The sequence below is a fragment of the Arvicola amphibius genome, chromosome 5, assembly GCF_903992535.2.
Source record: "Arvicola amphibius chromosome 5, mArvAmp1.2, whole genome shotgun sequence".
Classification (NCBI taxonomy): Eukaryota; Metazoa; Chordata; class Mammalia; order Rodentia; family Cricetidae; genus Arvicola; species Arvicola amphibius.
The window spans coordinates 135,082,946-135,138,183 of record NC_052051.1 but is presented as its reverse complement, the minus strand read 5'-3'; the positions used below and the strand labels follow the sequence as shown (position 1 = coordinate 135,138,183).

The window sequence follows — 55,238 nt, the reverse complement described above, 5'->3', positions numbered from 1 at the left end:
GTCTACAGATCCCTACAAACCACCCTGGGAGGCACAGGGGGCTAGTTCAGGCCAGGCATTGCAGCACGCGAGTGCGTGCATGCATATGTGAGAAAGAGAGAGACAGAGACAGAGACACACACAGAGAGAGACAGAGAGACAGAGACAGAGAGACAGAATTTGAATCAGGACCTGACCCCCAGCCAGCACCCTTCCTTCCTCCACTATGTAGAGAACAGCACAAAGGACCACACACACACACACACACACACACACACACACACACACCCCACACCCTGGGTCACAGATGCTGAGCTCTACTTTTAGAAGCTGGCAGCAGGTGCTGGGACTACAGGGCATCTGATGCCCGACTGAACTGTGGTGCTGAGTCTGGAGCACCCAGGTGCCTGGGTTCAATTAGTACTTGCCACCTAACCTGGGCTCCAAGCTCCCTCTGGGGGGAAACGTGTACTCTGTAGCTCCCTGCCAGAGCTCAAAGCTGGTAGCAAGATAGGGGCAGTGCGTGCATAAAAATGCAATCAAGATCGGGAGGGACCCTTTCCATCTCTGCTAAGCAGGACTGGCCTCCTGACCACATGGATGGGCTGCCACATGGGCTCAGCATCTCCAGGGACTGTGTAGTCCCCGGAGCCACAGTTCGTAGCTGCTGAAAATGGTAGCTCAGAGAACTGACCCTGGCAACGTTGGTCCCCACACTTTACCCTTCTTGCCCAAAACTCTACATAGGTAATCAAGCTTCAGGGTCTTCATCCCCAGACCATACTTCCCCTGCCACCTTCCTGAAGACACTTAGGAGGCAATGCCCTCTATTGTGATTATGAGTTTCTGTGACTCTGGAGCATCCGTGGGTACTTCAGAGCTGGGCCTGCTAGGACCTCTGCTGAGTCCCCTGCCTGGGTTGGAAACCCTGCCTTCTTGGGAGGGAGCTCTGAATTGGAGTGCTCCTGCCAACCCCTCCCTCCTGGCTTGGCAGCCCTGAAGACAAAGCTGGCCAAAAATATTTGGTGTGGGTGGCGGAAAGTTAACTTTTCCGCCTCTCTCTTCTTTCCTGGAAACCGTGGCCACTGTCAAATTACAGCAAAACAGAAGCAGGGAAGATGTGGAGCAGGCGACGGCCCCCCACAGGGAGTCAGAGAGCTCTGCCCCCCGCCCTTCACCCACTCCCGCTGCCTCCTGCCATCTGGTCTGTGACAGGGGAGGGTGTGGGTTGGCTCTGAATACTGCACATCATGGATCTGTGATGCCGGAGTCCCGTGGTCCTTCTAGCGCTGGCTGCCTGAGTTGCACTGTGCCCTTGGGGAAGGAAAACGCCCTCCAGAGGGCGGGAGCATCTGGTCAGGCTCATGCAGAATCCAAGGTCCCCTTCCTGAGAGCTAAGACCTTTGACTTCAGTGGCAGGAGTCTGGCACCTGTGGTAAGCAAGCAAGGTCTGGGGAGGAGTGAAGATCTGAGGCCACCTTCATCAGGTTTGAGGTCCAGCCTCATGGTCAAGGTGTCAGAGCAAGGTGTGATTCCTACCTGGGTCACTTCATTTAGTGGATTCTCACTTTCCCTCCCTCTAGGATGAGCTATGAAGCATCTGTCTGGTGCTTGCTAATTGAACACCCAGGAGGGAGTGGATGCCCAGTCCTGGGGGCTCCCTTCTTCCTGGGCCCTGCTGACAGGTGCTTGGTTCTCTCTATGATCAGAAACTCATGTTTGCTTTCCCCTGCTTGGCTCTGACCTACCAGAGGTCTGGTAATGCACTTATCCCCCAGTCTGCTACCAGTCTCTCCCGGCACAGCCCCAGTCAGAGGCCAGCAGCTCAATCCAGACTACCACAGACGAGATGACTGGCCTCTGACCTAGACTAGAAGCCTAAGGGCCATGGGTGGTAAGGCTCGGCTCCATTGTCATCAAGCCAGTAGCCTTCCATAATCCTCACCAGCCAGGCGTAGTCAGTCCACGAGTATATGCACGCACTAGTCCTCTAGCTATCTCCTAATAATGAGTTCACATGGCTAAGCAGTGGTAGGCGGTTTTTTGTCTTTCGACAGCATCCATTCACTACAAAGGTGCCCTGCAAGCGTAATGGCAATGTGCCCCGCCTCAAGGGCTGTCCGCTCAACTGAAAATGGCTTCTTCATATCAGACTTGTGTCTCCTCAAATGATTCCCAAACTGTTATCTCTACCATGGGACTCTCTCCTGCTCTCCGGGACCCCACCTGGACCCGTTCCACTGCACATCTTCCCTGGAAATCTAAGCATCAGATTGCCTCCCTGTTCCACACAACACCTGCACCTTCCAGTTTTGTTCCATCCCCCACGAACATAGTCATGTGTCCTCAGAGCCAGGGACCCTGCGTGGCACCTCACTATTCTTCCCCCTTCTCTACGCCCACTGTTCATCTGCCAAGCTCTTCCGCCCGAGTACCCTCCATTCATACCCTCCTCCTCCACCCTTAGAGAAAGCTTCCGCCCCTCTCCTGATTATCATCATTTGTAAACACATCTAATAATTCTACTATTATCACTGTTTTTTCATTATCATTCACAGTGCTACCTGACATAGCAGTTCTCAACCTGTACCTCTTTGGTGGTCGAAGGACCATTTCACAGGGGTTGTCTAACATCATCAGAAAGCACAGATATTTATTTATCTTATGATTCATAACAGTAGCAAAGTTCCAGTATGAAGCAGCAATGAGGTAATTTTACGGTTGGGGGTCACCACAACATGAAGAACTATATTAAAGGGTCCCCAGCCTTGGAGGATTGAGAATCATTGCTCTTCACAGATATCAAACTTCATGAGCTAGGAACACCACACCTTCATCTATACTACGTGTCTCTAACGATTACCTGAAGTAGAACAGGGCCTGTTAAATGTTTTGTGGGTTGAAAAGAGCAACCCACATAAGTTAAGTGATGCTCAGAAAGTGGGGCTCGGTGCTCTGCATCCATTTTTTCATAGAGCCCTTGGCACGATTTTAAATAGAGTTGATCCCTCATCCAAAGTGCTTGGGACCCAGAAGTGTTTCAAATTTTAGATCGTTAGGTTTTTGGAAAATTTGCATATGCATAATGAGATAGCTTTGGGGATGAGAAGCCAAGTCTAAAATTAAGTTTACTTTCTGTTTTATTACATATCATACACTCAGCCTGAAGGCCATTTTACACGAGGCTTTTTTTTCTGTTAACTGTACCTTATGTTTACTGTGACTTAGTCCCCAAGTCTAGGGATGGGATTGGGACTGGTGGCTACATGATGGTGCTCAGAAAGTTTTGGGTTTGGGGTTTTCAATTCTGGGGTGCTCAAGATAGATTACAATGTCCATCTTACAAATGGAGGATGGGAGACTCAGAGGCAACACACATGTGGTAGAGTTGGATTCTTGTTCAAAGTCTGGGCCACAATAAGCAAGCCATTGGTGGCTCTCTCTTTTTTTTTTTTTTGGTTTTTTGAAGACAGGTGTTTCTCCTTTCTCTTTAGCTTTGGAGCCTGTCCCAGAACTAACTCTTGTGGACCAGTGGCCTCAAAACTCACAGAGATCCGCCTGCCTCTGCCTCCTGAGTGCTGGGATTAAAGGCATGTGCTACCACCGCCAGCAAATTTTCTTTGTGTGTGTGTGTTGACTCTTATAACAGCTGTGTACCCTACTTGTGTACCCCCACCCACTGTCCCTGTGATTCTTGTGGTGTGTGTGTGTACCTTTGGTTGGGACGTGAAAAAATTCTTTTTACATGGTGCTCACAAGTGCTTTAAAATAACAAGATATTTATTTAACGTGCACAGGGAAGAGAATGACTTGGCACGGTATGCTTGTGGTTTTCCTGCAATTATTGCTCAAGATAATTCTAAAGTAATAGAAATTATGTTATTTAAAGTGGATTGAAGGGAAACATTAAGTAAATAAGTGTCAGGTAGCCTAAGGATAGGGCGTGAATGGGATGCATGCTACAAGGTCCAACCTCCGGGAACACTTTCCTGTGGAGGAGTGGGAATTGTACCTCAGATCCCACCCAGCTCTCGAGGTACCTAGGAGTGGACAGGTCTCAGGGATTCCATTCAGAACACTCAGTGAGCTCGCTGATGTGTGGTATCATCTCTTCCTGTACAGATAGATCGCTCTGAAGGACCCTACATAGCAGAGCTCAGGAGGGTAAGAAGTGTTGGAGGACTCCATCTTCCCCCAGCACAGAAAGGACTTGTCTCATCCCTCATCTGGACCTCACTCCAGCCCTGTGCAGCAGCAGCAGAGGTGACTCTGCAGAGAACCCAAGGAGGCCTCGAGAGGAGTGAGACGCGGTACTCACACGGGCCACCCACCCTGCTCCAGGGGGCTGCTGCTTTGCACTACCAAGGAGAGGACCATAATGCTGGGCCCTCACTTCCCACCTCCAACCCTTGGACCCAGTGAGGGGAGGCCTGCCCCTTGCACCTTCCAGATCCCGGATGGGAGCTACAGGTGCCTGGCCCTGGAAGCTGAGGAGAGCAGCAGTGAAGATGGCCAGCAGGGAGAGGTGAGGCTTGCAGACCTGGAAGAAGACGTGGCCAGCAGACACAGAGCCAGCCATGGCACACCACAGCTATCCAGAGCCTCAGACATAATCCAGCCATCCAGCTGTTCCAGGGAGGCACGAGGTGGGTTCCAGCACAGTGACAGGACCAGCCATGACTGGGATGTGGTACAGGCCCGGAAAGTGATGACAGTCGGTGGCAGCACCAGCCCTGGGTCCAGGGTGGCCCAGAAACCAGGTAAGCTTATATCCCTTCTCCCTAGGGTCATAGAAAACCCCACAAGCTCTTAATCAGGGACTTTTAAAGCATGTTTTCCTAGGCTGTTTGACAATGATCACAAGTCTTCCAGCGTGTCCAGATCTCCAGATGTGGGAGTGGGCACCTGGGCAATATGGGTGTTTCCAGCTCTTTGTCAAGGAGGAAGCACCAATAGAAAGTCCATCTCTCACTTGGATGACAAAAATCTCACTCGCCCCTCTCACCTGTGCTTTAACCATTGTAGCAAGTGACCGTGAAGTCCCAAGCAACTGGCCCGGGCAGAGACCCTTCATTAAGCCTACAGCGCTCAGTGTCAGCTCTAGACAAACACCCTGCCAGAGAGGCCATTGCCTCCCAGGTGCTGGCAGGGCAGAGACTGAAGCCTGCCATGTAAGATGACCTCAGTGGGGAAACTGAGACTCAAGAGTAGGAGAGTGTTCCTGGGGTCCCTCAGCATATTGCTGGCGAGCCAGGCCAAGGGTCCTTACTCAGGCCTCAGTATCTCCATCTGTCAGAGATGACTGACAAAGGCAGACGCCTTGTCACCTGGGATTGCAAGAAGCTCCAGTGACAGCTTGTGGTGGGAGGAGGTATTTTTCTCCCCGGGTGGGGGTGGGGGGGGGGTCAGTGAGAGCTGACGGTCTGCGGAGCAGACAGGATAGGCAAGGGGAATCTACTTCGCATCGCCTCCATGCTGGCCCAGTGCCAATGGAACGCTTTGTGTGTATGTTGTATTGTAGGGGGTTCACACTGAGGGTTGGGGTTGGCCGTGAGCTGAGCCACCATCTGCCCAGGCAGGAGAGCTGCTGCCAGCAGGTCCCTAGGGTTGCAGAGTGTGTGGGGGACAGTCCTGGGAGGGCTTGTGCGTCAAGAGAGTGAAGGAGCACTTCATTTCTCTGCAGGCGTTGCTGACGCCAGAGCTGGCACCTCACCAGCCTTCTCACCCACTCTGCTCTCGGCAATAATTCTCTCCAGGCTCTGATCATCCCATTTGGTCACAGTCTCTGCCCAGACATGGGTTACACAGAGAGCTGGGCAGGAGCAGGAGGGGCCAGCAGAGCCTCTAAACAGGGAGGAGGGCCTCAGAGTCAGCCTGAGTATGAATGAACCTGAGGATCATTGTGACTTGTTCCCTCCCCTTACCTGGGCCACAGCTGGGTCAGGAGGCAGGGGTGATGGTGACGGGTATCACCAGCCCAGTGCTCAGTAGTCAAGCCCTAGCAAGTCCCTTTGGTGAGCTCATTATTTTTTCCCATCTGTGAAAATAGAATAAAAACGGGAGCTGTTGAAAGGGTGCCATGATTTTAGCTGTAGCTATGTTTTGGAAAATTTACAGTGCTCTGGGTAGGTGTGTAAAGTGAAATGGAAGCAATCATTACTGGCTGAACAGTGTAACTGCCATTGGGTGAGCTCTGTGCAGAGGCTGCTGTGCTCACAGCTTCTGCAGTCTTGCAGCAGAGCCCATTACGTACATGAAAGATGGCGGCTCAGCTGTGTAAGTTGACTTGCCAGGATGTGACGGGCATGTTCAGCCATGGTTGTATGCCTAAGAGCCTTGGGCTATTAGCTATGATTCTGTTCTGAAATCGTGTTTGTTTTCTGCAGGTGCCCTGGAATGGTACGGGTGGGATGGAGAGGAGAAAAGATCACTTTTAATTAGAACCTTGTTGGCATCTCGCCAGGCTATATGGGTAATTTGATGGGATCTCACTCTCTATCTTACTGTGGCTTTCCAAGGAAGGGCAGGTGAGACAATGGAGACTCAGAGATTCAAGTCATCTGTCCAAGGTGCACCAGCCATTGTCAGCCCTGAGACTTGGTGCATCGGAAACAGCCCCAATTCATTTGTCTCTTTATGGTTCATCCAGTTGTTCTGAGCGTTCTAGCGACAAAGGAGGCAGGAGTGGCCTCAGGAGGAGAGAAAGGAGGGAGAGGTAAAACTTCTCAAAGGAAGCTGGGTCTTGCTAAGAAGTGGAAATCTGGGTGGTCTTGGATCAAGTCTCAGTGGTCTTCCTACTCCAGGGGATGGGGAGTGGCAAGTCCACTTCCCTCTGCTGGAGAGTCTGAGGGAAGAAGTCTGGGAGGAAGTTGCCAGGTTATTAGCAGCTTAGGGCTTCCTCTCCAAGCTTCCTCTCATTACAGAGAGGTTCATAAGCATCTTCAGACAATCACACCCATCCTTCTGCTATTAAACCTGACTTTCTGGAGGGCTGCCTGGCAAGACTGAAGTCCAAGCCATTCATCTTCTGCCTGGGGCCACCTTGCAGACCTTTATTTGGGATCAGCGGATGCTGGTTACCAGCTGAGCTGGGCAGAGCAAGGCCTTTGACAAGCAAGAAGGGGCTGCAGCCTCACGTCCAGGCTCTGTGTCACCAGTGACTGAGCGAAGTCTGATACGGGGGAGGGAAGGGACCAGGCCCCCGCCAAGCACTAGACGTGGCCATCCTCTTCCACACGGTCTCAGTCGGACCCATACCTGACAGGGGATCAAGCCTCTGCTGTTGTCGATGGCTATAGCAGAAGAGAAACCGAAAACGACAAGTGTACAAAGTCACCCAGTAAATTGGTAGTTAAAATTCAAAGACTGCCACCCCAGGCTTCTCTTTTCAGATGCTAGGCTCCGTGTTGAATGTTTTATATAGATTACTTCACTACGTCCCCTGAATTCAGAATAATTACAGAATTCAGATTTGTCACTGCTGTCTCTTCTTCTTCCTCCTCCTCTTCCTCTTCTTTTCTTTTTTATTTTGGAGCAGTCTTGCTAAGTAACCTCACTGTCCTGAAATTTGCCAAGGAACCTGTGCTGACCTTGAATTGCTGCCTCTCCCCTGCTGGGGTGACAAAGTGTGTCTTCCACACCCAGTTCTGTTCTTTTCTTATCTTTGTTTTGCAGATGAGGAAACTAGGCACACAGAATTTAAGAGAACTGCCAAATTGCAGTCCGACGGCCTGTAGGTGGAGAAGCTGAGATTTGAACCCTGTGAGGTCTTGGACCCAGGCTTCTAAATCCTCTTTCTGCTGCTTTGTTTCCATGGAGACAAGGAAGCAGGCTGTGTTCTTCCACCCACCTGGGGCTGGAAAATGGTTGTTCAGGCTCTGAGAGTGGGTGGGCGACCCAGCCAAGTCGTATTCCTCTTCTTCAGATGTAACAGGGAGACGTGGGAGCTACTGCTGACCCAGCTTCTCCTTTGCAAGTGGCCGTTTGCTGGGGAGGGCGACCTAGAGGATTCTGGGCCTTTACCACTCTAATAGATACTACCTGGAGCCTCAGATAGGGAGGAGAATGGGGGTATGGGTCTAGATGGCAAAGTGAGTCTGCCCTGGCCACACCCATCTTGATCAAGCAGAGAAAATGAACCACATCTATTTTATTAGGCAGAGAGCTGACAGAGTCTGGTCAAGGTCAAGGAGCCATGGTCAAGGCCCATGTCCCTTAGGCTTCTGGGAAAGAGCAGATGACATAGGAGGCTGGGAAGGGAACCCCACACCCTGGTGACTTTAATAAGAAGATGACATTGAAGAGCACTGCATACAGGGTCACTTATACCTTCCTGTGCTGTCGATCAAACTTATATACCATGTACATCCGTAAACACATGTGTACACCACAGTGTAGACATACCACAATTCTCGACAAACATTCGCCTATATATGACCTTTTAAGTTTATACATGTGTGAATGCCATCAAACCCTGCATATATATGTGCAATGGGCAGTCACTGGCATGCTCCCCCCTAACAACCCCCTCTTCCCTCATATCACACGGTGCATGTGGGCAAGTGTCTCAGGTTTATTTGTATGACTCTCATCCCGCTGCAGGTCATGCAGACAACGTCTGCGTTGTCACACAAGGACACAGTTTCCTGTAGACAAGGGTTATAACCATATCCTTTTCTCTCACTCGCGGCCTGCCCTCCAGGCACGACCACTCTTGCCCATCCACCGTCAAACACCCACATGCAGGCAGAACCGCTTTCTCTTCTCCTTTCTTTTTTCCCATCTCTTTCTCTTTCGCAGCCACCCACACAGTAATCCTAGCCTCTCTCTCTTCCTCTCACCCACACACTCTGTTTCCTGATTTCCACCAGGCTGGGGGTGTCGTCTCCCTCCCCACTGCGTGCACTAGAAGAAAGCAATCTCTTGCTGGTGCCCTCTCGCCAAGATAGCATCTTGTCCCCCACCTAACATAAACAGGCAAAAGTGACCACAGATCTGGGAATTCCCTGAAGCCCAAAAAGCCAGACAGAGGGATGGGGGCCCAGAATGGATTTGCTCTCCTCAGTCACCTGACCTCCTTGCACTCAAATCTTACACCCATGGTCTTAAACCTGAACATCTTTGGGTCTGTGTTTTTAGAGGACCTTGGTTGAGGTAGGTGTACATCAGCAGTTTCTAAGTTCCTTTATCAGAAACCTAAACACAGTTCTTGGGGACAAGTGAAACTGGAGCCACTCGGCTGAAAAGAGTGTTCAACCAGTGTGGTCTTCCTTCAGATTTGCTGGGGATTACAGAGGTGCTGTTTAACCAAGCCCACCAACGGCTCCCACGGGATCTGCACTGGCATGTGAGTCTCTGGACTTTCAATACAGCCTGTGTGTGTGCTGTTCCCAGTGAAGCACAGCGTCACTTGCCATGGCCCCTGCTGAGCTCAGCCTAAACGGTGTTCTGCAAAAGTTAGGGAATCAAAGCACATCGACCTTCTCTGCCCTTATGGCTGGATAGCTAATTAAGTCAGGGGAGAACAACGGGCTGGGGACAACCGCCTCAGGAACAACCCTACTGAGGAAGAGAGTTACTCTTAGTTGCAGGTTTGAGACAAGTCGGGTGGAGGTGTCATGGTTATCACTTGAGGGGACAGAATCTCAAAGACAGATTTTAAAGAGGGTAGTAGGGGGAGGGGAAAGAGAAAGGGGCAAAGAGATGGCGGCGCATGGAAAAAACCGAGTGAGAAAAAATTTAAGGGCAGAACTGCAGACCTAGAGATGCCAGTAGATGAGGAACCGAGGGGCAGGGGAGGAAGCGGAAAGTGAGAGAGTAGTGAGGTAGAGAGGAGAGAGCCCGGAGCGCCATGGAGATGGACGGCCTCGGCACGGGGGGGGGGTGGGGGGGGTGGGGTGGTGGATGGGGATGTTGCACCCCCGGGGGCTGGGCGGGGCGCGGGCGGGGCGGCGCTAGGGCCCGGGGGAGCGCACAGCAGGATAGCGGCTCCCGCCCTGCGCCCGCGGCTCCCGCTCCGGTCCCCTTCAGCCTCCAGCGGCCAGGACCTCGCTTCTGGCGCTGAGCGGGGGCCGCCGCTGGGCGGGGTGCAGGGATCTCGGGGCGGGGCTCACGCATGGACGTAGCCAGGTGAGCCGAGGCGGCGGCGCCCGGGAGCTCAGGGACCGTGTACCACTGCTGGAGGTGAGTGGGGGGGGCTTGGGGTTGGCGAGGCGCCCAGTGAGCCTCGCCCTTGCCACCTGCGCAGCTACTCGTACCTCCCCGGAGGAGGTGGCACATCTGGTCTCCAGTCCCTGCACTCAGGGGGAGCTTTGCCAAGTTGTTTCTATAGAGCCTCAGTTTCCCCATTTGTGCAGTGCAGGCTGGAGAGATCTCAGGGCTCTCCAGCAGCTCAGAAACCAGAGGACGCCCTGTCCCGGGGCGCTATCTTCCCCGGCTGTGTGAGTTTCAGCTGTGTGTCCCTTTCCGCGAGCCTGTCGATGTGGGGGACATGCAGCCCCCAGGCTCAGCCCTATTAGGCACCAGCTCTAGCTCTGAGACCCTGGCCGCTCCGGGAATTTCGGTTGCAAAACCCAGGAGCCTGTGGGTGAACCGACGTGGGCGCCTGCGGGGGCAGCAGGACCAACTGTGCCGGCGGACACCTCCATTTCCCGCGGGCGGAGTGGCGGGGTAGAGGGAGCTGCTGTAGTGCTGGTGCGCAGGGTAGCCACCCCGCTACACAGCTGGGACCGCCAGGGCCCAATCCCACCTGGGGAAATCAAGACCTTTATAAAGTGCCCCTAGGGACTCCTGAGCCTTCCTCACCGCACTGATTTACTACTCCCCCTTTCGCTTAATTATCGGAAAGGGTCGGCTCTTTTCTGATACTGCACTATGGAAAGAGGGGAGGGGGAAGCTCCCGCCTAGGGCCTTGGAAAGACCTCTGAGGAATCTAGGGGAAAAGTCTCCACGTTCTCCCTCAACCCCAAGTTCTGGTCCTAAATCTAGGTGACGATAAGGACCCCTGTGTTCCATCCCCATCTGGGTTTTTAAGAAGCTGAGTAACAGCTGAGTGAGAAGCCGCAGGTGGGCTGTCCCCACTCCCACCGGTCCTGAGAGGCAGGTGGCCCTGCAGTAAACTGCCTTATGTAGGACCTTGGCATACCCCTCCCTTCTCCAGATCTCAAGAGGTAGGTAGGTGGGCCCTGAGGGGGCAACTGCGTTACAAATCCAAGTACCACAGTGGCCCTAGGCACAGTCAGGATGGTCCCACCCTTGCTGCTTTGGCCAGAGGGGGATGAAATCTGATGCTAGTCATGAGAAAAGGCTACAGTGGGTGCCTTGCCTGCATCCAGCCTGCCCTTGGTTACTGACCCAGACCTGGCCTCTAGCCATGGGGGTGGGGGGGACTGATGACTGTCCCCCCCCCTCCCCCCCGCGGGAGGCCAAAATCCCTGTCTGAAGTTGACTTGGCTTTTGGATAGTTGTTCGCATCATTCAAGTTTGATGCTGGAAGAACTAACAGCAAATATTTGCTACTGGGCCACCCAAGGCTTGCGGGCTCCAATTTTTAGCCTGTCCTCTCTCTGCAAGCCACACCCTATCTCTTGCAGCCCTTTAAACTAAGTTAGGACTGAGTCAGTATTTGCACAGGGAAAAAAAAAAAATAAGGCCTTTAACTCTTTCCTCCCTGCCAGCCGTTGACCCTCTACACTCTCTGGCAGGTAAGGTGGACGGGTTTTCTTTGGTTGTGCCTGGTTTCTGGCTAGGAGCTTTGCCCCGCCACACCTCATCACAATGAAGTTAGCCTATGGGCTCCTTTTAATGGATGCCTTAGCTCATCTCCATCTTCTGAGTAGGGGGAGACTGAGGCCGGGGAAGGGAAGAGTTTGTCAGATACTTCTGCAGAAAGGCAGCAGAGGTGGGGCAATAATGACACTTTAATAATAAATGGGAGGTCAACAGCGCCTTCGGGCATCTGGTGGGAGAGAAGAACACGGGACTTCTTTCTCGGCCCCCTCTCTACAGTCTTCAGGGCTGATTCCCATGAGGCCTCTGGGTGGGAAGTTCACCCTACTCTGCACGTGCCCTACTACTAAGGCTGCCTTCCACACAGCTAAACACACCTCGCTTCAGGGGCCTGGCCTGGGAGGCACCTTTTCCTTCAGGGCAGCTCCTAGGCTTCCAGACATGAGCTCCATCGGAGTAGGTGAGTTTGATGCCAGGAAGGGGAGGGACTGAGGGGAAGCAGTCAGGGCTGCCCAGATCAGGATACCATGGGCTTGAAGAAGTAGAGTGGGCACTGTTGTCAAAGACTTTCCAGCTCTGCCCCATTGTGATTGAGAAGCAGGGTTAAAACAGGCCAGGGGAGGCCAGCAAGCGGGGAGAGGATAGGAGCCAGGCCGAGTGCCCCAGCTATAGTGCCAGGCTGACCTCTGCTACCGCTGTCTTGCCAAAGTAACCTTAGTTAAATCCTTTGCCTTCCTGGGACCCTCAGTAGCCCTGGCTAGCAATTAGGGGGGGAAGGGCATATAGGACTAGGCTAGAGTAGAAAACAGATTCTGCCCTCAGGGAGCTTGCTATACGTTTTTGTATTTGCACATACACACGTATTTGCACATACACATGTACGTATGTGCACACACATGCATGGCTGGGCTTTTTTGGTTTTTGTTTTGAGACAGAGTCTCACTAAATGCTGGTTTGGAACTTACTATATAGCTCAGCTGGTCTGTGCTGTCTTACCCGGCTAGAAGCTAGAAGCTAGAAGCGTTGTTTAAATTTTAAAATTAAACTTATTTACTTGTATGTGGGGGGGCACATCATGATGGTGTTGCATGTGGGTGGGCACATGGTTATGTGTTGGTACCACGTGGGGTCCCAGGGACTATACTCAGGTCATCAGGCTTGGTGACAAGCAACCTTTATCTGATGTGCCATCTCAACACAGCCGCTTTCATTTTAATTGAGAGATAAGACAAGAAAAAAGGAATGGTAAATCAACAAAGTAATTTCACAAGGTGACGGGGGCAGGGGGGATTATAAAGCGTGGAAAGAAGCCACCATTGAGATGGGGAGCAAGCCAGAGGGCTCCTTTCGGAGGTTGCTGTGGCATGGAGGTCTGAATGGTATTTGAAGGTGGTCAGGGCTTTTTTGGGCGGAAGCATGTCCAGAAACGGGACCCAGAGTTTTTAAGGCACCTGGTCTGGGTCTGGGAGGGTACCTGGCAGAGGAGGTGGTGAGTGTTCCCCCTCAGGCTGGGTGTGGTTGGTGGTGCTGGCTGCAGGTTGTACCTGCCCCCACCCCACTCCTGGCCTCCTGGGCTTAAAATGCAGGCCATAGGAGTTGGCTTGAGAGTCTGGGCCAGAGGGAGGGCTGATCTGCTTCTGTGGCGGGCGGCTCTTGAGTTAGGCCAGTGTGTGTATAGAGCCCTTTGGAACTCTCCCCGGACCTGGGGCTCAGTTGTTACTCCGTGTGACTGGAGGAGGAGTCTACATGACACAGCCCCCAGGCCTTGTAATTCCAGAGGCTTACCCAAAGCCCTTTTTCTGGAATGAACTCTTCACCGACTGGCTGCTGCTGACATTCCATCCCCCGGGTTCATCTTTTCCATTCAGTAAGGCAGCTCACTGTAGGTCTGTGCTGACCCCTGCCCTGCCCCTGCCCTGCCCTGCCCTGTCCTCCACCTCCCTGGATGCCCACTGTCTATCTGTGTCACCCTGCTTCCCAAATGGCTGGCACCTGAATTTAGTGGTCAAACTTTGGGGTTTCATTCCTGCCAGCCTGAGAGTTTGTAAGCACATACGTAACCCTCTGGACTCCTGTTCCCTCATCTATAAACAGAGACAATACTAGGCCTTGTCGTGTTATGAAAATGGAATGAGCCGATGATGAATGCTGAAAAAAATGAGCTACTACTTATTAATAGTACTTCCATGTTTTGATCTCCATTCAAATAGCAAGCCCTTGAGCAGGTGGCTTGTCGCCCAAGGCTCCTCGTATCCCCGTGTAAATTTCTTCTTGGTGTTGGGCAGGGTGTTTTAGAGGTAGCAGGATGAGCCAGCACAATGATAGGACCTGTACAGAGCGTCATGGGTAGCTCACAGGCTAATGGTCTTGAGCAGCCCTTTGCTTTCTTCAGGCTTCAGCTGTCAGGAATGAGCTGGAAGGATGGGAGGGAACTTACTTTGTAGAACCCAAAACTTGTAGTAAGAAAGAAACAGTTAGATGAAACCAAGGTTAGGACATGGTGGGCTGACTTGAGACCCTTGTGTCTAGTCTAGAATAAGATCTCTTGGAACAAACATGCTTCATAAAATAAAAAAAAAAAGCAAGTTTAATGGAATTTTTTTTGTTACTGTGTTTCAAGAGCTCTATGAGACCAGCCTCACTTTTTATGAATGGAACCTGAGGCACAGAGTGGCCAGTTCAGTGAGCGCCAAAGACCGAACCCCCAGAGACCTCCAGCTTTACTACTGCATGACCTAGTCCAGAGAGGCCAAGACACCTCTCCAGATCACACAGTGGTGTCTTCCGATTTTCATTATCTCAGACCCTTTAGGCCCTGGCAAGAGGAGTCTCCTGGATTTGGGACCCAAGCCTCTGACTTTGGGCCTATGAGCCAGTTTCCTTCTCCTTTCTTTCCTGCCCTTCTTCCTCGTGGGTAGGTAAACGTGCACTGTGGGGTACAATGGGGAGGGGTTAAACCCTGCCAGCGTGAGTGCAGTTAACGCTGAAGAGCTTGCAAGGATGTCAGTGACTGAGCTGTAACAACCCGTGCAGTCTGGCCTGCCCCCAGCTCTGTACAGATAGGGAAACTGAGGCTACTACCCAGACAGTTGGAAACGCTTCATCCTTGGCCTCTTCTATTGTCTTTTGGACTACTTAGGGCTTTGGGGCATCATGGAGAGCTAGGACACAGGGCCCTTTGAGAGGGTGGGGTGGGGAGGGTACTGATGAAGAAATAGACTGTCATGTGCACGAGGGGCCAGATGTGCCACCACCCAGCCTCTGGATGGTTGGCTTCCAGGGATCCAGCTGCTGGCTCTTCTCAGGCCTCCTGCTGGAGCCCTATCCACCTCCCCTGGCTCTGGGCCTGAATCCACATGTGCCCAGCCACAAGCTATTCTCCTCTCTTTTCTCCCTCAAGCACTCCTCCTAGCAATCCAGGCAGATGGTGCTCTCGTTGAGCCTGGGTGGGCCCAAGGCTCAGCTGTTGACTTCTAGCTGTGCCAAGGAAGTCTGGTGTCACCATGTACTGGTTGTGTGGCCTCATATGAGACCCTGTTCTTCTCTGGGCCTTAAGCAATGATAGAAGAATTGGACGAGTGAAAGTTCTTTGTTTGCAGCTTTGAAGTCTTACCCCGGTTCCTTGTCTCATGAAAACCTGGAGGGGTGACATGGCCTGTAAAAGCCACCACACCTCAGAAAGCGCAGGGCCATAGGGCCAAGGTTTCACCCCCAGTCATCTTGACAATACTGTTTTGTTTGGTTGTTTTAGCAGCTTCTCTAGTTGAATGGGATTGCACAGTGCCAGGGAGGTGAAGGCTTTGCTGTAAGGGTGTGAAGAGTTCACTCCTCTCTCCTTTTCTTTTTTTTAAATATTTATTTATTATGTATACAATATTCTGTCTGTGTGTATGCCTGAAGGCCAGAAGAGGGCACCAGACCTCATTGCAGATGGTTGTGAGCCACCATGTGGTTGCTGGGAATTGAACTCAGGACCTTTGGAAGAGCTGAGCCATCTCTCCAGCCCCCTCCTCTCTTCTTTTCTCCTGGTCAACCGATGTTTGTCTGACCCCAGTGGTAGTCTAGGCATGGGAGGTCACAGCCAACGTCTCTGCCCTGTTAGGGTGGAGCAGACCAATATTAAAACAAACAGTGATGGAATCTGATGAGTTTGGAGAATATTCTGAGGACACTATGGTGAGAATGTCACTCCCAGGGGGAGAGCATCTCAGCACCTGCAAGCACCCCCAAAGAAGGAAAAACGTGGTCAGAAAGTCACAGCTGATAGATAGGGCAGGAAGAGCTGAAGGCAGTGAAAATAGCAGGGCCAAGGCTCTGAGGTGAGAAAAGGCATGGCACTTCTGGCACTTCCAGCACTTCCGAGGAGCCATTTAAGGCAGGCCAGTGAGGCTGGAGGGCTAGGAGGATGAGGCATCCCAAACAAAGGTACATCATGGAGCAGTGGAGATAGTCATCCAGCACTGGAGCCCCAAAAGGATTTGGGAGGGGGACGCTGGGAAGGAGAAGTCTCCTGAAGCTGTGGCAAAGACCGCCTGCTGTCAGTGCCCCCCCCCTCCCCCCCCCCCGCACTCAGCTACTTCATAGATTGCTCACGGAGCATCTGGACCCACCCCATCCCACCCCCTCTCTGCCTGAATCGCTGTGCTTGTATCTGAATGGACTGCTCTGAGCAGGATGTGGTGGTCCAGCAGCCCTAGATCAGAGCAGGTCCTTGGGCAGGCAGCTCAGAGTCTCCTGAAGCTGAAGTCCCGAGGTGGTAGTTCAGTTGTTTGTGCTCTACTGAAGCCCTTTTCTTGGGACTCAGTTTACCAATTGGTGCCCTAGAGATTGCTTTTTTTTTTTCCTGCTCTCAAAGCGGGGCACGTGGCTTCAGTGTCAGCATTGCTGGAAATGCAGGTTCTTGTCCTGGCCCCTTGCAGCCCCTCCCCCTCCGGGTTGCAGCATGCGGTCTAACAGGTGCCCTGCATCACTCCCCTCATGCTTCGGAGCATGAGGACTTCTCTAGACCCGCCATCTTCAAACTGGGAAAGAGTTAAAGTCCGTAGATGCTTCCCCCCTTCAAGATTCTACATATAATCTTCCCAGGCCTCTCTTTTACTCCTTAAGAACTTGGTCTCTGGCCTTTAAGCACCCTTAATTCTCTGGGGTTCCCTGTCTTGAGAGTCTGGAAATGCTAGCAGGGAGGACAGTTAGCAGGCCACAGCCCTGTGACATTTTTCCTGTCTGTTCCCATTTGGTGTCCTGCCATCTTCTCTTTGGGATCCCTGAAAGGGTAGCTGGTACTATTCTTAGCAGGTCAGGGTGGAGAGGAGAGAACATACTGGTACATTATTCATGCCTCTTGGTCAACAGGATTACACTCAGGGCTCCCAGGACATGGTCTTTCCAGCATGGCCCTTGTCACTGTTACGACAAGTACTTTGCATGTGTGTGACCAACCCTTGCAACCACCCAATAAGGTAGGAATTTGGAGAGTGTTACAAGAGGCTCAGCAGATGGGAGGCTTGCTGTGGTCATCAGAGCTCATGATCGGGTCAGTTAGGACAAAATTTTTGTTCTAAATCGAACGCTACCAAGTAGTGCAAGGGCTTTGGGCTGTGCATGGCCCAGCGAGAGAGACGCTACCATTCTGGAATATTAACTGGTTGAGGTTGTCTCATTGCTGGGGAACCTTGAGTTGCTGAGGTAGTCACGTGTGTCAGAACTTTCATGAACCTGGAATAAAGGCCAGTGACCCTGTGGCTAAAACCAAATTATAAGGGATTAGTGGATCAGGCCTGAGGTGGCAGAGCCTCTGACTGGAAGCCACAGGCTTCATGCTGTGAAACCCTAGGAGGCAGAATGGCCTTCTCTGGGTCCCCTCCCCACCTCTAACTTTTTAAAACTTTTTTTTTTTTTTTTGAGACAGGGTCTTGCTATGTATCCCTGGCTGGCTTCACGTTTATGGCAGTCCTAACCTCTGCTTTCTAAATTCTGTGGGTACAAGCAGGTGCCACTACAGCCTCTGCTTCAGTTCCTAGTCTGTAGAATGACATGACAGTCCCTGTTTCGCCTGTGTTTCTTTTTTTTTTTCTTTTTTCTTTTTTTTCTTTTTTCTTTTTTTTTTTTTTTTTTTTTTTTTTTTTTTTTTTTTTTTTGGTTTTTCGAGACAGGGTTTCTCTGCAGCTTTTTTAGAGCCTGTCCTGGACCTAGCTCTTGTAGACCAGGCTGGCCTCGAACTCACAGAGATCCGCCTGCCTCTGCCTCCCGAGTGCTGGGATTAAAGGTGTGCGCCACCACCGCCTGGCTTCGCCTGTGTTTCTGATCAACGAAAAGTGTTATGGAAACTACCAAAGTGCTGTGAGTACCTAAAGGATGGTGTATAGCCGCTATCCTGTTTATTAAGTGTTCTATTTTGCATACAAAATACATAGGTTTCATCATGGCATTATCATGCCCAGCCCTATGTACAAGTACATGTCAATAAACAGGGCTCATACCCATCTCACATAATAATTCCTTTTACATGGTTAATGTTATTAAATGTGTTTCTGGTTAACATTAAGGAGTCATGTTATAGGCCAGACCACAGTCTAGACACTATCTCTGTGTTTGCTAGCTACAAACGTAACTTATGGGTTGATGTGCTCTTACGACCCAGCGAGTCTCTCACCTGGCTGTGCACCAGAGTCCCTCAGGTGGACCCATAGGTCTAGACTGGAGCCCAGGAATTGGCATGTGGGCCACCTGCACATTCTGACCTGGGCCCGAGAGAGAACGGAGCTTGCTGAGGCCTCAGGCTGGGGCTGGTCTTCTTTCCCTGCTCCTCAGCTGCCCTGCTCACTGCACAGGAAAGATGCTGGGGCCTCTGGGGAGACAAATGAGGACACTGACGGTGGCTGCCGACATGCTCAGTGCCACACAGGTACTCCACAGGGCTTAGTTGTTGTAGGGGCGGAAGGAGAGACATTCTTTGGAACAGTGTTATCTCCTGGGACACTCAAGCATCATGTGGTAAGATATTAATCCGTCCCCGAAGAGAGGGGCTCTGACTGAGGTGCAGAGTCATGGATTTCAAAGCATACCATTGCAAGAGCACGGTGTACTTCCATGTGTATGCCTGCAGGTGCTCATGTGTCTGTCCTGCCCACTCTGTTTAGTGCGTGCATGCCTCTGTTGTGTGTCATGCAGCCCTGAAGCGGGCAGAGCCTCTGTGTGGGAGCCCGTGTGCAAAGGCAGAGGTGTTGCCACCCGTTGGAGTTTGTCCAGCATTAAGGAAAGAGAAAGAGATGCCAGAGAGAAGAAAGGAGATACGTTTCCCTGATTGTGTGGGGGGTAGCACAGGCTGTCCCTCTGCCAAGCCACTCATTCTTCCCACACACCATGTCTCACCCCCACCTCACGGCCTCACTCAGAAGCGATGACCTTGGTTGCCATAGTTAACTTTGTAAGTCGCTCTCCATGGGCTCAGACTTACGTGGATATTTATTATCTTGCCCCCTTATTAAAATTCACAATTTTTTTGTGCTATTTCTCTTTATGGCCATGAACAGTGTCCGACCCTCAATTTGTGCAATAAATATTGGTTGAATTCAGGAGCGTGTACTACTTATTTTCTTTAAATTGTCTAGTTATCCTCTCCCTAAGATACACCGGAGGCCACTGGCTTGGTGTTTGTTTTCTGAGACACGTTTGAAATTTACATAGCTACTAAGAAATTAAGGACCAGAGCCTCCCCCCCCCAAAAAAAAAACCTTGGTTGGGAGACACCTTCTGTGGCAAGCATTGGTCCTAGTGCACCCCCACCCTTTGAGATGAGTGAACTAGGTCCAAAGAGGTTTAGGAATTAGCTCAAGTCCCCCCAAATACAACAGGACAGACATGGGAATCAAATGTCCTGACCCACCTTTGGGAAGGCAGGGCTGGCTGTTGGGTCCAGGGGCATTTAGGCCTGGAAATCAATGAGTGGCATTGAGTGGATATGTAGGACCAGCATCTTCTAGTTCCCCAGAGTCCTGGTGCCCTCTTGGGTGCATGGCCACCAGCCAGAACTTACATAGTCTGCTCCTTCCCTGCTGGAATCTTGAACCTGTGGCATGCCCCTGCTGGGCCTAGCAGGTGAACTGTTCTTTTCTGCTATAGCGTTTTGACTAGAGGTTGCCTTTGGGGGTCCCCCGGGCAGTGGGAATGAGATGGGGTTGGGCTTGGTTATAGACAGCAAAGGCTGGCTGGGAAGAGTGGCAGAGGGGGTGAGAGACCATGAGGCCCAGCCTTGCAAGGCTCTGCAGAGGTGGCAAAGGCTGGAGTTAAGCCCTGCAGAAGTGATCAGTGCTGTAAACCATATCACAACCTCTGCATCTCCTTGCTGAGCGGTGACTATGAAGGAGACTGTCATTGCGATTTATTCATTTATTTACTGAGACAAGGTCTCACTATATAGCCCTGGTTGGCATCTAGCTCCCAGAGATCCACCTGCCTCGGCCTCCCGAGTGCTGGGAGTGGAGGCATGCGCCACCACTCTCAGCTGCTTATCCTTGGTTTATTAAGGAGGAAGTCGGGTGGAGACTCAAACTCAGCGATTTACTCAGGGTGGGTAATGAGCGACCTGTTGCCAGTCGGACGGACGTGGAGGGGCGGGCTAGCTGGGGGAGGTGCCAGCTGACAGGATGGGAGTGTAGGCAGGTGCTAGAGATCCACGGTTGATTCTCTAGCCTAATGCTGCAGGGAATCCTCAAACCCTTCAGAGCCTCAGTTTCTTTGTCTTTAGAATGGAGGTGAACAGCTCATGAGGATAAAGCAAAATAGTGAAAGAATGGTTCTACATAAAGGAGGAAGAAGACCAGTACGGGGATGTGGTGGGTGGGCGGCTACCTGAGGAACAAGGGCACTTAGCCCCTGACAGGTTTGCTGAGGTGACTACTGGTAGCTGCCACACCACAGGGACCCCAGTATGTCCAGCAGCTGTGAGCAATCCTGAGCCCAAGTTTGCTCTCGTACCCATTGCGAGAGGCAGCAGCAGGCCGCATCCCAGGAAAGGCATGAGGCAGCGCTGGGTTCCCATGCTGTCTACCACAGTGAGCAGCCCGAGTGCCAGTGTGCTTGTGCCGTCATTATCATTCCTCCTGTGTTTTTTTTCTCCAGGGTTATTTATTTTTCTGAGGGGAAGGAATGTGGGGAATTTACCACAGGGCTGGCCTTCATTTTTTTTTTTTTTCTGGCTGCACAGCAGCCTCTTCTATATGAAGGAAGCGGCAGAGAGACAGATGGCAGAGTGGAGGAGGCAGAGGGTCCTGGCTGACTGTGGGACTGTGCTGAGTGCATTATATAACCACCCAGAGGCTCAAGGCCGATCCTACAGTGCATGTAGCCCAGGGCAGAACCTCGAAGTTCCTGGCTCCCGTGAAATGATACCTGGCTCACTGCATGCACACTGGACTCCAGGCAAGCCTGCTGTCATTTTGCTTCATCAAAGTCCTCTTCTTTCCATTTTGCTTTGGGGCGTGGGGGTGGATGGGGCCAGACTGCCTTTAGTCTTCTAGTCTCTGAAAACTGTCCCTGTTGCTTGGAGCATCCCCTCGCCTCTACTTATCAAAACTGAAGGCAAATGCTGTCCTCTCCAAGGAAGCCTTTAGATTGCTCTGTCCCAGTTGCTGGCTCTCCCAGGCTCTGTGTTCTCCTGGCACTCCATGGAATCTTCTTCTTGGGTTTGACACAGAGACTTGGGGTTTCATCTCCCATTCCACCCACAGGCTTGCTGTTCTTTTTTCAGGCTCCCCTCACCCACTAAGAACCACTCTCCAGTCTAGAATCCAGATGAATCTGGAATTTGACTCCAGGGCTGAGTGACGGAGCAGGCGTGAAGACACAGGAACCTTGGCTGTGGGGATGCTGATCCTTCGGTCCACACTGACCGAGTCCCGCTACCAATAGTTCTGCCTGGGCTGAGGCATTTAGAGAAGCCAGAGGGAAAAGGCCTCAGCTTTGTGTAGTGCCCAGAGCGCAGCAGGCCCTGACGAGCGCATGAGGGAAGTTGTCTTTCCCATCCTGGCTCGCTGCCTTTGTGTCTCTGGACCTTTGTGTCTCCAGGGTTATGCATCTGGTCTGTCTTGTGCTCCTGACTGTTCCAAGAGACCTCATAGCCTGCAGGCCAGCCTTGCTTCTCTTGGAGGCTCTTGTCACCCTAGTCCTGAACTTGCCTGTCTCTGCTTACCATTTTGGGTTTTGTATTTCTTTTTCCCCTGTTAGATAGGGTCTCAACTGTGTCACCCTGGCTAGCTTGGGAGAGCTAAGTTCTTTAGCATCCATAGGGGTAGGATTAAAGGTGGGTGCCATCATGCCTGCCCGGTTTTGTTTCTGTTTTAAAATGTATAAATGTGGATTTTATACGTGTAGGTGTTTTGCCTGCATGTATGCTTGTGTACCATGTTTGTTCAGTGCCCAGGGAGACTTGGACAGAGTGTTGGAGCTTCTGAAATTAGAGTCATTGATGATTGTGAGCCACGATATGGGTGCTGGGAACCGAGTCTGGTCAGTAAGCTGTTGACCTCTGAGACACCTCTCCAGCCCCTGATTTCTATTTGTTAATGTTGTTGTTTCCTAATAATTGGTTGATTTTTTTTTTTGGCACAAGGGCTTACTTTGTAGCCTTGATCGACCTGAAATTCATAGAGATCTGCCTGCCTCTGCCTCCCTAGTGCTGGGATCACAGGCGTGTGCCACCAGGCTGGCGGGGGTTTTGTTGTTGTTTGTTTTGTTTTGTTTTAGACAGAGTCTTATGTAGCCCAGCAGGCCTCAGACTTGCTGTATGGCCAAACACTGAACTTCTTATCCTCCTGCCTCCACCTCTGACGCTGAGATTAAGGCTTGTGACACTACTCTACCCTGTTTCACATAGGGCTAAGAAATGACTACGTAGCCTTTGTGCAAGCCAGACAAGTGCTCACACTGATCTGTGTCCTCAGCCTTCTGGCTACCATTTCTAAGATTCTGAAACCCACCCATTATACATTAGTGATTTAGCCGATAGAATAGGCAAGAAGGATGCTATGGCAGCCAGGTCCTGCCGGGACCTCCCAGCTAGCCTGGGTCAGCCAGCAGTGTTTTTCACCTGCAGGGTTAGCTGCCAGCTGAGCTGAATCTGTCTTCCCTCTTCTATCTGTGCCTGTCTGATGCCCCTTTGACAGCGGGGTTGTGGGGGACGACGGAGCAGACCAGCAGTTCTGGTAGAGCCCACATCCGATGCCTGCTGCATCCTGTGAGCCCTGTGCCCCCAGCTGTGAGACCACTGGGCCTGGTTGAGCAGAGAATGCTGCTGAGCTTGGAAGTTAGGGAGGACTGAGCAGGGCTTCCTGGATGAAGCAGCAGCTGATTCTGGGGTGTGTGTGTGAGTACTCTCTGCAGGTGGAACTCGGCTGGGGGAAGTGGTCCAGGCTTGGGAATCAGTTTCGCTGCTCAGCATGTAGCCTGCTCTATCCCTTGCCAACCGCAAGACCTGGAATGGGTCAGCTAGTCTTCAGTGCCTCTTTCTCCTCATTTTGAAACTGGCCACTAGAAGCCATCCTCTGTGAACTGCTGCGAGGACTGGAAGGAAGGCTTGAGCCATTGTTTGCAGCATCTGGAGCTCAGCAGGCAAAAAGTGGCAGTTGTCATCCTCACCGAGAATGTGGGCAGAGCGGGGTGCAGGAGTGGAGCGTGTGTGCCCTGTCCTCAGGCTCCTTCAGTCTGTGGGGGACAGAAGACCCAGACCCTGGATGCCATGAAACATGCACTGGGAGGGACACCCTGAGTGATCCGCTGCTCCAGCTAGCCATGTAACTTGTTCCAAGTCACAGCACCTCTGCAAGGCCTGTCTTCTCTGAGGTAGAGGTGAGGTCACTGCTAGCCTCGGGGCTGCTGTGTTGAGATTGAAGCAAGGCCCTATCATAGTTCCGGGCAGACAGCTTGCTCTCCCTGAAGTGATGACTAGTTTAAAACACCGACAGGCAGGGGAGGCTTTTGGAAGGGGCCGATCACATTCAAATTGGGTGAGAGGCTGGGGACTTGGGACACATAGCAAAGGCAGAAATTAGAAGGCTTCAAGTGGAGAGGCTTGTGACCCTGTTTCCAGGCAGGAACTCAGGGCAGGAGTGGGTACTGGGAACCACTGTGCCCTCAGCCATTGCCAAGGACACAGAAAAAAAGAGAGTGCTTGTTCTCTCAGGCAAGCTTTGCTATCAAGGACCCCTGAATGCCGGGATGAGGAAGACCCTTCTGGCTCCGCCATGGCTTGAGGTTCTAAGCAGGAGAGAAGCATGGGGCTGGGAGGGAGGACAAGCGAATCTGGTGAAGCTGGCTGCGTGGGGTAGGTTGATTGGCGGGGGAGAAACTGGGGGTGGAGAGGCCATTTAAAAGGCGGTTGCAGAATCGTTTTCCTGATAAAGAGCTGGGCTGAGTCATCTTCTGTGGAGGAGAGAAGTCATATCTAGCTCCTCCGGGTACTGTCAAGGTGGAATTTTTCTTCTCTGTATCAGCTAGAAGCTTGGCTGCCTGTCCCAGAGGCTTTGGGAGCGGAGGCCAACGACAGAGCATCCTGGGGAAGCTGGGCTGCAGGGAGGACCCAGTCAGAGTGAGTAAGCTGAGCACTCAGAGGGGCCTTTGGGGTTGGGATGTGACTCAGGGCATGTGGCATCCCCTGCCGGGCCTGTTTTTCCTCCCAATGCCAGGCGGCAGATGGGGACTTCTGCCAGCCTGTTAGTAGCAAGGCTAGAGATGGCCCTAGGGATCCCCACTCCTATCCCCTTAGCTGGCAGCCCTTCTCTCCCAAGTGTGGGTCATTCCAGAGGGAGACATGTCAGTCTGGTCTGTATTCACTGTCAGAAGGCATTCACCATGCTTCTGCCATGGATGCATCCTTCAGGGTCTGTGTCACTTCCCTCTGTGTGGGGAGGATGTGAGGCTGGGCTGGCAAAGGGGCTAGGTTATTACTCAGACCTCCTCATCTTCCTGCCCCAGTCAAGCCAGAGGTTGTATTGTGGCTGGGACACTGGGTCCTTCCTGACCCCACCAGGGGGGCAGTTTATCCAGCCTGTTTACCCGTCCTGTTGCCAAGGCTCCCAGGCTGCTACAATGGGCTGCCTCACGCCAACCTCTGTTCCCACCTCTGGCTCCCATCCTACCCACTGGCCTTGCCTGGACACTCCCATTGACGGCAGTCGTGTGGAGAAACATTTCCTTGAATTCTCAATGTCCTGACCTTCTGCTCTGGCCTTTCTTCCCCTGCCTCAAATCCCTTCCTTTGGTTCAGACAGGCAAAGTGATAGGCAGATTTAGGGGGCTGCCTACAGGAGGTGATAAAGACCAGGGGATGGGGAGAGGCTTGTTCCTGCTAGAGCAGAAGCCGAGCTAGGAGTTTACTGACTCTTAGCCTTATGACTTTCCCACTCCAGCACATTTCATAGCCTGTCATTCACTTCTATCTTAGTGAGAGTAAGTTCATCGGCTTCTCCTGAAAGGAAGCAGGGATTGGAAGCAGCTGAGGGCCATTGATGGGCTGGGGAGACAGAGATCTGCAGACCCTCCTCCAGGAACCTTGAGGTTTCCCACTGAAGCTCTGAGCTAGACAGCCAGTCAGACTTCCTGATTCTGAATCTCAGCCCTTCCACTTAAAGTTGTTTGACACTGCTGGGTGGGCACCTCTGAGCCTGGCTATCACCTACAAATGGGAGTCGCAACAGTGTTACCTTTTGGGATCGCTGCTTTATAGATGAACATAGCGATGAGCGTGGAGCGCTGACGTGGGCCATGTGAGGCCTGTGCCATGGCATCCCCACCTCCCTGAGGCAATGTCTTTGAGCCTTTCTCTGGCTCTACCCCATCTCACCTGACTCCAGGTAGCTCCTCTCTTCCTTTACCTTCCAGCCTTCTTCTACTGAAGACCTAGCTACATTCAGGGCTGCTGTCCAGAGATCTATATAGGCCTTCAGAGACCTACGCTAGAAGAAAGGGTATCATGGCCTGTGCCACAGCTACAGTAGGGGCTGCTTGTCTCTGTGGCTGGGGTTTACCTCTGATCTCTCTAAAACCAAGAAGCAAAGTCTTACACAAGTTTGCCATTGCCAGAGGTGACATTGCTCTGGGTGACTTTAGTTGGCATGTTGTTTATAACAAGGGATTCCAGGGTCCCTTTGGTTGGTCAAATCCTGCCCTACCCCATCCCATGTTTGTGCAGGGTGACAAAAACTTTCCAGCTCGTTGGCCCCAAACCTCCCATCAAATTCCTTTTTTGTGTCACTGTGGCTGGCCTTAGGGGCAGAGCTCCGTTAGGAGGGGGACTCATTCCCCTCTGGCCTCTTCTGTCATTCCTCTCAGAGCTTAGGGGCAGCTCCAAACTCACGGGAGGGGAGGGCCATTCAGGGCAGGGCAGGCTCTAATGAGCCTGGCTGGAAGTCAGCAGCCTCCTGAGTCACCCACTGTTTGTGATCCTTTCTTTTCCTGAGCCCCCCCAAGCTAGCTTCTCTCCAAAGACCTTTCACACTGATGTCGGAAGATGGGGCTGGGGAGGGTTGTGGGGGACACAGGCCTGGTCCTGAAGCAGCAAAGGAAAGAGGGAGTGGCAATGTTCAGGGACAAGGAGTGGCCTGAATGTTCAAACACCGGATCACTGTTTATCTACCTTCCACCGTGGGATTCTGCAGCTAGGACCTGGTGCTCTGCAATGACAGGGGCCCATAAAGGTAGCTCTGTAATGTTGGACAGCTTACCTCACTAGTCTGGTCTTTGGGTTCTCTCATCAACACAAAGCACACAATAGCAGTTTGTGCCTCATAGGGTTGCTGTGGGAATCCAACCGTACATGTAATGTGCATGTAGTGTGTAGTGTGTGCCTAATCAGTGTTCACTGCAACTGCTGTAAGTATGTCATAAGCAACATTGGTGGGCTCTTTATCCTGGGTCATATGGGATGTGTTCGCACCTGTGAATCTCTGCAGGGTATATCAGGCCGCGAAGTAAAGCTGTTCACTGGTGTGGTGGTGGTGATGGTGGCTGTGGTGGTGGTGGGAATGGTGGTGGTAGTTGTGGTTGTGTGGTGTGGTGGTGGTGGTGGTGGTGGTGGTGGTGCTGGTGGTAGTGGTGGTGGTGCTGGTGGTAGTGGTGGTGGTGGTGCTGCTGCTGCTGGTGGTGGTGATGGTGGTGGTGGTGGTGGTGATAGTGGTGGTGATGATGGTAGTGGTGATGGTGGTGATGGTGGTGGTGGTGCTGGTGGTAGTGGTGGTGGTGCTGGTGGTGGTGATGGTGGTGGTGGTGCTGGTGATAGTGGTGGTGGTGGTGGTAGTGGTGGAGGTGATGGTGGTGGTGGTGGTGGTAGTGATGGTGGTGGTGGTGGTGATGGTGGTGGTGGTGCTGGTGATAGTGGTGGTGGTGGTGGTGGTGGTGGTGCTGGTGGTGGTGGTGGTGGTGGTGCACAGAAACACACCCAAACGTGGAAGCCATTGAAGGCATTTATGGTTGAGAGGCCTGTACCAGTGGGAGGCACACCACGGAGTCATGAGCCCATGTCAGCTGAGTGTATAAACAAGTTTTGCACATACAAGGGTATGGCTTTAGGGATACAAGGGTTGTGTGGAGAACTGTGCTGCGACAGCTGCCTCTGAGTTGCTGAGACTGTGGTGCTTCTCCGTGACTCCAGAGTCTCCTGATGTGTGTCCTTCAGGACCCTGATCTAGGCCACAAATGTGCTTTGCTGGAAAAAGATCAGATACTGTCTGTCCTCACGAGCCAAGTGGGGTCACAGTGGCCAGTTCTTCCTGGGGTAGTATGAGCCGTCTTTGCCCTGGATGATGACAGACCCCTTGTTCTTGTGATCTCAGGGTGGTCCCCAAATGTTTCTCAGCTAAGGAGCCCCTGACTCCAGGAGGAGGTAAGACCTTGCCAAGATCATAGGGATAGCCCAGCCAAAGGACTTGGCTTTGGGCCAGGGGACCTGTTTCCAAACAGAGCAGAGGAAGCAGACACTGTATGGTCCACACCTCTCTTAAGACGTCCCCGTGTGTGGAAATCTCATCTCTGGCTGTCCCAGAGGAATGGTCTGGCTAAACACTTCATGTTTTACAGAGTGGGTAACTGGGGCAGAGGAGGAATACCACAGCTGGGGCAGGCTCTGTGCTGTCATTGTGGCATGATGGGGGAGCTACAGGTGTGGAGAATGGACAGGAGGATGGAACCAGAAAGCCATGAAGCATGGATTGGACCTGGCCTCCTCGGACCTCTCTGCTACCTCCAGCATAGCGGGGAGGGGGTCTTCGCCCTGGGATACTCTCTGGATCTCAGCTTCCCTATCTATAAAATGGGATAGTGGTGATTACCTGTCTCCTCTATCTAGCCCCTTCCATCTCTCAAGAGTCCATGAACTCCGAGCCAGGATGGCAAGATGCCTAGAAAGACTGTCCCTGGAGACCCATCAGCCTGTCAGGGCCAGGGCTAATTAGGGTGAGTTAGGAGGGAGGGCAGGTCAGATTCCTCAAGAGCTAATTAGCTTCCCACAGTCGGTAAGGAGTTTTCTCAGCCACCGGGTAAGCTATGACCCTGGTCCTAGGCTGATCCGTCCAGCTGCCTGTGACTCAGCTGTCCGGGCAGCTTGGTTTATTCATTGTTCCACAGCATCGAGTGCCGAGTGCATGCCAGCTGGGAACTGTGGACAGAAAGAGAAACGGTGACCTCGCTTAATAGGGGTCCGACCTGTGACCTCTGTCTTTGCCATTTCCCACAGGTTTCTCTGTGTAGCCCTGGCTATCTTGGAACTCACTACGTAGACCGGGCTGGCCTCAAACTCAGAGATCTACCTGCCTCTGCCTCCCAAGTGCTGGGATTAAAGGCGTGCGTCACCATGCCTTGCGTGTTAAGCTGTTTTTAAAAAAGAGGTCTTAGGGGCAGGTGAGATGCCTCAACAGGTAGAGGCATTTTGCTGTGCAAGCCTGGAGTTTGAGCTCCAGAACCCACATAAAAGTCGAATAGACCCGACCCCACATACAATCTTCTGCCCTCCACACGTGTAATGTGGTACAGGATTCAACACAATGATAAAATACCTTAAAAAAAATCTTTGTAGCATCTTCCTATAAAACATCAAGCAAATGGCCATATTCTGAATCTGAGAGTGTTAAAAGGCTCCCCCAGAAAGGCACAGGAAAAGTCTTCTGGGGTTGCTTTGCACATTTGGGACTCTTTAGACCAAACGCTGTTCTCAGGGTTGGAGTCAGAGAGGAAAACGTATCAAGCGAGACCCTCAGAGCTGTGTTTGAGGGGAGAAGATGAATCAGGAGATGTGCAAACACTTGAATTTCAAAGAGCGGTGAGTGCCAGGGAGGAAAAGCAGAGATAAGACCCGAGACAGCAAGGCCCCTCCAGGGAGAGCGCGCTGTCAGGGAAAAGGATGTTCCCTGCATGTAAGGCGCCTTACTTGGCCTTGTCTTTCTTCCACTTCCCCTTCTCTAGTGTAGAAGGGAGGCCGAGATGATGAGAAACATTCTCAAGGGGTGAGAGTGGCTGGTGGTCATGGGAGATGTAGTTAGTGGGGTGACTCAGTTTGGAGAAGCACTGTCTTGGCAACCTTCCTGGGCGGTCCAGTGGAATGGGCAGGCCATCCTGAACATCTGATCAGCTTCATCCTTGACTCCTCTCGACAGCTGATTCTGGGAAACATAGCAAAGGTCGTATTTCAAAGAAATGGTCGGCTGTAGGAGGGCATGGTGACTGTCTGTACGCCCATTTGCTAACTAGGCCTGTGTACTCTTTGCAGCCTTAGGCCGGAGCACTAGCTTCACTGAAAAGGATCTGAAGGAGGCCAAAGCGTGGAGCCAGCAGATCGCAGCCCAGCTGACCACCCCTCCCAGCTCCAACTCCCGAGGGGTCCAGCTCTTCAACAGGCGCCGGCAGAGGGTGAACGAGTTCACCTTGGAGAGCCGTGGCCAGAAGCCACCAAAGCATAGTCAAGAGGCCCTCCCAGCAGGGCATGCTTCGAGCTCCACAGGCCATGCCCCAGGGCTCAGTCTGAGACCTCCATCTCCACTCAAGCCAGGCTCTCCAAAGCATCCCAGACCCCGAAGCCCCAGCAGAGGGGTCCCTGGCCACATCATGGAAGGCTACTCAGAGGAAGCCAGCCTCCTGCAGCATCTGGAGAAGGTTGCCAGCGAGGAAGAAGAAGTACCACTGGTGGTTTATTTAAAGGAGAATGCAGCCCTGCTAACGGCTAACGGGCTACACCTGTCCCAGAGCCGGGAGCCCGAACAGTCCTCACCAAACCCTCCAACAACAGAGGCACACAGTCCAGCTGCAGACATCAACCAGAACCTCTCCTCACCCAATGCCACACTCACCACACCAGCGTCCAACAGCCACCACAACCAGCCCACCACCGATGTGAATCAGAATCCCCCAGCCGCTGTCACCCCTGTCCAACAGAATTCATCTGAGGCCCAGTGTCCCCCAAATGGCACACCCGATTCCAAACCCAGCACTCAGTGTGCTGATGGGCAGCCCCGGGGGCCAGCAGGGGAGGTGAGATCCAGCATTCTGCTGATTGATAAGGTGTCAGCTCCATCCCCTGCCACCAGCACATTCTCTAGGGAGGTCACTCCCCTCTCCAGCTCTGGGCCACCAGCAACAGATCTCATGTCCAGCTCCCTGCTCGTTGACGTGCAGCCTAGCAACCTAGTGGCATCAGCAGAGCAAGAGATGCCCGGACGTGCAGCTGTCACCACGCCCACCAAGGTGTACAGCGAAGTGCATCTCACTCTAGCCAAGCCCGCATCGGTGGTCAACAGGACGGCCCGGCCTTTTGGGATCCAGTCACCAGGGAGTACCAGCCAGGTGGAACAGAGCCCCATGATGGGAAGACGACATTTTGGAGAGAAGGCCTGGGCTCCCCCGACTACCACCATGGTGGACAGGAGTCCCCAGCCTCAAAGGCACATGATGTCCCGCAGCCCCATGGTAGAAAGGAGGCTGGTGGGGCAGCGAAGCCCAGTCCTGGAGAGACGCCCCTTAGGAAGCTTCACCCCACCCCCCACCTATGCCGAGACTCTGTCAACAGCCCCAGTAGCTTCTCGGGTTAGGTCTCCTCCTTCTTACTCTACTCTGTACCCCAGCTCTGACCCCAAGCCACCTCATCTGAAGAGCCAGGTAGTCCCTGCCAACAAGACAGGCATTTTGGAAGAGTCTATGGCCCGCCGAGGCAGCAGGAAATCAATGTTCACTTTCGTGGAGAAGCCCAAGGTGACCCCGAATCCAGACTTGCTGGACCTAGTGCAGACAGCTGATGAGAAGCGGAGGCAGAGAGACCATGGGGAGGTGGGCATGGAAGATGAGTCCTTTGCCCTGGGAGCTGAGGCCTCCAATTTCCAGCAGGAACCAGTAGCTCGGGACAGGGCCAGCCCTGCAGCCGCTGAGGAGACTGTCCCCGAGTGGGCCTCCTGCCTCAAGTCACCCCGTATTAAGGCTAAGCCGAAGCCCACACCCAACCAGAACCTCTCAGAGGCCTCAGGGAAGGGAGCTGAGCTCTATGCCCGCCGCCAGTCGCGGATGGAGAAATACGTCATAGAGTCTGCAGGCCACACTACTGAATTGGCCCGCTGCCCTTCACCTACTATGTCCCTGCCATCATCCTGGAAGTACTCCACTAATGCCCCTGGGGGCTTCCGAGTGGCATCCTTAAGCCCAGCGCGGACTCCGCCTGCCTCTCTCTACCATGGCTATCTGCCAGAGAATGGGGTCCTGCGCCCAGAACCTACCAAGCAGCAGCCATACCAGATGAGGCCTTCACTCTACGCTCTGTCTCCTGTCAAGGAACCTGCCAAGACCTCATCCCGCTCCACCTCACCACGCACTCCGTCCCGCACTGTCTCACCTCGTGCCGCCTCCCCGGCCAAGCCTAGCTCCCTGGACCTGGTGCCCAACCTGCCTAGGGCAGGCCTGCCACCATCTCCTGCTCTGCCTCGGGCTTCCCGCTCCTCCCCAGGCCTCTACACTGTCCCTGTCCAGGACAGCCTCCAGCCCACTGCTGTGAGCCCCACCTACAGCAGTGACATCTCGCCCGTGTCTCCCTCCAGGGCCTGGTCTCCCCGAGCCAAGCAGGCCCCCAGGCCTTCCTTCTCCACCCGGAATGCTGGAATCGAGGCCCAGGTGTGGAAGCCTTCTTTCTGCTTCAAGTAACGCATCTCAGTGCCTGTCTTGCCTCCTTCTCGGAGGGTCAGAGAGAAGATGTGGCAGGATGTGGTTCGGGGCTTAGCGAGAAGATAGGCACCCATGGATCAAGGTCTGGCTGTTGCCAACAGCTAGCTATGCAACCGTGGGTGGACCATCTCCTCTCTCCGAGCCATAGACGAAGGGGTGTAGACTCCTTGTCTGGCTGGGGCGGAGGATCACAGAGTAAGACTACCCTGAGAGGATCCTGTTAAGCAGTCTTTCCCTGGCCTCAAGCTTCAGGGATGGACCCTGATGGCAGTGTCTTGCTGGCCGAAGTCCCAGAGGGCTCCTCATGGGGACTTCTGGAACAGACAGTGGCTTCTGGCTGTGCCTTACTCATAGGGCTCAGGCTCCTGGCATCTGGCTTTCTGCTTCTGGATTCTCACCTCCACAGGGTGTTTCTTCTCCTCTGCCTTCTGGACATTTCCTCTCCACTGCCTCATAGAGCTTTGCCTGGCTCCACCTCCTCTCCTGAGTCCTCTGCTGCCTGTGGACTTTAGCATATCACTGTTTTCTGATGCTTGTCTTCCTGCTCTCTGAGACTCTGCAGCCTCCGTGCCCTCTCCAGGACCTGACTCTACACAGGGAGGGAAACTCCTGGGCTCAGACCTCAGTCCTGTTTCCAACTGCCTTGCCCTCACTGTTCTGGGGTGAGGAGACATCCCAGTGTATCCCTGAGAAGAATGTCCTTTAGAGGAAGCTATGCAGACGTTAGGAGAGTGACCCTTTAGTCATATAGTGACCTCAGCCAAGGTCTCCCTGACCAAAACAAGCCACCTCAGTGCAACAGCACAGGCCCAGGGAGAGGCAATGGAAGAATGTTCTAGACTCATGCACCTTCCATTTTCTAGGTGACTTTGGCCAATTTACTTTTCCTTTCTGGACCTTAGTTTTCCCATGGACACAGGGTCTTCTAGTTGTGGTAATCGCTGAAGATTGAGAGACTAGGCTGGTGCAATGGAATAAAGGTCTCAGAGGCAAGGGGACTTATGCAGAAAAAAAAGTAGAAAGGTTGGGCTGTTGCTGAGGGACACAGGAGTTAGCTTTCAATGAGAGTGACCTGGTGAGGTACAATGGAATGAGCTACTGCAGCAAGCCACGGTCAGAAGCCTGGGCTGGGCAAGCGTAAGCTTGGGATCAGCTGGTGACAGCTGGAACAGGGCACAGTAGCTCCGAAGAGGGGGACAGGATAGACCCTAGGGCTTTGAGGAAAAGATTGGACTTAGACGAGAGTTCTGACTGGATGTTCACTTTGGGCCTCAATTTCCCCATTCATACAGAGGGTGTCGAGTCAGGTAGCCTGAGATCACCATTCCCTGCCCCTCTTTGATATGGTACAGCCACCCCCCCCCCACCGCCCACACCGAACTAGTCTTTGTTGGGGGTGGAGAATAGTCACAAGAAGACACATTTAGATGGAATCTTCCCAAGACTTGGGGCTAGGACCACCCACTTCCTTTTTCCCAGCCCTATTTCTGGGATCCCAGAGAGGCAGGGGTGGTGGAGGCGGTGACCGTGCTGGGCTGTGTGCGCTGGCTGAGTGCGCAGTTTTCATGAGCTTTGGGCTTGTCTCCATGGGAACAGGGGTGCCTTGTCAGGGAGCTCATCCAAGCGGGAGAGGGGGATGCATGTGGGAACTGTGAGTGAGCTTGGCTTCTTCAGGTCTCCCCAGAACAGAGTGAGCCCCTAGGAGACCCTGCTCTTTTGTACCTGGGGTGAGGGTGGGGTGGCAGTGGAGGAGCCCATCCTCCGTCCTGTAGCTCTTGCCACTGGGCTGAGCAATTTGCCACTTGGTTCTGTCTTCTGTTCTCAATACACTCTGTCTCAAATCTGCCTTGCTTCTTTTTTCTGCGCTGTTGCTGCCATGGGCTGGGGCTCCCTCTTTCCTCCCTGATTCGGTCCTGGAAGTGAAGTAGAACCGCTAAGCTGTGTGTGTGTGTGTGTGTGTGTGTGTGAGAGAGAGAGAGAGAGAGAGAGAGAGAGAGAGAGAGAGGTTGTGTTCCTGGGTGCTACTGTGCCTGCGGTGTGTCTGCATCTGGGCATCCATGGGCTGCCCAGGAAAAGAGGGTGTTTTCCTCCCTTCACTCCTTTCCCGAAGCTAGCCCAGACTGTGTTGAGGATAGAGGAAACACACTGCCCTACGGCCCAAATTGGTTTCCTTTTTTTTTTTTTTTTTTTTTTTGGTTAGGGTCTGTAGCACACGCTGGCCTTGAACTCATGATGATCCTTCCGCCTCAGCCTTCTGAGTGCTAGGACTATAATCATGAGCTTCTGTGCCTAGTTCTGTTGTTGTTTACTGGGTTTTTGTTGTTATTTTCTGAGACAAGGCCTCAGTGTGTAGCTCTGGCTGGCCAGGCTAGCCTTGAACTCACAGAGATTTGCCAGGACTGGGGTGAAAGGTGTCATCAGTATGCCTAGTTCTGATATGCCTGGGTCTGTCTGAGGGGGGCTGTATGTGTGTCTTGGGGTGGAGGGGATTGAAATGTCTTCCATCAATCAATTCACTGTTCAGTCTCCAGTTCCCTCCCCTTCCCCCCACTTTTTAAAAAAAAAATCTAAATTGAACGTTTCCCACGTTTATCACCCATCCTGCCTGGCTCCCCTGGTGGAGAAGAAAGAGCTGTGGGATCAGCCCCTGGTTCCTACGTGACTTTGCATAGCTCCCTGACTGTCTTTTGCCCTGGCTTCCCCTGCCCCTGTTTCTTCCCAGTGCAATGACGGGCTGCAGGAGGTGATCCCGGTGGTCTCCGACAGTACTGTGCTGACTACTCAGCTTTGTCTCCACCCCCTCCACGCATGGCCCCGCTGAGAGGCTGGGGTGACAAGCTGCTTCATCCTGAATTTTCACCCACTGCACTTTCAAGGAGTCTGGTAGACGCAGTGCACTGGGTTCTTCAGCAGGAAGTGAACAGTTCTGCTTCCTTCTTCCTTTCCGTATTGTGCCCTCTCTGCCCCACATGGGCCGTTCTGAGACATGGCAGTTAATATGAGGTCAGGCCTGGCTCATCTCTATACTTCAGCCTGTCCCTGCACCATGTCACTCCACAGTCCTGACTGAATCTGATGACTCCTTCCACTTGTTGGACCCAGCAATCCCCTGTGACCAGGAAAGGCAGAAACAAAATTTTAGAGCTATTTAGACCGCTCTCACAGCTCCTCCAGACTCCTGTGGTTCTGCCTAACGTTTCTGACTGTGGTCAGGTGTGGTAGCACACGCCTTTGATCTCAACATTCTGGAGGGAGAGGCAGGAGGATCTCTGGGAGCTGAGGCCAGCCTGGTCTGCATCGGGAGCTCTAGGACAGCCAGGGCCACATAGAGAGACCCTGTCTAAGACAACAGCCACAAAACATCCGGTGACTGACTTGGGTCATGAGCTCGGGGTGGCACTCATTAGGTACTGGGACATGCCTGAGCCCCCTTGACAGGCTTTTGGCTCTGAGACTGGTCTCAGCTGCTAGTCCTTCCCATCTCACTAGGGGCAGGAACCTCCCTTAAGTTCTCCATAAGCTTGTGGTATGCCTCTCATAGCTGACCTGGTTGCAAGCTGTGATGTGTCACGCACAGAGAACATTTCTCAGGGACTCTGGCTTTTATATACACACAGAACCCTGGCCCTGGGAATAAAGAGGGGAGGAGGCCTGGTGCTGAGCTTTGAGTTGCTCCCTCGATGAGATTGGCTATCCCTGAAAAGCCTCCACAGGTCACTGCAGCGTTAGATCCCACCAAACTGTCCTCTCTGGCTCTTCTTAACAGTGCTTTTTAGTGAAAGGGCACAGAGGTTGGACTCTTCTAGCAGTTGCTGCCGTGTGATTGGACACTATATACCATCTGCTTCTCGTTTCCTTTCGATTGGGAGGGACTAAATTCTCCGTTGGCTGAAAGGATGACTGGCAGATGGCTGGCTGGGTGAAAGCATGGATCTTGTGGGTGATTGGGATGAAGTCCCTGACTGAACCTGATAGCTTGGGACTGGGATGAATGGATGATTGCTAGTGAACATGGACTCAACCAAAAGCCCAAGTGAGCTACTTATTTCTGGAATATGGGTCAACAGCTGCATAGTTTAAGGTATGTGTGTTTAGCCTGTATTCCCAAGCCCTCCACTTTCAACCCCCTTAACACTGTTTAAGCATGGTGTAGCCTTTGAAACACACACACACACACACACACACACACACACACCACTGGGCTGTCCTTTGCACCTCTGGGCTTCATTTTCATCACTAGCGAAATGAATGCGACAATGCCAATGTCCTAAGCGGTCTGACCTAACTGGAAGAAGTGAGAGATGACGGATGAGGAAGAAACGTAGATGGATAAGTACTCAGATAGGTAGGAAATGCGTTTGCCACCACAGCACGCAGTGCTTTTCACTGCAGATGCCTTCACCACCTGGTTTGCGCAGAACCAATCTCACTACCCGCGTTGGCAAGAAGCGTAGACACGGGAGAACGCTGCCCAGAGATGAGAGGATTGGCTTCCTTTTGTCTCCACCTGCCAGTAGGAACTTACTCCTACTGGGCCCCCAAGAAAATGAAGTGAGGAGGTAACTTTGAAACATAAGGGCTGAAAGGATTCATGAGTTCCAATCTTAATAGCGGTAGTTATATTTTTGAGTAGATAAAACAACCGTATGGTTCAAAACTAAACATACGTAGACTATAGTCATTTAAAAAGACTTGTCCTCACCCCCTGTGGCTGTGTGCATTGTGCCTACCAGCCCCATTCCTTAGCCTTTTGTGTCTTTTCCATCTCTACTTATGGTAGTTTCTGTTTAGTAGTTCCCTCCGAGGAACGTGCTAATGCAGGCAATGTCCCTTCACATGAGCTGTTCTTTCCTCGCGACTTCCTGAACACCCCATTATAGAGAGGAGGAAGCTGAAGGCTAAAGGGCTGGACGATTGCCCATTCCGCTCCAAGTGAGGGAACCTGTGTCCAAAGCAAGGAGGGGCTGACTCCAGATAGCAAAGGCTTTTAAAACTTCTGCATTGAGTTGAACCACCTGTGTTTTTACTTCAGGCACTACATGACTTTGTTGGGTACCTTTCCGATCTCCGAATGATGTACAACCATACTCGATCTTTTCCAAAACCCTGACTCTGGAGGACCTGGCACTAAACCTTCCCCTCGCCCTCTCTGCTCTCTCCGCAGGACCGCCCCGAGAGCCTGCCCACGTCCCCGCCCTGGACGCCGGGCGCTTCCCGGCCCCCCAGCAGCCTGGACGGCTGGGTGAGCCCGGGGCCGTGGGAGTCGGGTCACCGGAGCAGCATGAGCAGCCCACCGCCGCTGCCGCCGCCGCCGCCAATGTCCCCTTCGTGGAGCGAGCGCTCGGTCTCCCCGCTGCGACCGGAGGCCGAAGCGCGGCCCCCGAGCCGCCAGCTGCAGGCGCTTCTGGCGCGCAACATCATCAACGCGGCCCGGCGCAAGAGCGCCTCCCCGCGGCCAGCGGCCGCCGAGCCCCTGCGGCCCTTTTCCCCGCCGCGGGGGCCGCCGCCGCGCATGCGCTCTCCGCAGCCGGCTCGCCCCGCAGGCGCCTTCCGCGGTGCCGCCTTCGCCCCCATCCCACGGAGCCCGTTGCCCGTCAGGCCTCCGTCCTGCGCTAGTCCCCAGAGTCCTCAGGCCACGCCGTCCAGGCCTTTTCCCTACCGCCGCTCGCCCACAGACTCCGACGTGTCCCTCGACTCTGAGGACTCCGGGCTAAAGTCGCCTGGCATCCTCGGCTACAATATCTGTCCTCGAGGCTGGAATGGCAGCCTGAGGTTCAAGCGTGGTAGTCTCCCCGCCGAGACCTCCTGCACCACCTAAAGTTTTCCACCCTGGGAGGGCCGAGCCAGAAGAGGCACCAAGCTTGGGGAACCCCAGCACCGGGACCCCAAAGGGTCTGACCTCATTGGACAGCTCCAGAGAAGGCTCAGAGAAGGAGAGCTCTGGGCTTGGGGTTTGGTTCTAGCCCTTGGTTCTGCCATTCCTTTGTGTGACCCTGAGCGAGAGCCTCCTGTCTCTGACCCTCAGCTCTGGCCGCGGCAGTCTCCAGACACCTTCCCCTTCTATCCACACACTTGTGCCTTGGAGAAGGCAGCCATGCCCCCCACCCTTGGGCCTGCAGCGTGCTCCTTCTTCGCTCCGTTCTCCAGCAGCCTGCCAAAGTATGGTGTTGAAAAGAACCTAGGCCGTGACCTATGCCCAGGCCCTGGCTTGACCACCGGCTCCTGGCACCAAGTTCTAGGCAGGAGCAACTGTTTTCCATCCCTTCTCAGACTAGCCCTATTTTTATCTGGTGACCTTTAGCGAGATCTTCCAGGCAAGCTCAAGGTACCCTGCTGGGCCCCTCTGGGGAGAAGGAGCTGGAAGAATCTCCCCCAGGCTCTGCCCTGCTGCCTTTGTTGCCCCAGCTCAGGGTACCCGGGGTCTCTATGGCCAGGGCAGAACAGTATGTGAAGTGCTGGGTTCTCTCTCAGGAACCCCAGACCTCTGCCCTTCTGGGCCTGGTCATGGGAAATCTGGGGTTTTTCAAAGCTGAGGAGAGAAGAGATGAAGCGTTACATGGCTGTCCCAAACCTGGCCTTACCTATTTGGAAAGAGGTCCTTATTGCAGAATATGTAAGCCATGGCCAGGATGCATAGAAGGGAGTCTGGTATTGGGGGGGAGGTGGCTCCTGATCTCTGAGGGTTCTCATCCTGAAATGCATCCCATAGTATTAGAAAGGGAGGGTGAGGGTGGAGGACCACGGGGTTTGGATTCAGAGACAATAAACCTGGTGGGGAGTCAAGGGGCCATACCAGTATGGGCCTGTGTTTCTGGCCACCAAGTAAATGCCTCCTCCTTTCAGTTTCGGGCCTCGGCCCAGAAGAGTGGGCACTGCTATATTCATTTTCTTCACATCTCACTCTGGCCTAGCTCGTGCCTATACCTAGTGGCCTTGAGGAGCTAGTCCCCTAAACTCCAGTGGTTCTGATTCCAGTCTCCAAGAATGACACTGGGAAGGATGTGGCTGAGTTTTGTGGTTTTCATTGTTGGGTGATGCTACCCGTTGAGGTTCAAAATGTCAGCTTCAGAATTCAGAACCTGGGGGTGCAGGTGCTGTAGTTCAATGAGGTGCAAATATACGTAGGTGAAACAAAACGCAAGGATGTTGTTAAAGGCAAGGGATGATGTGATTTGGAGTAATTAGTAGATTTACCCACACATCAGGGTGATCTAGAACTCTCTAGGGGAAGCTAGGGGTCAGGGTGGAATAAAGTCAGGGTTGGGATGGAGTACATTGGGATAAAGAAGAGGTTCGTAATGGCCATGGTTGGGAACCTGTCTCCACTGGGAAGATGAGCGTGTACTCAGCTTAGTCAACAAATGAATACATTTACCCAAGCTCCTACCTGCAGCAGCATCCCTTGTAGCTGAGGAGTCCCAGGCTAGGGATGCCTCCCAGAGAAGACACTATTAAACATCCAGCTGATGCTGTGGCATAATCAGCTTCTACCTGCATTTCCTCAGACAACCAGTAGGAGGCAGCTTTGAGAAACTACAGTTCTGTTTCTGCTGTTCTGCCATGGTGACTGCCTTCTCCCTTTATGGTCTCTAACACACTAGAGCTTGCCTGTATCCTGCCTTATGCCTCTTGTAGAATTCAGAGCAATAAATGCTTTCTGCATTCTTCTGCCTCCTGTGTCATTTTTGCCTTTCAGGAAGTCTTTTTTCTTCTTCCCAAGCATACATCAGTCCACAGAATATCTGAGCCACCTGGTCTTGGATTTTGGAAATCATAAGAACAGCTGGAAAAACCTGGGATTATAGGCATTCTTGAATTGAAGCCTAGATTCTGTCATTGATTAGCTAGGTGGATCTGAGTACACCACCCCTTCCCCATGTCTCGGTTTTCCCCATTTGAATGATGGGAGAGTTGCTCTAACTAGTGTCTTGGAGTGGTGCTGCTACAGAATGCTGTGGCTGGAGTGGGCAGAGCCAACCTGGGGCAGGGTCCAGCGCTCTGCTACTACTTCAGGATTCCAGGATGGGGACAAGAGTCTCCAGAGGAGGTTCCATGTGAGTTTAGGCAACTATAGTGAGACCAGGGTCATCAGGGACCCAATTTCCATGGGCCAACCTTGGTTCAGAAAGAGTGATTGTGTTCCTACTTTTAGATGAGACCATCCCTTAGCCCTACCCTCTAGATTCAGACCCAGCAGAGACTGGACCCAGAAACCCAAGGGGCAGAAAGCTGCATTCAGAGCAGAGCCCAGGATGCTGCCCCACATGGGTGTCAGAAAGGTCACTGGGGCCATCTGCACTGATGGACTCAGGTGCTTGCCACCCTGTTGTGTGCCCACCCTTCTTTGGGATTGACTTGTGTGCCTTTCACAAGTCATAACTTCTGCTGGAACCTGTCCTGAGAGCAGTCAGTATCTAACTGCCTGCTGTCCGGCGCTCAGTACCTTAAGCTAATTCATCCTTGATTGGATGAGCTCACCATCCGACCTCACCCCCACCTGCTCCTTCCTTCCCACACCTCGCATTTCCAGACCATCTCCAAGATGTGGGCGTTATTCAAGTGCCCTTTAATAACCTCTCCTCTTCTCCACCGCTTCCCAACCCTAAGTCAGTTACCCTCCCTCTCTCTCGGCTACCACACAATCTCCCTGCCTCCAGCCTGGCCCCTTTCAACCCTGTATGTGTACAGCAGCTGTCTCTGGAAAATGTCAATTTGACCACCACATTCCTCCAGCTTAATCTCTGCATCAGCCCTTTGCAACACAAGTTCCCTTTGGAAATCTTGCCTCTTCCCACCTGTCTGGCCTCAACTCCCAGCACCACCCTCAGCTCCTATTTGCCAAACCCTCCACAGTCTTTGCAAGAGATCTGTCCTCCACCTGCAGGTCACCTCCGCCTGGTGGGCTCCCACCAATCCTGCATCCTCCAAGATCCAGTGCCAATGCATCTTCCTCTGGGAGGCCTTCCGAGGCTTCACACTGAGCTGGCACCAAGTTCCCTGCTCCTTGAACTCTTTCAGGGCAATGCTAGAGAGATGATAACACAAAGGCTGTTTTACTGGTCAAGCCTGGGCTAGCTGAGCTCCTTGGAGATGGAGTCCTGGCATATTTATTTTTAGTCCACAGATAGAGACTCAGAGAATATGAGAAGATAGTAGGGAGGAAGCGAAAGAGAAAGGGAGGGAAGGCAGGCAAGAGGGAGGAAAGAAGAGATGGAAAGAGGGAGGGAAAGGAGGGAGGATGGGAGGGAGGGATAAAGGAAAAGTCAAGAAAGATATTGGGGAATTCGTTCACTTACTCCTCCACCCATCCATACTTCATTTATGCAGCAAACATTTGTTGAATTTCTATTAGGCATTACTCTAGACACTAGGGATACAGCCATTACCAAGCTTCAGTGAAGGCAGCCAATCCCCAGAGTTCTAATGTGACTGCGCCAGGGGGTGCAAGCCCTTCTGTTTGCAAGGGCCTGCTGCCGGGACACCTGTCTTCCCCAGAGCCCAGTGCTTTTCGCATCTGGCCCCGGCTCCTGTTGCAGCCCGAAATAAGGCTGACCCACGGACAAGGCAAGAGTGATTCTTGTCAGCTGAAGCCAGCACTGGCTGTAGGACACACCCTGCTCACTGACCGCTGACCAGGGAGACTGCATTAGACACTGACCACACAACTCCAGCTCCCCGACGGAGGTGTTAATCTTAAGGGTCTGACATTCCTTCCCACCTACTGTGGCCCCGTCAGGTACAGGCATCATCGGCTCATCTTCCAGGGAGCTCTTGGGACCTAGGGGGAGTGGGCAGAGGAGATGAGGTAATTTGCAGGGTCTTGTAGGTGATCTGGTGGGGGGGGGGGGTTGGGCCTCACAGAAGTCCAGGGTCTACATTAGGAGGAAGGGAACTATAAGCTCCAGGGTCCTGGACATCCAATGGAAAGGCTGGGATTAAAGATCAGGGGAGGTAGTGGTTTTGCTCTGTCTTCAGGATCGTAGGCACTGCAGAGAGACAACTCCCTGACTGTAAACTGGGGACCCTGCTCAGATCCTGTGAATGTTTATCTGGGGACAGATCTGAGAACTATGGTGTTCTAACTCAGATAAGTCATAGTTGGCAACTGTCAATTATCTCATGACCCTCAACCATGTGCAGACATGCTCAGGTTTGGGTTCGGTTTTAAAGGTCCATGGATAACTCTGAAATCTATTCTTGTGGTTTAGTCTAACCCGTGCTGTTAAATTACAAAGGAGAAAGTGAGGCACAGAGCTAGTGAATTACTTGTTCATTACTTGGTCATACATGCAGAGAAAGTCAAGGGAGCCTATTGGTCTTAGCTCAGTCAGTGTCCAGGGTCCTGTTGTGTATGGGGACACAGATGGAGCATGGAAAGATCTGGGAGCCAAGGAGAGGGGTACACAGGGTCAGGCGGGGATGAGGGACTCAAGGTTAGGTTTCCTTTCCTGACCCATGTTAGGAAAAGTGGGTTGGGAACTCACACAGGTTCTCCGGGGCTTGCATTTGTGAATCCGTTCCAAGGTTCCTGGAAAGCAAGAGAGGGATGAAGGAAGAGTAAGAGACAAGATGCCAGGTAGGGACAGCCGAGGGCTGGGGCCTTGAGGTAGTGCTCAGAATTGAGTTAGGACAGGTGGGCAGGGGCCAGATTTCCAAAAGGGGAATATGAAAGGGGGCTATAGAGGGGGAGCTGGTAGAGTCAGGTGGTTAGTACCAAAGATAACTGTTGCCATGGAAGTAGCTCAAAGGTGGAGAGACAGGGGAGGATGTGATGATTTTGCCTATATTGTTGGGCTAGCCTCAGGACCAAATATCAGTATGTAGACCCCAGGGTAGCCCTGACCTGATTTATGATGCCCCGACCTCTTCCAGCCTCCAGTTAGAGCTCTTAGGTCATGATGACAACCATGTCTGATGTTCTGATTTCCCCACCCCTGAAGCCCCAGGCCTGGGGACAGGACCCTAGAGAGAAGCCCTTAAAGAGAGTGATTTCCCAGGACACTGGCCTCTGATTTGTGTGACCTCCCTAGCCCACAGTCTTCTCCTTCCTATACAGACTTCAAATGCCCTTTGGCCCCTCTAGCCTTTGCTTGTGACTATGGTCAGCCCAGAGCTGGGGCTGGACAACAAGGGTGATAAGTTTGGGGAGAAAAGGAGGCTTCCTGGGCCATTCGCAGGAGTTTCTCCTCCACAGGATGATCCCCAAGGAACAGAAGGAGCCGGCAATGGCTGTCACAGGAGATCTTGCTGAGCCAGGTAAGGTAGACACAGCCCTCTACGTTCCTCAGGTTATGGCCATTCAGGCCTGCTGGTCTCAGGACTGGCAAGAAAGTGAGGGTTCCACAGCAGTCTCTAGATGCATTTATGGAGTATGCCCCCAGGGTAGGATGCTTTCTGAGGCTTTTGTGGGAACTCACCCTTCTCCACAACAGCTGAGTAACCCAGACCGCGTCCTTGGTTCCAAGATCACCCTGTTCCCAGCCCTCTCTAAGGCTCAACTGAGCGCCAAGGACTCCCTCTGGTTCCAGATTCAGCCCAGCTGTGGGTCTTACTGAAGCCTGGGGACAGGACAGGTAGCCCAGCTCCATTTCATGTGTGTTGGGGCATGGGGAGACTGAAGGGAAGGTGGTTCAGCTGGCCTCAAACCATTTTACTAAGACGCGGCTCGACTTTATGAACAAGTCACCTAATATCCATGCTTGGCAATTTTACAAGGCTGCTTTGAGAACTCCCATTATAATCGTGGAATTTATTAGAGCACTTCAAATAGTCTAAAAATTAGTTCAACTTAGTGGGGAGTTTCAAGCTTTTGTGTGATCTCAATGGCTCTGTGTTGCTGATTAAAATCCGGACCCACAGCATCACTTCCTGGGACTATGGTTTGGTGCAGTTGGCACGGGGCCCACACTGTTGTCTTTTGGACTAATGCCCAGGTGACTGGCACAGACTTGGCAGCAGAGACACTCTGATAAATGCTCCCGAGCTCCTTTGCTGCTCAGTTTTGGTCAGAGACAGATTCAACACTTGTGTTGTGTGACTTACAATTTATTTTTAGAAATTTTTTTTTGGGGGGACAGGGTTCCATATATCCCAGGATGGTCTCAGACTTGCTATATCACTGACACTGACCTTTGAGAATGCAATGTGGTAGGGGTGGGCAGGAGCAGGTAGATGAGTGGGTATGTGGATGTGTGTGTGTGTGTGTGTGCACGTGTGCACACACATATGCGCAAAGAAGCCAGGAGAAGACATTGGTTATTCTGTTCTATTGTTTTCAACCTTATTCCTTTGACCCAGGGTCTCCCACTGAGCCTGGAGCTAGACTGACTAGCCAGTAGGCCCATAGAACCCTTGGTCTCTCTCCTCTAGCAGTACTGGGGTTCAAGGAGTGCAGCTTCTCATATGGGTCCTGTGATTTGAACTCAGAGCCTCATGTTTATACATGCTCATACTCAATGAGCCATCTTTCCAGCCTCCAGGCTGGTTTTATATAGCACTGGGAATCAAACTCAGAGCCTAGTACATTTAATCAAACACTAACAACTGGACTGTAGCCTCTGCCTTGTTACTCTTTTAGGGCGAGTTACTCTTTTAACCTACCTTGTGTGTTCTTGCCTCTTCTTCTTGTCATGATTTTGGGATCTTCCCCCCCCCCTTTGGGTGCTGAAGATCAAACTCAGGGCTTCATGTATGCTAGCCAAGCATTCAGTGTAACACTGAGTCACACTCCCAGGCATGTCCTCCATGACGTTACGTGCTTGTATATGCAAACTGTGAAGTATTGATGCTTAAACTGGAGGAGTCATGCAGCTGAACTTTATGTCTCTTGTCTTTGTCATTAATTACAGACCCCCCCAACTATCAATACACGTAATTTATACCAGACATGATTATTGTTAGGACATATATTAGCTATCTTTTGTTGCTATAATGAGAATCAGTGACAAAGGCAGATCTGCTGCTTCTATTGTGGTTTTGTAAATAACACATCTGGTTAAAATATCCAGACCAGTGGTCAGAGAAATGCTCAATTGGTTAAAAGCACTGTCAGCTCTTCCAGAGGACTGGGGTTCAGTTCCCAGAATCCATTTAGAGGCTCACAACTGTTTATAACACCAGTTCTAGGGCATCTGACCCTCTCTTTCGGCCTCTGTGGGTATCGTATGCATATGGTGCACAGACATACATTCAGGCAAAACATCCAAACACAAAATAATCATTTTTGAACAATTCCAACAAAACAGCACATGAATGGGTTTGAAAGTTCTTCATAATGAAACGACTTGCATAGGCTAACCACTGTCAGCATCCTGGTGTGGATTCTTCTGTCCACCATTTTTATATGCACATGTACATGGACCATGTTCTCCAGGGTCTTTCTTTTTCCCTTAGCAGCACACCATAGCTTTCTTTCCATCCTCAAATGATTTACCTTGCTGTGTCCCCTCCGCCAGCTTCCAAAGCACATCATTGTTTGCGATGTGTCACGTTTATCCACCAGTCCATCATGGCGGTCCCAAAGCTTGCCTTAGGTGAGATCCTTGAAAGAAGAGTTGGGGTGCTCTTGTGCAAAGGAAGGACTGACTAAGGACACAGCTCGGCTGTAGTCTGACTCCTTGTTGACAGTGACAATAGGGACAAGGGAGACGGTTCAGTGGGTGAAAAATACTTCCATGCAAGAATGGAGACCTGAGTCCTAATCCCTGGTGTTCATGTAAAATTCATTGAGCACGGCTGCAGGTTCCTGTAACCCTAGCATCAATATGCAGAGACAGGAAGGGCCATATAGCATTGAGAGGCAGAGACAGGAGGGGCCACACAGAATCGGGAAGCAGAGACAGGAGGGTCCATGTGCCACCAGGAGGCAGAGATAGGAGGGTCCATGTAGCAATGGGAGGCAGAGGCTGGAGGGTCCATGCAGCATAAGGAGGCAAAGAGACAGGAGGGTCCATGCAGCATCAGGAGGCAAAGAGACAGGAGGGTCCATGCGCCATCAGGAGGTAGAGACAGGAGGGTCCATGTGCCATCAGGAGGCAGAGATAGGAGGGTCCATGCAGCATCAGGAGGCAGAGATAGGAGGGTCCATGCGGCATCAGGAGGTAGAGATAGGAGGGTCCATGCGGCATCAGGAGCAGAGACAGGAGGGGACATGCAGCATCAGGAGGCAAAGAGACAGGAGGGTCCATGCACCATCAGGAGGCAGAGATAGGAGGGTCCATGCGGCATCAGGAGCAGAGACAGGAGGGGACATTCAGCATCAGGAGGCAGAGATAGAAGGGTCCATGCGGCATCAGGAGCAGAGACAGGAGGGTCCATGCAGCATCAGGAGGCAAAGAGACAGGAGGGTCCATGCGGCATCAGGAGCAGAGACAGGAGGGGACATGCAGCATTAGGAGGCAAAAGTATGTGACACTTCCCTGAAGAGCATGACACCTCCTCTATCTCCAGTTCCTACAACCAGAGGAAGAAAAGTGACAGTCCCTGTTTGTCACAAAAAATAATTAGCACATTGAATAGAATCAGCAGTAATGATTTAATGCTATCTAAGAACTAGTCTGTATTTAGATTTCTTAAAGTTAATAGTTTTTAAAGTTTTAAAGCTGGACGGTGGTGGCACATGCCTTTAATCCCAGCACTCGGGAGGCAGAGGCAGGCAGAACTCGGAGTTCTGGGCAAGTGTGGTCTACAGATTGTTTCAAGGCTACACAGAGAAATGCTGTCTCAACAAAAGGTATTTTTTAAAAGATTTTTTTTATTTGTCTTTTATGTGCATTGGTGTTTTTTGCCTGCGTGTATGTGTAGCTCATTCATGCAGTTCTTGTACGGCCAGAAGAAGGTGCCCCCAACCACCACCCAGGAACTGGAATTACAGACAGTTGCGAGCGACCTTTAGGGTGCCGGGAGTTGAACCTGGGTCCTCTGCAAGAGCAGTTAGTGTTCTTAAATGCCAGGCCTTCTCTTCAGCCCCCGTTTGTAGTTTTAATCAGGACCCAAACGAACGCACATGGTTCTTATTTGGTTGCTATGTCTCTTTAAAATGTAATCTAAAACAGCCCCTCTCCTTTTCTTTCTTTTTCCATCTCCTTCTCTCGTTTGAAGAAACTAGACAGCTGCACAGCTGCCCTCCCCGAACATCCTCCATCCTGTTTCTGGCTCATTGCCCCCTTGTTCCACTGTCAGTTTTCTCTTGGGTCCTCTCCAGTCACACTTTCACAGCCAAATGCCCTATGGTCACTGCTTCAGTGGAGATCACCACTGACCCCAACTTGTTAACTCTGATAGTCACGCTTCACGTCTCATCTGGTTTGATACCTTGGGCTGTCTGTCTCTGAAGTCATTCAGGATTTGGTTGCCAGGTGCGCCCTCTCTGCAGTTCCTCCTTGCTGCCCCATCCCCCAGGTTTCAAGGGCATTTTTCTACTCCACCAAAATTGGGTGAAGTCGTTGGCTCTCTGGATCTGTTTTGCTTTCTCCCTGTTTCCCAGCTCAAAATGTCATTTATATTCAACTGACACAGGAGGCTCTATGTCTGATTTTATTCTGTGTGTAGGTGTGTAGTGTGTGTGTGTGTGTGTGTGTGTGTGTGTGTGTGTTTTCTGTGCTGGAGGAGATTTGCCTCAGGGTTCTACACACCAGGCAAGTGCTCTACCACTGAACGACACCCCCACCCTGTATTAGATGTTGAAGACTGGCTATGTTAGCTAAGCTGCCTGCATAGAATTCTTTCCCACTATCATCCTTAGCATGCCATCACCATGTCTTCCAGGAGGCTTTCTTTGTTGGTTAAATATATACTTATGCCTTTTGCTTTCAGGGAGGCACAGGCAATGGGATGGGACCCAAACACTTAAGGATAGTCAGCAGCCCCGAAAATCCTTTAAGTGGATTAATGAATGACTGATTCTAATGACTGATTTCAGTTCTTCATTGAAAACCAACATGAGACAGACCTGAGGGTGCATACTTGTTCCTGGTAATCCTTAGCTACATAGCAAGTTCAAGGACAGCCTGGGCCAGACAAGACTGTGTCAAAACACAGTGGGTAAGGACACTTGCTGCCAAGCCTGACAACCTGAATTCTGTCCCTGGGACCCACAAGGTGGAGCAAGACTCCTGGATGTTGTTCTCTGGCTGCCACAGCCATGCTATGGCACATAGCCCCACCCCTTATAACTTACTAAATAAACAGAAGAATTAATAAAAACAAAAGGAGAAAAGGGAAAGAAAAATGAAAATAATGGCAACAACATTGCTTTTAAGATCATGATGCCCCAGATTTTGATCTCTAGATTTTTTTCCTATGAACTAACATTAGCCTTCCAAGTCCCTCTTTGTCATTTCCACTTGAAAGTCTGTCTATAAGACTCCTCAGACTGAAAAGGTGCCTTTCCTGCTGCTTCTGTTGTTTGACTGTTTTTACAGGCACTTACACTGTAGCCCAGCCTGCCTTGAACACAGACCTTTCTCATTAGCCTCTGAGAATATCCCCAAGTTTCCAGGTAATTGGGAGAGTTTGAATAAAACTATAAAAAGTAAAGTAAAAATGTCGTAGTTTACTTTCTACTGCTGTGACAAAGACGCCCTGACCCAAAGCAACTCGGGGAGAGAAGGGTTTATTTGTTTATATGTCTTGATCCCAGTCTGTCATGGAGGGAAATCAGGGCGGGAATGTGGAGACAGGGACTGGAGACTCACGGAGGAATGCCATTTTCTGGCTTGCTCTTCATGGCTTGCTCAGACTGCTTTCTTATAACGCCAGGGCCAACTGCTCAGGGTTGGGATCACCCCCAGGGGGCTGGGTCCTCCAACCTCAACCAAGAAAATGTCCCACAGATTTTCCTACAGGCTAATCTAATGTAGAAATTTTCTCTGTTGAGGTTCCCCCTTTTGTGTCAGGTTGACAAAATGACTCAACAGCATAAATGTATTCACTTGGAAAAGGGGAACTCTTTGGTAAATCACATCACAAAGCACTTTTGCTATCGTGATTGAAAGGGTGTTATGCTGGGGTGTACGTCTCTGGCTGGGAGATAGTGACATTTTTCTTTCCTTATATCTGTACTTTATAGCTTTCTTGAATACCTGTGCTGTTTTAATAATGTTGAAAGACAATTTTAAAAACTAAACGACCAAGGTGGATTTGTTGGTATATTTGTCTGTAATGTCAGCACTCAAGAGATGGAGATCAGCAAAGATCAGCGTTCAAAGTCATCCTCACCTAAATAGCAAGTTTGAAGCCAGCATGGGCTGTGTGAGACCCTGTCTCCAAAACCCAAAATAAATATAATTAAATCAGCAAAACTTAAAGAATGTGTCTCAAGCCAAATTTCTCATCGTCCCCCCTCCCCAACCATCTCCTCCTTCATCTCCCCCATCTTGGTGAATGGCTGCTCCATCCTCCCAATGGCTCTGGTCAAGTCTTCCCTTTATTTTACTGTCTCTTATTGTGGTTTCCCTTAAACAACAACAAAACACCAAAAAAAAAAAAAAAAAAAAAAAGCTGGGCGGTGGTGGCGCACGCCTTTAATCCCAGCACTCGGGAGGCAGAGGCAGGAGGATCTCTGTGAGTTCGAGGCCAGCCTGGTCTACAAGAGCTAGCTCCAGGTCAGGCTCTAAAGCCGCAGAGAAACCCTGTCTCGAAAAACCAAAAAAAAAAAAAAAAAAAACAACAACAACAACAACAAAACATATCAAAACAAAAAACCTTAGAGTCTCATTTTTCCTCACTACCAATATAGACAAAGAGGTGCAAAGGAAATCCATGGAGTAAGTATAAATGGCCAAGAACATTTAAAACAGCATTGAGCATCATTGAGCCTGTGCCCACTGATCTCTGCCGTGCCTTCTAACCCTCAGATGGCAAACACCCAAAGAACAATGATGCCCCGTGCTGCCAAGGGTGAGGCTTGGTGCTGCCCAGGAGTAATGGCAGGGCTGCCTTGAGGTCAGATAGTAAGAGCTCCCTCTGACCTCTCCCACAGTCCCTTCGCTGGACCTGGGGAAGAAGCTGAGTGTGCCTCAGGATCTGATGATAGAGGAGCTGTCTCTCCGCAACAACCCAGGATCCCTCCTCTTTCAGAAGCGGCAGCGCCGGGTGCAGAAGTTTACCTTTGAGCTTTCAGAAAGTTTGCAGAGTGTGAGTAAAGCTATCATTTGTTCTTAGGTATGAAATGCAGAAGGAGAAGGCTGTAGAACTGGCTGACAGAGAGACAAAGTTAATAATAAGGTGGCATGGTGGAACTCAGTTGGTTAAGTGCCTGCCTAGCATGCAAGAAGCCCTGGGTTCCATCCATCCCCCAGAAACACACAAAACCAGCGTGCTACACACCTGTAATCCTGGCATCTGGGAGGTGGAAGCAGGGGATCAGGGTTTCAAGGCTGTCCTTGGCTACAGAGCAAATTCAAACCCAACCTGGGCTACATAAGTAATCCTACCTCAAGATACAACAAAAGAATGGTTTGCTGGTGGCAGGTAATTTTGGAAAAAATACTAAACAAGCCTGGGGCATTTCTCCCTTTACCACTCAATTTCTGGACCTTACTGGAGTGGGGAAGAGGGAGGAGGAGAGAGATAGCAAGACGGCCACTTTGTCAGGTGCCTGAGATAGTGCTTGCTAAGAAAGGGTTCCACAGGTATGAGGAGACTATGTCACCATTATCATACCATCAGTATACCATTAGCACTCACCGTCACCCACCACCAACACCAGCACCATCACCACTACAACTGTGACCATCACCCCACCACCACCATGACCACCACCATCACTGCCCCCCCACTACTACCACAATCACCCCCACCACTACAGCCACCACCCTCAGAAGGGAACTGAGGCTCAGAAGTGTCTTATTCTGACAAGATTTACAGTAGCGATGAGTGCTATTGATATTTCAGCATCACAGGCATTGGGTCATCCCTGTAAACCATCTACATTCCCAAGCTCCCCTCCCAACCCGCGCCCTACGTTCTTCTCGCTCCACGTTCTCGCTCCACATTCCTTAGGTGGTGGTAGTAAAATCCTGGTCTCTTGCTTAGCAGAGGGTCCCTGCCTGTTTATTTTCCCCAACAGATCCTGGCCGGAAGTGCCCGAGGGAAAGTGGCTGACAGAGCAGCGCAGGTTACGGTGAGGAGTGACCCCTTTCCCAAGGGACAGCTACGGGAAGGGACCGGCTGCCAAAGAGCAGCTGGCCATCGCTTCTGAGTGCTCGCCCCTGTGCTCAGGTTCTCAATGGCCCGGAGGAGCAGAACCACGGCTCGGAGCAGAACCACCGCTCGGAGCTCCACGTTTCCCAGGGGTCACCGGGGGACCCCAGGACTGCCCACCCGGGAGTGACTGGTGTTGAGTCGGTCCGTAGTCCAAGTGCCCTGGCACCAGGTGAGCTGCCGCCCTGTGTCCTGGGGCACCGATGGCTCAAAGAATCGCAACAAATTCCCCAGGTTAGTTACACAGCGAATCCCTTTCTCGGCAGGCTGAAACCCACTGTTGCAGCCCTCCCGGCGTCCTGGGATCGGGAGGCTCACATACCCCACCCCTAGCTCCGCTCTCTTGACTTCTCTTCCCTGCCCTGGCTTTTCTCGCCCGCGGGGTAGGCGTGGGGGTGATGGTAAAGCCCAGGCAGTGCCTGTCACCAGCGCCACTCCACCCACAGGCTATGCAGAACCGCTGAAGGGCATCCCGCCCGAGAAGTTCAACCACACCGCCATCCCCAAAGGGTACAGTTGTCCATGGCAGGAGTTCGTCAGCTACCGAGACTACCCGAGTGGCAGCATCACCCCCATTGTTCGCGACTATCGCAACTTCAACAAGTAAAGCCAGGCTGCCTGGGACGTACAGTGTGGGGAGGCCGAGTACTTTTTGCTGACTAGCTGTAGCCCCAGCATGTTATAGATGTTTACTGAGATCTTGCTAGAACACTGCCTCACCCCTATTAGGTGCTCAATAAGTGTGTGTGTGTGTGTGTGTGTGTGTAAGGGGAACATGTCACACCTCCATTACATGTTGCCACAAGTACCAGATTCCCCTCATTCTATAAAGACCACACTCAGGCATATGAACAGTGCTGCTTCTGAACATGGTCCTCTGATCTGGGCAGCACTGAATGAGAACAAGAAGGGTTCAGAGAGCCTGCCAGCCAGCCAGCCAGCCAGCCAGCCAGCCAGCCAGCAGTATTGGTACCTGCTGAGACCACACACTAAGATTGTCTGAGAGATAGGTACTGTGTGGGAGGGCCTAGGGAGGCCCTGAGAGAAAGGATGGAAGGATGGGGTCCTTGAGAATACACAGTAGAGAGGGACTTGACCGCTCTACACAGCTGAGTGGGTAAGGAGGGCACTGGAAGGAGAACTGGGCAGATGAGTGTGAGAGCCTTAGCTCTTTACCAAGCAGAATTGCTGTCCCTCCGAGGTCCTCACTCCTGCCCGACAACTTGCTCAACTCCACAGCAGGCTTAGTCTTGGCAGCTAGCTTCCCGACTGGCTGACTTGGATGCATGCCTCACTCCCGTGTCTCAGAATGGCAGCTGAGGTACATTCCTAGCAGCGGGAGCAACTGAGGTGGCAGAGGAGGAATAGCAGGGCCCAGCCAGGTCTCTGGACTCCCAGTCATGGCCGTGAAGCCTGCTGGGCTCAGACATTGCTCAGCCTGCCCCAGAAGGGTTTAGCTGTTGCTGGCAAAGCTGGGGTAGCCCAGCAGTGGTACTGCCCTGGCAGGATCCCCGACCCTAGCCAAGGTTTGCAATTCCTCCCAGAGGTAAACCTAGTCCCCCTTGCCGGGGAACTACAAGAATACTGCTTTCTGTATTCTTTTGTTGTTGTTGTTGTTGTTGTTTGAGATAGGGTTTCTCTGGGTAGTCCTGGCTGTGCTGGAACTCACTCTGTAGACCTTGCTGGCTTCAAACTCAGAGATCCACCTGTCTTTGCCTCCTGAATGCTGGCATTAAAGGCCGTGCGTCACCCCTGCCTGGCATGTATTTCTTAAAATAAAAGTGACCATGGGTGCAAATGAGGGACTGAACACTTGCCTAGCATGCATGAGGCCCCATGGTCAATACCTAGGACTGCTCTCTCCCAGCAAAAGGCCTAAAATACACACAGCCTTAGGCAGCTGTGGATGAGAAAAGAGGAAAAGGAAACATGGCTTCTCCGGGTTTCTGCACCAGATAAGTGAAAAAATAAAAAAGGACAGGAAAGGAGCGCAGCTGCTCCTAGGTGCGGTGGGGAAAGTTTATTGCAGACTTGTGGAAGAGCACAGGGACAGACGCAGGGACATCTGGGAGAGTCCCGGGGGGGACATGACCGTCAAGTAAAGACGGGATCTCTTTGTTGGCCACTCTCCCACCCGATTCCTTTGCAGTGGTAACACGGGTGGTTGTCAGGATGTCCTATGATCCCAGAACATTTGTACTGACCACGGCTTACCAGAGGGCGTGCGCACTGCTGCGTAGATGAATACTTTCATTTTGTAGCGTGCCTTTTTTTCACTCACCATTGTGCTTTTGGAACCCATCTCTCCCATACAGATGATTCCCTTTCCCTTGAGTTTCTGCGTGTCGCTGGCTCGTGCCCCTACATCAGAGGGTGCGGGGCTACTTCCCGCTTGTTAATGCCTTGCTGTCTGCTTCTTCACGAGAGCATGCAGGAGCCTCCCCCAGCCATATGCTTAGAAACAGAGTTGCTGGGTGACAGTTTACATATTTTCAGGTTAAAAACGATTATGCTAATTTGTCCTCGGAGGCAAAAGCACCGATTTACCCACAAGCCAAAGCAGCAGATGATGTGAAGCTCGTCCCTGCCTCTTCCTTAACTTTAGCATTCTTACCCTTGGCAGCTTGTGTGGGGGAGAAGGGCTGGGCTCTGCTTGTCACTGGCATTTTGCTCATTCTTGGTGCTCCTTGAAGTCAGCTGTCCTCTGGGTTGTGGGTATTTTGTCGCAATGGAAAGTGAGAAAGAGAAATCCACCTTGCAGTGTTGTTCCCTTCTGGCACTGACTGGAGGGGAGCCTAGAACTTTGTGTAGGCCACTTCTAGAATCTTCCTGCTTACTTCATCAAGGAACAGATTTGGACCAAGGACCAGTTAATGATAGTATAGATCTTTGCTGCCTAGAAGGGGAAACTGAGGCCTCAAGAGAGGCTGGGTGTGAGCACGTGTTACCCCTCTTTCACACAGCCCATCTCTCCTGTTTCTCTTCCAGGACCCCAGTGCCATTTGGAGGACCCCATGTTGGCGAGACTGTTTTCCAAGCAGGCCTCCCCTTTGCCCCGGAGCCGTTCAGTGGCCTGGAACTCCTCCGCCTTAGACCGAGTTTCAACAGGGTTGCTCAGGGCTGGGTCCGGAAGCTCCCCGAGTCTGAGGAGCTGTAACCTCAACCTGAAGCTCCAAATCTCTGGGCTCCATCATGTTCATTTTGACTCTGCTTGCTTTCTTATCTTTCTCCTTTCTTTCTTTCCTTCCCTTTTTCTTTTTTCTTAGTTTTTCTCCCCCTTTTCTCTCTGAGACAGGATCTTACCCTGTAGCCTAGATTGGCCTGGAACTTAATGTGTAGCCCAGGCTGGTCTTGCCTCAGCTTCTGAGCACTAGGGATTATAAAGTGAGCATGCCAGACTGACTTCATTCACACAGTGAACATGATTAAATATAGCACTTCAAAGGTCACTGGGTTCATTAGTCCTCAAAGCAGATACACATCAAACATTGGATCTAATGTGGACCTGCTCTAGACTCACAGCCTCAGATCTGCCTGTGATAGGTGTTAGGATCAAGCACTTCAGGTGACCTGTATAGTTGCCTATGGAGTGTCTCTAGGAAGCTCTAGGAAGCCTGTTCTGCCTGGCCCCAGCAGCTGTCACTCACCTGACGACGGAATGCTCAGGAGTAGGCCATCTATATGCGGACTGTTCCATTAGGAAGGAGCAACTTGGGAATGCAGCTGTTTGTAGGATGTTTGTCTAACATGCACAGAGTCCTGGGTTTGATCCCTAGCACCACATAAACCAGGCATAGTGGATATGCCTGAAATCACCTGGGAGATAGAGGTAGAAGGACTGAAAGTCTGGGTCATCCTTGACTAGATAGTGAATTTAAGGTCAGCCTGGGCTACATAAGACTCTAGCTTTACAACAAAGAAACAAAACAAAACAAAAATGTAACTAAGGCTGGCTATGAACTGTAGCTGAGGACAACCTTGAACTCCTGATACTTCTGCCTCCCTCTCCCAAGTGTTGATTACCAGTGGTGCACCCCATGACTTCCCACTGACACAGCTGGCTCTCATCTGCACATGTTCTCAGTATATCTGAAACATCTGTTCCGTGCTAGACTGTGCCAGGTCGAGGTCTTGAGAGGAAATGA

At 51.9% G+C, this 55,238-nt stretch overlaps 2 protein-coding genes across 3 annotated transcripts; both read left to right on the top strand.

Annotated features, from left to right (window-relative positions):
* Window positions 1–4,640: 4,640 nt before the first annotated feature.
* Synpo (synaptopodin) lies at window positions 4,641–39,554 on the top strand. 2 transcript variants are annotated; one of them, XM_038330560.1, is made up of 3 exons: window positions 4,641–4,739; window positions 29,459–31,839; window positions 37,055–39,554. In XM_038330560.1, the coding sequence occupies exons 1-3, from the start codon at window positions 4,688–4,690 to the stop codon at window positions 37,706–37,708; spliced, it is 3,087 nt and encodes a 1,028-aa protein (XP_038186488.1). In that variant the 5' UTR covers window positions 4,641–4,687; the 3' UTR covers window positions 37,709–39,554. The 2 variants fall into 2 exon arrangements, 1 of the variants encoding a protein (XP_038186488.1); XR_005285447.1 differs by lacking the exons at window positions 4,641–4,739; window positions 37,055–39,554 and adding an exon at window positions 10,026–10,161 and having other exon boundaries at window positions 29,459–29,567.
* A 3,531-nt stretch (window positions 39,555–43,085) lies between these two features.
* Window positions 43,086–54,250, top strand: Myoz3 (myozenin 3). The gene is made up of 6 exons (XM_038329286.1): window positions 43,086–43,146; window positions 49,871–50,025; window positions 50,960–51,013; window positions 51,112–51,265; window positions 51,540–51,696; window positions 54,082–54,250. Exons 1-6 carry the CDS (start codon window positions 43,086–43,088, stop codon window positions 54,248–54,250), a joined length of 750 nt encoding a protein of 249 aa, XP_038185214.1.
* Window positions 54,251–55,238: the final 988 nt, after the last annotated feature.

What these genes read in the sequence shown, in the direction of transcription:
- Synpo (XM_038330560.1), top strand. Translation starts at nt 4,688, where the DNA reads ATGACAGTCGGTGGCAGCACCAGCCCTGGGTCCAGGGTGGCCCAGAAA. An exon ending in CAGGGTGGCCCAGAAACCAG is followed by an intron (nt 4,740 to 29,458) that starts GTAAGCTTATAT and finishes TACTCTTTGCAG; the next exon opens with CCTTAGGCCGGAGCACTAGC. An exon ending in ATGCTGGAATCGAGGCCCAG is followed by an intron (nt 31,840 to 37,054) that starts GTGTGGAAGCCT and finishes CTCTCTCCGCAG; the next exon opens with GACCGCCCCGAGAGCCTGCC.
- Myoz3 (XM_038329286.1), top strand. Translation starts at nt 43,086, where the DNA reads ATGATCCCCAAGGAACAGAAGGAGCCGGCAATGGCTGTCACAGGAGAT. An exon ending in TTTCAGAAAGTTTGCAGAGT is followed by an intron (nt 50,026 to 50,959) that starts GTGAGTAAAGCT and finishes TTTCCCCAACAG; the next exon opens with ATCCTGGCCGGAAGTGCCCG. An exon ending in GACTATCGCAACTTCAACAA is followed by an intron (nt 51,697 to 54,081) that starts GTAAAGCCAGGC and finishes TTTCTCTTCCAG; the next exon opens with GACCCCAGTGCCATTTGGAG.